Source organism: Miscanthus floridulus, chromosome 15, assembly GCF_019320115.1.
Source record: "Miscanthus floridulus cultivar M001 chromosome 15, ASM1932011v1, whole genome shotgun sequence".
Taxonomy (NCBI): Eukaryota; Viridiplantae; Streptophyta; class Magnoliopsida; order Poales; family Poaceae; genus Miscanthus; species Miscanthus floridulus.
Genome location: NC_089594.1, coordinates 23,066,508 through 23,129,309, shown reverse-complemented (window position 1 = coordinate 23,129,309; position 62,802 = coordinate 23,066,508). Strand labels below are relative to the sequence as shown.

General features: G+C 45.5%; 2 protein-coding genes, 1 non-coding gene and 1 pseudogene across 3 annotated transcripts; all 4 read right to left on the bottom strand.

Annotated features, from left to right (window-relative positions):
• Positions 1-38,341: 38,341 nt before the first annotated feature.
• Positions 38,342-39,603, bottom strand: LOC136506563 (transcription factor HY5-like). The gene is made up of 4 exons (XM_066501476.1): positions 39,283-39,603; positions 39,075-39,152; positions 38,804-38,869; positions 38,342-38,692 (listed from the first exon to the last, which is right to left on the bottom strand). Exons 1-4 carry the CDS (start codon positions 39,601-39,603, stop codon positions 38,597-38,599), a joined length of 561 nt encoding a protein of 186 aa, XP_066357573.1. The 3' UTR covers positions 38,342-38,596.
• A 7,333-nt stretch (positions 39,604-46,936) lies between these two features.
• Positions 46,937-47,805, bottom strand: LOC136509361 (protein S40-7-like). Its single transcript, XM_066504180.1, has one exon. The coding sequence runs from the start codon at positions 47,661-47,663 to the stop codon at positions 47,160-47,162; it is 504 nt and encodes a 167-aa protein (XP_066360277.1). The 5' UTR covers positions 47,664-47,805; the 3' UTR covers positions 46,937-47,159.
• A 2,514-nt stretch (positions 47,806-50,319) lies between these two features.
• TRNAE-UUC (transfer RNA glutamic acid (anticodon UUC)) lies at positions 50,320-50,393 on the bottom strand. The gene has a single exon. It is a non-coding gene; the product is annotated as a tRNA-Glu (tRNA).
• Positions 50,394-51,148: 755 nt separating this feature from the next.
• LOC136509059 (ribonuclease H2 subunit A-like) lies at positions 51,149-54,683 on the bottom strand (annotated as a pseudogene).
• Between the last annotated feature and the right edge of the window lie 8,119 nt (positions 54,684-62,802).

Sequence of the window (62,802 nt, the reverse complement as noted above, 5' to 3'; positions counted from 1 at the left end):
CTCATCGCAGCTACTGCTAAGAAAGTAGTCGAGCTCTTTGAAGACATCGTACACAGATTCGGTCTCCCCAACAGCATTATCACCGACCTCGGGACAACTTTTACTGGCCATCATTTTTGGGACTTCTACGAAGATCGGTGCATCTCTGTTAAATACATTTCCATTGCTCATCCTAGAGCTAACGGCCAGGTCGAGCGGGCTAATGGTATGATCCTCGACGCCCTCAAAAAAAAGGCTCTATTAAAGAGAAGAAAAGCATCTGGGCAGATGGCTCAAAGAGCTACCAGCTGTGGTCTAGGGACTGCGCACTCAAGCTAGTCGCAGTACCGGCGTATCTCCATATTTTATGGTCTACGGCTCAAAGGCCATACTCCCAGTGGATATTGCATTCCAAGCACCTAGAGTAGAAAATTATGATGAAGAGCAAGCCGCGGCTGTTTAGACAGAAGACATTGATCGGGCTGAGGAAGAGCGTCTGATTACTTGCATTCGCACAGCCAAGTACCTCGAAGGTCTATGGAGGTATTACAACCGTAACGTCAAAGGTCGTTCGTTCGCGATCGGTGACCTCATCTTATGTCGGAAATAAAAAACTGAAGGGCTTCACAAGCTGTCTTCACCCTGGGAGGGCCCTTACGTCGTCAAAGGTGTTACTCGGCCAGGGTCTTATCGCTTATGTGACTTAGATGGTTTCGATGTTCCCAACTCCTGGCACATAGAGCACCTTATACGTTTCTACCCCTGAAATAACACAGATATGTATTCTTTACTTTCATATTAGTAAAGTTCTGGTCTCCATAATTTTCCTCCATTTTTTCATCCATTATAAGTTTCACTTACCGCTATCGGGCTATACGCCACTTCATGGCGATCTCCAATACGTTCGCCAAGCACGCCCAATTTGCCAAACACGTTAGCTCCAAATCGCCGAACACGATCTCTCCAATTCGCCGAACATGTTAGCTCCAAATCGCCGAACACGATCTCTCCAATTCGCTGAACACATTAGCTCCAAATCGCCGAACACGATCTCTCCAATTCGCCGAACACGTTGGCTCCAAATCGTCGAACACGATTTTTCCAAAAAACGCCCACTATGTTTTCTCCGGATCACATAGGTCTTCCTACTAAAAACGACGATGATTTTGCGCTCCAAATTACGTAACATAGCTCGATGATCGTCGAGCAACACACATTTTTCTTTCTGTTTTCTATGGAGAAGACCCAGTCTCCGATTACATCCTACACGTGCTTAGGGGCTCCGCGCTCTGCGTTACGGATGGTCGGTTGTAGTTCCTTGGTCATGCATGTTCATCCTACACATGTCAAGGTCTCTACGCTCGACGTTATGGACTATGGGTTAGTCAAGGCCTAGATTTCAGGCATGAACTAACTGCTCGGACGCCACTTTAGCTATTTTTCTCGCCAAGTTACGCAAGTTGGCTGCTGGGCAGCATGTTTTTTCACTGATAACTATGGAGGACACCAAGGCTCTAACATCCCATCAAACGTGCTATGAGCTCCATGCTCTACGTATTGGGTGGTAGGCTACGGTCTTATGATAACGCTTGTTTGTCCAACATACGCATGGGCTCCGCGTTACGCGTTACGGATTGTGGCCTAGCTAAGGAATCAAGTTTAGTGAAAACTAACTGATCAAACACCGCTTATATTATGCATACCTGCATCGGGTTGTTAATACAACGATTCTTCATCGCCAGATAAATCAAGTGTTACAGACGATAATATCCGGGCAGTTTGTTAAGCTTCGCCAACAGTTTCTGTTTTGCCAAATAGGTCTATATCGCCAACAAGCATCTTTGCTACATCCTCAACATCATCCTCCCGTTGCTGGGTTTGCGCATCGCTCAGCCCATCGGCGAACCCACCACTTATCGACTGGATGTCGACAGACGGATAATGGGACCGAACCACTGCAAGGGCATGAGTAGCGGCGGTCAAAACGGCGTCATGGTTAAAGTTTTTGAAGTTCTCCCATGCTGCCTTGCATCTCTGAATGATGGTCTTTGGCCCTTGCTGCCTGCTGTTAGGATGGGGCGCCGGTTCAACGTCGACGCAGTCGAGTATTGGTTTTATTGCGGCGGTTATAGTGTTGAAGTTGTCTTTCTGGACTTTGGCTTCCTACACCAGCACATCGAACTGTGCCTTGGTTTTATGGCAATAATCTACAAGAATTACAATGGTTCGTTATGCGAGAAAAGTATTACGATGTTACTTCCGATCAGGGGGTACCTACCTTTCAGTTCTTCGGCCAGTTTATCTGCTCGCTCTGACTCTTTCGCTTTCTCTTGTTGGATTTGCTCAATGGTCTGGCGAAGCTGGTTGAGTTCTGCATCTTGAACTGCAAGCACAACAGTTAAAAAAATAAAAGAAAAATGGATGGACAACTGCTGCAAAGTACATTATGTTAAAAAGAATACTGGATTTCAGCCTGGATACATCCTCGAACTGCTGGCACTTCTGGTCGAGCTGCTCAGTTTTACTTTTGAGTTCTCCGTTTTTCTTGCTCAACTGCTCGGACATATTTTTTAGCTCCTCGAATACAATCGCCAGTTGCTCGGATGTCTTCTTCAGCTGTTCGGATGCAGCCGTTAGTCGCTCGGATAGAACCCCCTTCTGATGTTCAAGGTCCCACGAGTTCGACTCCGCAAGGTCCTGCTTGCGCTGGGCCCTCTGAATACTCTTCTCCGAAAGACTTAACGCTTCCCGGAGTATTTTATTTTCCTCGGCGAGGGGCTCCATCCTCTTCATTAGTTGGTGCCGTTGATCGGCTGTTCGAGCTATCCCCTACGGATTAACAAGACAAAAGATAAACCTTGATCTCCAACAACATATATCAGTGTTCCAGGTGCGGTACTCACCTCGATTTGAGACATAACTCTAGCAACGGCGGATTTCAACCTCTTTATTTCCCTGGTGGTGTTTTCTTCCTCAACAACTACAACCTCTTCCCTGTGTTTTCGGAGAATCCAGACGGACTGGGGTTTAGGTGCGGCACGCTCAATCTCCACAACCTCGACCTCCTCCGCCGTCGCTTGAGGCACCACTGGGGGGCTCTGTGGTCGGACAGCTGCTCTAACCACTCCTGGCATCCCTGCAGGTGACGACGTTTGCTCCTCGGCCGTTGATGGAGTTGCATCCTTAGCCTCCGGCGCATCAACAACAGCTGCAATTCCATTTCCAAAGTATTGACTTTTTTAGTCATAGCCTCGGTTGCGGTTGCTGACGCGCCTGTCATGTGCACCAATGATTCACCATCGTCAGGAATGCTGGCAGCAGTGGCTGGCCCATCCTCTGTTCGTCGAGCACTCGGGGACTCCCGGACGGGAGCAGTTGTCATTTTTTTTCTTCTGAGGTCATGGGCCTCGGCGTTGCTCTGCGTAATGTCGGCTTGTTAGTAACCAAGAGAAATCAAGGAACAATATTATTACTCCAAGGCAAATATACTTACGGTTTGGTCTTTCGATTGATTTTCTTGAATCGGCGATGCCTGCCTGATCCCCTAGGCACGGCTGCTTGTTCTGCTTGATGGGAGGACTCCTGCGCCTCTGCAGCGGGCTGCTGCTCTTCTCGGTGCCCGGGGGCCCCCTTCTGTGCGTTGTTCTGCGGTTATCCCCTCTTGTTGCTCGGGGACTTCGGTAGTTTGCATCACCGGGACTTCCGTCGTTGACCGAACATAACTTTCCCTTGCTTGCTGCTTGGGAGCTTTAGCATCCGTCGATGCCTCCTTCGTGCTCGGCGGAAGCGCTGACTGGTCCTCATCATCGTCCGACCACTCTAGCACAGCAGTTCTTCGTGGTCAAACTGTTCGGTCTTCACCAAGAGAGATGCCGCCTAGTTTGTGTGCATGAGAGCTTGCGGTTTTTCTCCTTTTTTGGATCGGCTCGTCTACTGCCGGTCTTTTCCTACGAATCTTCTCCGATACTGGGGATGGACTATCCAATGAGGAGCTTGGCTCCTCCTCTTTAGGCTGTAGCGGCCGCTGAATGTCTACTCCTTTCGACCAATCAGCTCTCGGCACGTTTGAAAAGTATATTGCCCTATCCTATGAATGGATCTTTTCATAAGTAAGTCAGTCCTATGCTCGGCAATTAATGCTTGATCGACACAAAGTGAAAGGGTTACCTGAGGAGGTGGATTGGTGTAGTTGAAAGCCTTCGTTCCTTTTGGCCAGCTGAATGAGACATTGGAAGTAAATAGATCCATGACACGGTCTATTACTTCTTTCTTCATCAGACGGTCCGTGTTTTCCTAGGTACCGTCGTTATCACCTTTATAGTCGAACGCCGGGTGGGCCCTCTCTTTGCAGGGTTGGACGCGCCACACTATGAAGCTAGCTGCAACTAGTTCACCCCTAAGCTCCACGCCCTTAATCAAGTCCTGAAGTTCCATTACTTGCTCCATGTCAGTGTTGTTGGGTCTCTCCGACCAATTACTATGGTTAACCGGGATGTGATGGATGTCACATCGAATCATTGGGTGACTTTGTTTGATATAGAACCATCTAGCATTCCAACCTTTTTAGGGAGGTATTTAGCGGTACGTTGATGTATTTGCTGGCCATCCCATCCCTGAGCTGCAGGTACACACCGCTGACCACCTTGGAACCGCTGCCCCCTTTCTTCTTCAGATAGAACAGGTGCCTGAAGAGGTTGAAGTGCGGAAGAACACCGAGAAATGCCTCGTAGAAATGGATAAAGATCGACACGTGTAGTATGGTGTTGGGGTGCAGATTACAGAGGCTAATCGCCCAAAACTCCATAAGATCCCCCAGAAAAGGGTGGACAGGAAACCCTAATCCTCACCAAAAATAACCTTCAAATACTACAGCCTTATTAGTATGAGGTGTTGGGAAGGGCTCACCAATAGCCGGCCACCATCCGGCAGTGAGGTGGTCTGGAAGCACGCCCGCCGTCACCATCCTATTCAGATCCGCCACCCCTGTCTTCGATGGCACCCACTCCTCGTCGCGGCTAGCTCTGGTGGCCGCATTCCTTGGCTTTGCGGCTCCCTTTTTCGGTGCCATTTCCCTAGGTCGGTCCTAGATTGGAGGCGAGTGCTCACGTTGGTATGGAATGTGGAGCGCAGGGGTTGTGAAGGAAGGAAGCAGGGCAGATTGATGGAGGTAGGAGGCGATGTATGTGATGGCATGGTTATAAAACACTTTCCCCAGCTGTCCTTGCATCTAAGGGTTTTTGGGAAACCGTTCCCGTGATCAGCGCTACTTCGACTTCTCCAACATGCTTTAATGGGCCACAACTTGGGCTATCACGTAGCATTAGCCCACGTCGCTCATTTATCGCCGCCAAATATTCACCGATTTCTCCACAATTTAATGAGGCTCAGTAACCGATACTGCATAGCCACTACTCCGACTTTTTCTCCATGGTTTGATTTCTCTGATATCTTCGCCCGAAACACGGGGACTGGCTACTTGCTCGGACGGTTTACTATTTTTTGAGCCTGGCACCATGTGACTACGTCACCTACTATCAGGCTCGGGGACTAAGTGGGCACACTTCACCTTGCGGTGAATGTGTTCGTTTTCCTTCCCGAGGCTACGCTCAGGGACTGACTACTTGCTCGGATGGTATACTATTTTCTGAGCCTGGCACCACATGACTATGTCACCTACTGTCAGGCTCAGGGACTAAGTGGGCACACTTCACCTTGCGGTGAATGTGTTCGTTTTCCATCCCGAGGCTACGCTCGGGGACTGGCTACTTGCTCGGACGGTTTACTATTTTCTAAGCCTGGCACCACGTGACTATGTCACCTACTATCAGGCTCAGGGACTAAGTGGGCACACTTCACCTTGCGATGAATGTGTTTGTTTCTTCTGAAAGACTCTGAGCCTCTAAAAGATAAAACAAGGTATCTTTACCCTCGTGGTCGGACTCTAAGTGGGCACACTTCATTTTACTGTGCAGGAATTTTCAATTTTGGACTTGAGCTCCTTACACCCTTATGTCAAGCCGTGCTCAGAACATAACTACTCGGTGGTGTTGCACGCTGCTCGGTAGCTGCTCACAACTGCTCGGTGATTCATTATGGTGGTTGGACCATGATCTGGATGGCTCGGTTTTGGTTTGCACATGCTCGGAAAAGCTCAAGACGGCAGGCCACATGGGCTACACCTGCAGGGGTGGCCCAGCCCACAAGAAGGAGTCTTGCGGGGTACAATTCTACTCGACGACCCCCGCAAGGCACAGGGAGGATATCCTGAAGATGTTACGAGATCTGTTAGGATACGTACGATCCCATGTTTCTTGTAATCTGTTATTACTTTCCGGTTATCTCTCAGATCTAACCGACTTGTAACCTTACCACCTGAACTATATAAGGCAGGCAGGGACCCCCTACGAAATCATGGCAAATCATATGATAGCCAATATAAACCAACAGACCACAGGAGTAAGGTATTACATCATATTGACGGCCTGAACCTGTATAACTCGTGTGTCTCTGTTGCCTTCTTGTTCTTGATTACATGCTCCTCTGCCGATCAATCTACCATCGTGGGATACCCCTCGGTGGACTGCTAATGATATTCTGTCAATAGGTCTAGACTTTTCCATCCTTATGTGGGCATCTGTTACTATCCGTGACCTTTCATGGTTCACCATGCGGTGAGGGGGTCTTCGAGCTGCTATGTTCTCCCTAGGCCTATAAGTACTGGTCCCCTCAATGTTTGAATCATACATTGTTGCGTCTACAAATCGTCTCCCACCTTCCTACTAAGAGAAAGGAAATGGGAGAGAAAAGCTCAGGGGGATCACGTGGCTCCCATTGGGTGTTCCTTTTGGGGTCTCCTACAGTGGCCGGAGCAGGCATCGCCCTTCCAACAACTGGTGCTAGAAGCGATTTTACGAGCAGGGAAGGACTAGGGCGATGCTCAGGCTAACCATAGGGTCTTGTGATTCGAGCGCTTACCCAAAACCGTAGGTCTCAGGTTGCCAGAGCATGAGCACCAAGGATAATTTCTAGTTTCTCCCCGTACTTGTAGATGGCTTTGGAAAGCCGCCTTAAGTTCAGGGGAGGCGTTGTCGTCACATGGTGTCCCCTTCGTGCTTTTCAAAGCATGATGGTGGTGGCCTAAGGGCTTGTTCCTGCCCCATTCTTTCTTCCCTGCACGCCCTTGCCTATAAGCCTAGGTGCTATGGGGAGGCAATTTCTCACCTCTTTTCCTCCCGTACTTGTAGCAGGTGCCTCCGGGGCCCCGACAATGCTGCCCTTGCAATGGTGTCGTGGTTCCATGCGTCTCAAGCGGCTCGATCGCTCTTGTACTGCCTAGAGTTGGGTGAAAAGAATGACCCTTTCTATACATTCCCTTTGCGCTCGTGGTGAGCCCCTGGGTCATGAGATTAGGGTCGCAGTTTTTGGTTTGATGCGAGAAAGCATTTTCTCAACCTCTTCCTTCGTGGTCGCGAGGTTGTTTTGCAAACGTCCATTTGGCTCGTAGGTCTTGGACCTCTGGGTTTTTTTCCGTGTGACCGAGCTGTGATCACACTTTGGGCCACACATCGCTTCTCGAGGAAGACCATATCATGCTTCCCTGGCCATCTGCTTTGTCGTCCTCTCCTAGAAGGGTCGTAGAAACTTGGCGGTTTATGAGTCTCTAGAGCTAGCCTTAGGTCTGAGACCTGGGACATAGGGAGGAGTCACCTAGGATTTGTCCCTAGCTCTTTTAGGGGTCGCGGGGACCCGTCTCCATCTTTCCCTAGCGTCCTTGTTGACCTCGAGGGGTCACGATGCATTGTTACAGGCGAGTTTGGTTTCGCCCCATGTGGGGATAAGCATGTCCACTGTAACCACGTGGTCGGAGCGATGTGCCTCATTGGGGTATATGGGTAATTCAAGTGGGACCCGATATCCTCCCCAATCGACGTGGAGTTTGGCTATGCCTCACATGAGACGTCCCATAAATCATCGACCGTTAATCCCATTTGTCCCCAACTGCCTCCGCAGCGGCCAGAGGGCAAGATGCCTTCCCCTAGAGGGGGTCAACCTAGGAGACTTCTAAGCGAACATCTCAAATATAGGGAGAGATGGTCATGTGGCTTTGCATCACTAATTAGAGCCACGAGGGCCCATCTCCTCCCTGCCCCTATCCCTTTTGTGGCCTCAAGCCCTTCTAAGGGCTAGCCCAAGAGAAGGTTTCCAAAGCACGACGCGGGGTCATGGATGCGGAGGGTCACTCAACGTGTGAACCTAGGGGGTTGTCGACGTCCCCTAGCCATGTTGTGTCTTGGTGGTGCCCTCTTGTAAATGGTTGTGCACCATAAAACATGGGCACATGAATTGAAAGATAATGAAAGATACAAGGCTTACTTGGGATATGCTACTGTGTTGGCGTCCACTGCTCGGCCTTTCATCTGATCACCTCCCCTGCACTGTGAGAAAGAGATTAATAAATGCGATCGGACTTGCGAGTACTCCATGAACCTATGGTGGCTATAAAGCTACCGGGCGGTACAACTGGTGAGGTGTTCATCTTAGGTCACCTGCCCTATTGCTCGCTCATCTTCCCTTCGCATGTCCATAATTCTAGCCTCTAGGGTTGTCAGTATGGGTCATGGTAAGCGCTCTTGGAAGGAGTTGTCAGAGGGCGGCAGGCTACCTCCACGTCTTTGAGTCTTTCTGCAAGAGCAGGGGTGAGTTCAAGGTCGATGTTTAGAGGTCAAGATTTTACTAGGGCTAATCGTGTCGCTTCTAGGGCTACATTCCCCATCACGTTGAGAGGGGCCACCGGTGCTACTTACAGTGCGACCCCATCGGAGGTGGGGTCAAACTCGCCATCCTTGTTGTCGTCGTCTTCTTTGTTCCATCAATGTGAGTTCTGTGAGGTCCACCATGCGGCGGAGGAGGCCCACGAGCGCTACCTCGACTCTGCCCGTGAGGTCAACTGGTTGGAGGGCTGCCTTGGTGCCATTGACGTAGCTCTCAAGGCCTCAGAGAGGGAGGCTACTGCCGCATAGGCAGTGGCCACCAATGCCAAGGCTTGGATTATGGGTGTGTGTAGCTCTTCTGCCTCATGGTTTCTTGCTGGCTTCTTGCGGTTGTTGGCCCTCTTATTGTTTTGTTGCCAGTGCTAGAGGAGCAGCTGGCGGCTTCCCGCCACGAGGCGAGGGAGGCCCATCTTTGGGAGGCTCTTCTTATGGAGGATCATGAGCGTGTGGTGGTAGCAGGAATCCAACAGGGGGCCAGTGTTGCCCTTGCCTCCATGTAGCTGTGGACTAGGGTGAATCTTCATTGAGGGCTCCCTAGGTTCCCAGAGCACGCCTAGCAGGAGGAGCGGACGACACAGTTCAATGACTTCACCGCTGCTGCGGACGCCGTTGTTGCCGCTGTGGATGTGGAGGAGATCCTCCCTGATGATGGATGATAGCCCTAGGGTGTGCCCGGGGTTCTTGAAGAATTCTTTATTAAAGACATTTCTTCTAGCTTGTGTCTCATGGATTCGATTCTTCTATATGTTGTCGACTAGCCATGACTGTTGTTGGTCTGGTCACTCAAACGTTGTGGCCGCGTAGCCTTGCCCAGGGGTCGACCCATGGGCTCCTGCCCAGTGCGACCTTGTTTCTATGATCCGAGTGTCTATAGGTTAGACTTGACATCGTCGCATCTTGCTTCATCCCTCTTGAAGTTGCATAGACATCTTCTCCTTCTTGCTTTCGTGTGGGTATATTTTTGGGCTCTATGTTGTTGGTTCTTGCGAGTCGCTCTGCCCGATTAGGCTCATCATTGAGCCATTGGCGGGCTGTGGTGGTTCACGTTCATACGTCGCGGTGCTCATCCGCCGCAACCGAGGGAGGCGGCGTACCTACTGTTCCCCACTAGGCCTTCCCCTAGAGGGGTGGTTGTCACGGACCCAGGAAAGGTGGTCTTGCTATGTCATTTAGGCGCACGCTAAAAGCTCTAGTTTGGTTTTGGTGAATTGATGAAACCCTAAGTGCTAACCTAGTTTATCAAGTGATCATGAGATAGGTAGCACATTCCAAGTGGTGAAGCAAATGAAGATCATGACATGATAATGATGATTCCATGGTGATGATCAAGTGCTTAAACATGAAAAGAAGAAAGAAAAAAACAAAAGGCTCAAGGCAAAGGTATAAGTTATAGGAGCCATTTTGTTTCGGTGATCAAGACACTTAGCGAGTGTGATCACATTTAGGATTGATAGTCGTACTATTAAGAGGGGTGAAACTTGTATTGAAATGCGGTTATCAAAGTGCCACTAGATGCTCTAACTCATCGCATATGCATTTAGGATCTAGTGGAGTGCTAACACCCTTGAAAACATTTGTGAAAATATGCTAACACACATGCACAAGGCGATACACTTGGTGGTTGGCACATTTGAGCAAGGGTTAGGAACTTCACCGGTGGAGTGTCAGTGCGGATAGTCTGATGGTGCCACTGGCGCTCTATACAAAAAAGACAGAGGTCACTGTAAGTGACTGGACATTGGTCTCAGTTGGACCGGCGAGTCCGGTCAGTGGAAGCGTGAAGACGCTGGTGTCAGTATTCGACCGGACGCTGGGTCACTTAGTGACCGGACACTAATAGGGTGTGTCAGATCCTGCTAACATGGCAGCGCATAGAGGAGACATTGAGTGACTAGACACTGGGTGAGTTCGGTCATGCATGACCGGACTCATTCGATCATGATTTTTCACTTCTGGATGCTTACTGGAAACAACCAAACGCTGAGGTCCTATGTCCGATCACTTCGAAGCAGCACGTCCGGTCATAACTTAAACATACTGATGACCATTGAGATCGGGCGATCAGCGTTTGAAGCAGGGGACACGTGGCACACATCATGCGACCAGACGCTGAGGTCCATCGTCCGATCGATCTGACCTATGCGTCCGATCATCCCATTTTTTAGTGGAGGAGCCAACGGCTCTATTTCGTGGGGGCTTCTATTTAAGCCCCATGGCTGACTCAAGCTCACTCACTTGGCCATTTGCATTTGACATAGCAACCTTGTGAGCTTAGCCAAAGCCCTCCCACTCATCTCCATCATTGATTCATCATCTTTGTGAGATTGGGAGAGAATCCAAGTGCATTGCTTGAGTGATTGCATCTAGAGGCACTTGGTATTCGTGTTTCGTTATGGGATTCACTTGTTACTCTTGGTGGTTGCTGCCACCTAGATGGCTTAGAGCAGCAAGGATCATTGAGCGGAGGTTGGTGATTGTCTCTGGCTCCGATCATGGTGATTGTGAGGGGTCTTGTGCCTTCCCCGGTGGAGCACCGAAAGGTAACTCTAATGGATTGCTCATGTCATTGAGTTACCTCACTTGTAGATAGGTTCTTGCAGTGTCCAATTGTGTGGACGAGGTTCGTGCAACACCTCTTAGCTACCGAACCACCAAGTGTTGGTCGACACAACAGGGATTAGCGTGTCAGCAAGCACGTGAACCTCGAGAGAAAAAATGGTTGTCTCTTGCCCTTTGGTATTCTCCCAGTGATTGATTTAGTGTTCATCTTGTGATTGGTTCACTCCTCTACATGACGGTATAATCACCCTACTCACTCATTTATATTCTTGCAAACTAGTTGTAGCAAGCTCTTTAGTGTAACTAGAATTGAGAGCTTACTTCATCTAGTGGAGCTCTTTAGTGTAGCAAGTGTGAGAGCTCTTAGTGAGTAGTGAAATAGCAAATTGTGTGTTTAGTGATCATGGCAACTAGAATTGTTGGATAGGTGGCTTGCAACCCTTGTAGTGCTAGAGCAAGTTTACATTTCGCTATTTGTTATACTAATCAAATTGCTCTAGTTGATTTGTAGATTTTTAAATAGGCTATTCACCCCCCCTCTAGCCATATTAGGACCTTTCAAGTGGTATTGGAGCCATGGTCACTGTTTGATTAAAGACTTAACAACATCGGTGTCAAATTATGGCTCAAGTTATGTTCAACCATGTGGGTGGGGGGCAAACCACCGTTCTTTGATGGCACATGCTATGATTATTGGAAGAGAAAGATGAGGATGTATCTGGGTTCAATCAATGATCAAGTATAGGAGGTGACCGAGAATGACAATGCTATCATTGATCCCGACAATCCCACCAACCAAGATAAGACCAACAAGCAATGCAATATAATGGCTCTCAACACCATATACAATGCCATTGATTCCAAGGTGTTTGAGCAAATCAAGGATTGTAAAAGAGCTAATGAGGTGTGGAGGAGATTAGAGGAAACATATGAGGGCACACCGGTGGTGAAGAGTGCCAAGTTGTACATCCTCAAGGATAAGTTGACAAGCTTCAAGATGAAGGATGATGAGAGCATTCTAGAGATGTTCCATCGGTTGCAAGTAATTGTCAATGACTTAAAGGCTTTGGAAGAGAAGATCAAGGATGATGATGTCTCTCATCAGTTCTTAATGTGCCTACCTCTAAGATTTGAGATATTGAGATTGCTTATCATAAGAGGAGGATTGAATGAGATTACTCCTAACCAAGTACTAGGTGATGTCATGACACAAGAGACATATCATGTCGAAAGGGAGGGGGATGATAAGGATGACAAGAAGGAAGAAGAAGACAAGAAGAAGAAGAGTATAGTATTCAAGGCTAGCTCATCATCATCCAAGAACAAGGGAAAGTCCAAGAAAGAATCAAGTGATGATGATCATCTTAGTGATATTGATGATGAAGCTATGACCCTTTTTGTACGCAAGATGGGAAAATTCATGAAGAAGAAGGGCTATGGTGCAAGAAAGAGAAGAGATCACACCAAAAACAAAGAATATGTGAGAAGATGCTACAATTGCAAGAGCCCCAATCATATTGTAGCGAATTGTCCCTACAATAGTGACAATGATGAGGATGAAAAGAAGAAGCACAAGAAGGACAAGAAAGAAAAGAAGGAGAAGAAGGAGAAGAGAATGACCTTCCAAAAGAAGAAGAAAGGTGGAGGTTATGTGGTCATATGGGATAGTGATGGCTCTTTAGATAGTGATAGCTCTAGTGATGATGACAAGAAATCTATCAAGAAAGCACTAGCAAGCATCGCCATCAACAACAAGCCCTCCATCTTCGACACTCCATCGACATGCGTCATGGCAAAGCCTACCAAGGTAAAATATGATGTGAGTGATGATGATGAATGTGAAAGTGATGCTTGTAGGAGTGATGATGATGATGATGAGGAGGAGGAGGAGGAGGAGTATACCAAGGAGGAGCTCTTGGACATATATGAGCAAGTGCACACTTGCGTTGAGATGAAGAGAAAGGAGTGCAAAGAATTACGCAAGAAAGTCAAATTTCTTGAGCAATCCTTTGATGAGATCAATGCCACTCATGAGAGGCTAATGGAAGCTCATAAGAAGCTTGGCAAAGCTCACTCTAAGCTTGAAAAAGCTCACTCCTCTCTCATTGAGCAAGTCAAGAAGGAGCAAGTGATTATGTCTTGTGATGTGGGACTGACATGTGATATTATTGATGAATCTTTTTATAAGCCCATTGTAGTTGCTCCCACTAACACTTCTTGTAGCACTACTACTTCTACTTCATCTTTGAGTGATGGTCTCACTTGTGATGCCTCACTAATGGTGGAAAATAAGACCCTCAAGGAGGTAAATGAGCTCACTCGTGCCTTAGGCAATGCCTATGGTGGAGATGCCTGCTTGCTAAAGTGCTTGGGTAGCCAAAGATTTTCTCTCAACAAAGAAGGATTAGGCTATACCTCCAAGAAAGGCAAGGCAGCCTTTGTCACTCCTAAAGTTAGCTTTGTGAAGGGCAATGGTCGATTTTGCAATAGATGCAAGCAAGTTAGGCATGTAGAGTAATATTGCGAGATTAACAAGAACAAGCTACTTAATGTATCCTCAATTAAATTTGATTCTTGTTATATGCTTGTTAAGGGTGGCAATGGTGTGAAGGCTAAGTTCATTAGTACACCAATTGTGGGCCCAAAGAAGAAGACCATTTGGGTACCAAAGACCTTAGTAACTAACCTTCAAGGACCCAAGCAAGTTTGGGTACCTAAAAGAAATTGATCTTCTTTTGTAGGTCAATTATAAAGCCAGAGGAAGGCATTGGGTGCTTGATAGTGGGTGCACACAACACATGACCGGTGATTCAAGAATGTTCAATTCAATCAATGAAAACAAGAGCAATGGGATTGATAGTATCACATTTGGTGACAATGGCAAAGACAAGGTCAAAGGTCTTGGTAAGATTGCAATATCCAACGACCTGAGCATTTCCAATGTGCTACTTATAGAGAGCTTGAACTTTAATCTATTATTGATAGCTCAATTGTGTGATCTTGGTTTCAACTACATATTTGGTGTGGATGATGTAGAGATTATAAGTGTAGATGGCTCTAACTTGATATTCAAAGGATTTAGATATGAGAATCTTTACTTAGTTGATTTCAATGCTAGAGAAGCTCAATTGTCAATATGTTTGATCACTAAGTCTAGAATAGGTTGGTTATGGTATAGAAGGCTTGGTCATGTTGGAATGAAACAATTGAACAAGTTGATCAAGCATGACTTAGTTAGAGGCTTGAAAGATGTCACATTTGAAAAGGATAAGCTATGTAGTGCATGTTAAGCCAGAAAGCAAGTTGGTAACACACATCCTAAGAAGAGCATGATGAGCACATCTAAGGCATTTGAGTTGATGCACATGGACTTGTTTGGACCAACCACATATACTAGCATTGGTGGAAACAAATATGGATTTATGATTGTAGATGATTTCACTAGATACACGTGGGTGTTCTTTCTTGTTGACAAGAGTAATGTGTTTGCAACATTCAAATCATTTGTCAAGGGCATTCGCAATGAGTTTGAAACAACTATCAAGAAAGTTAGAAGTGATAATGGTAGTGAATTCAATAACACTAGAATTGATGAGTTGTGTGATGAATTTAGAATTAGACATCAATTCTCGGCCAAGTACACTCCACAATCAAATGGCCTAGTTGAAAGAAAGAATAGAACTTTGATTGATATGGCAAGATCAATGTTGAGTGAGTACAATATAAGTCATTCATTTTGGGCCGAAGCAATCAACACGGCTTGCTATTATAGCAACCGACTCTATTGTCACCCCATGATGGAGAAGACACCTTATGAGCTATTGAATGGAAGAAAGCCCAGTATAGCATACTTTTGGGTTTTTGGTTGTAAATGCTACATATTGAAGAAAGGCACTAGATTGAGCAAGTTTGAAAAGAAATATGATAAAGGCTTCTTGCTTGGTTACTCCACTACTAGCAAGGCATATAGAGTTTGGAATTTGGCTAGTGGTACTCTTGAGGAGGTTCATGATGTGGAATTTGATGAAACAAATGGTTCTCAAGAGGAAGATGAGAATCTAGATAATGTAAGAGGCACTCAATTGGTCAATGCAATGAAGAACATAGACATTGGTGATATATGGCCTAGAGAGGTGATTGATGTTAAAGATGACAAGAATCAAGTGCTCTCTAACACAAATATGCAAGCTAGTGGTTCTCATGATCAAGTTTAAGCAAGTACTAGTCATGACAAAGTACAAGATCAACAATAAGTAGCTAGTTCATCATCTCAACCAAGTGATCAATCAAATGCAAGCAATCAAGCACAAGTGCTTCAACCAACCAATGTTGCAAGAGATCATCCATTGGACACTATCATTGGTGATATTTCAAGAGGTGTGAAAACTAGATCAAGATTGGCTTCATTTTATGAGCATTTCTCATTTGTGTCATCCATTGAACCTAAGAAGATAGATGAAGCTTTGAAGGATGTTGATTGGGTGAATGCTATGCATGAAGAGCTAAACAACTTCACAAAAAACCAAGTATGGGAGTTAGTTGAGAGACCTAAAGATCATAATATGATTGGAACCAAGTGGGTCTTTTGGAATAAGCAAGATCAAGATAGGATAGTAATAAGGAACAAAGCAAGATTAGTGGCCCAAGGTTACACTCAAGTTGATGGTCTTGACTTTGGAGAAACATATGCCCCAGTTGCAAGATTGGAAGCAATTAGGATCTTATTAGCTTATGCTTGTGCCCACAACATCAAGTTGTATCAAATGGATGTAAAGAGTGCATTTCTCAATGAGTACATCAATAAGCTTGTGTATGTTGAGCAACCTCCCGGTTTTGAAGATGAAAAGAAACCCAACCATGTTTACAAGTTGAGAAAGGCTTTGTATGGATTAAAACAAGCACCTAGAGCATGGTATGAGAGATTGAGGGATTTCCTACTCTCTAAGGGATTCAAAATAGGAAAGGTTGACACCACTCTCTTCACCAAGAAGCTTGGAAATGACTTATTTGTAATGCAAATCTATGTTGATGATATCATATTTGGGTCAACAAATCAAGATTTTTGTAAAGAGTTTGGCAAGATGATGGCAAATGAATTTGAGATGTCCATGATTGGAGAGCTTAGTTACTTCCTTGGTCTTCAAATCAAGCAAATGAAGAATGGCACATTTGTGAGTCAAGGCAAGTATATCAAGGACATGATCAAAAAGTTTGGAATAGATGATGCTAAAGCTATTAGTACACCAATGGGAATGAGTGGAAGCTTGGATAGTGATGCTAGTGGCAACATGGTGGATCAAAAGATGTATCGGTCTATGATTGGAAGCCTACTCTATGTGACCGCATCAAGGCAAGATGTGATGTTTAGTGTATGTATGTGTGCTAGATTTCAAGCCTCACCAAGAGAAAGTCATTTGAAGGCAACAAAGAAAATATTAAGGTACTTGGAGCATACACAAAATGTTGGATTGTGGTATGCCAAAGGAGCAAGATTTGAGTTGATTGGATATTTGGACTCTGATTATGCAGGATGCAAAGTTGAGAGAAAGAGCACATTAGGCACATGTCAACTATTGGAAAGATCACTTGTGTCTTGGTCATCAAAGAAGCAAAATAGTGTAGCACTTTTAACCACCGAAGTAGAGTACATTTCGGCCGGTAGCTATTGTTCTCAATTACTTTGGATGAAGGCTACTTTGAGTGATTTTGGAATCAAATTCAAGCAAGTGCCATTGCTATGTGACAATGAAAGTGTCGTAAAGCTCACCAACAACCCAGTTCAACATTCAAGAACAAAGCATATTGATGTCCGCCATCATTTCATAAGAGATCATCAACAAAAAGGGGATATTTGCATTGAGAGTGTGGGCACTGAAGATCAACTTGCCGATATCTTCACCAAGCCACTTGATGAGAAGAGGTTTTGCAAGCTAAGAAACGAATTGAACATACTTGACTTCTCCAATATGTGTTGATGCACCCCCCATTATATGGCATGCCTCTCCTTCGAGCAAAGCAAGGTAAAGTTGATTGACATGTCATCCATCCATTGCTAAGGACTTGTTTAGTGCATCTACTCATTCCTATCATGTCCTAGGCTCATTCATGAAAATCAAATGAATTTGATGCTTGTATGGTACCACTATTGCTTGTATGTTTAAAATGATCTAGTGGTAGCATATGACATACTTGTGGCTTGTAAACCTAGTGTTTGATCTAGAAAATAAGCTATAAGTGTTTAACTCAACATGGTACAAGATAACCCTTATTTAGAGGTGTGAAGAAGCTTGTCCTTGGATCAAACCGAGTTAAATATCTTTTGCAAGTAATCTAGATTGAACCAAATTAGGAAAATGATCCTCATTTCACATGGTTTCACCCCAACCTATCTATAATTTGAGCTCACCTTTTGTGCTAATTGTTGACAAAGGGGGAGAGAAATTCACAAAGATAGTAAGATAGGAGGAGCAAACAAATGAAAACGAATGAAATGACATTGTAAGGGGATCAATAAAAAATGCACACAAGTAGGGGGAGCAAGTTCATAAACTTGTATGTTGTATTTGAATGTGCATTTCATATATTTGCTTGCATGGCACAAGTTTTAAATTTCAATATCCATGCTTGTGTGGTGTATGCTAGTTATATGCTTGAATGGTAAAATGAAAAACTAGCATGCATAGGCTAAAGTAACTAGACTTATGTTCATTGTATGGAAACTAGACCCTTGCTTGTAATATTGATCTCATGGGGTATTCTAGTTTTTATGTATGTCTAGTTACTAATGATGCTAAGGATGGTATATTGGTGCACTTTGATTGGTATCATGCTTCAAAGGTCCATCTCTTATACCTTAGCATCATTTGGTAGACATTGTCTCCTATATTTCCTATCTAAGCATATGTGCAAGCTACCATCCAAACTCTTAGCACATATGTAGGGGGAGCAATTGTTACCATTGGGGGTTCATGAAACTTGTCCATATCCTTTTACACATGGTAAATATGCTTCAACAAGCAACATGGATTCAATTGAATTTCAATTCATATCTTTGTGAAAGGGTTGTCATCAATTACTAAAAAGATCCAATGTCTGATCGATCTGAGACCTGGGACACAGGGAGGAGTCAGCTAGGATTTGTCCCTGACTCTTTTAGGGGTCGTGGGGACCTATCACCATCTTTCCCTGACATCCTTGTCGACCTCGAGGGGTCGTGATGCATTGTTACAAACGAGTTTGGTTTCACCCCACGCAGGGATAAGCATGTCCACCGTAACCACGCGGTCAGAGTGGTGCGCCTCGTTGGGGTATATGGGTATTTCAAGTGGGACCCAATATCCTCCCTAATCGATGTGGAGTTTGGCTATGCCTCACATGAGATGTCCCATAAATCATCGGTCGTCAATCCCGTTTGTCCCCAACTGCCTCCGTAGTGGCCAGAGGGCAAGATGCCTCCCCTAGAGGGGGTCAATCCTTGAGACTTTGAAGTGGACAGCTCGAACACAGAGAGAGATGGTCATGTGGCTCTGCACCACCGATTAGAGCCATGGGGGCCCATCTCCTCCCTGCCCTATCCCTTTTGTGGCCTCGAGCCCTTCTAAGGGCCAGCCCAAGAGAAGGTTTCCAAAGCACGATGTGGGGTCATGGATGCGGAGGGTCACTCGACATGTGAACCTAGGGGGTTATTAACCTCTCCTGGCCACATTGTGTCTTGGTGGTGCCCTCTTGTAAATGGTTGTGCGCCATAAAACATGGGCGCATGAATTGAAAGATAATGAAAGATACAAGGCTTACTCAGGATATTCTACCGTGTTGGCGTCCACTGCTTGGCCTTTCATCTGACCGCCTCCCCTACACTGTGAGAAAGCGGTTAATAAATGCGATCGGACTCGCGAGTACTCCATGAACCTATGGTGGCTATAAAGCTGTCGGGCGGTATGACTAGTGAGGTGTTCATCTTGGGTCACCTTCCCTATTGCTCGCTCATCTTCCCTTTGCATGTCCATAATTCTGGCCTCTAGGGTCATCAGTATGGGTCACGGTAAGTGCTCTTGGAAGGAGTTGTTAGAGGGTGGTAGGCTACCTCCACGTCTTTGAGTCTTTCTACAAGAGCAGGGGTGAGTTTGAGGTCGATGTTTAGAGGTCAGGATTTTACCGAGGCTAATCATGTCGCTTCTAGGGCCGTATTCCCCGCTGCGTTGAGAGGGGCCGCCAGTGCTGCTTATGGTGCGACCCCATCAGAGGTGGGGTAGAACTCACCATCCTTGTCATCATTGTCTTCTTTGTTCCATCAACGTGAGTTCCGTGAAGTCCACCATACGACGAAGGATACCCACGAGCGCTACCTCTACTCTGCCCATGAGGTCAACTGGTTGGAGGGCTACCTTGGTGCCATTGAGGTAGCTCTCGAGGCCTCAGAGAGGGAGGCTACTGCCGCATAGGTAGTGGCCACTGACACCAAGGCTCGGATTATGGGTGAGTGTAGCTCTTCTGCCTTGTGGTTTCTTGCTGGCTTCTTGCGGTTGTTGGCCATGAGGCGAGGGATGCCTATCTCCGGGAGGCTCTTCTTATGGAGGATAATGAGCGCACAGTGGTAGCAGGAATCCAGCAGGGTCCGGTGTTGCCCTTGCCGCCATGTAGCTACGAACTAGGGTGAATCTTCACTGGGGGACACCTAGGTTCCTGGAGCACTCTCGGTAAGAGGAGCGGATGACGCAGTTCAATGACTTTGCCGCTGCTATGGACACCGTTGTCGCCGCCGTGGATGTGGAGGAGATCCTCCCCAATGATGGATGATAGCCCTAGGGTGTGCCCGGGGTTCTTGAAGAATTCTTTGTTAAAGACAATTGTCGGTCTGGTCGCTCAAACGTTGCGGCCACGTAGCCTAGCCTAGGGGTTGACCCAAGGGTTCCTAACCGGTGCGACCCCATTTCTACGATCCGAGTGTCTATAGGTTAGACTTGACATCATCGCATCTTGCTTTGTCCCTCTTGAAGTTGCGTAGACATCTTCTCATTCTTGCTTTCATGTGGGTATATTTTGGGGCTCTATGTTGTTGGTTCTTGCGAGTCGCTCCGCCCGATTAGGCTCATCGTTGAGCCATTGGCAGACTATGGTGGTTCACGTTCGTACGCTGCGGCGCTCGTCCACCACAACCGAGGGAGGCGGCATACCTACTATTCCCCACTGGGCCTTCCCCCAGAGGGGTGGTTGTCGCGGACCCAGGAAAGGTGGTCTTGCTATGTCATTTAGGCGCACGCTGAAAGCTCTAGTTTGGTTTTGGTGAATTGATGAAACCCTAAGTGCTAACCTAGTTTATCAAGTGATCATGAGATAGGTAGCACATTCTAAGTGGTGAAGCAAATGAAGATCATGACATGATGATGGTGATTCCATGGTGATGATCAAGTGCTTGGACTTGAAAAGAAGAAAGAGAAAAACAAAAGGCTCAAGGCAAAGCTATAAGTTGTAGGAGCCATTTTGTTTTGGTGATCAAGACACTTAGCGAGTGTGGTCACATTTAGGATCGATAGCCATACTATTAAGAGGGGTGAAACTCATATCAAAATGCAGTTCTCAAAGTGCCACTAGATGCACTAACTCATTGCATATGCATTTAGGATCTAGTGGAGTGCTAACACCCTTGAAAACATTTTGTGAAAATATGCTAACACACATACACAAGGTGATACACTTGGTGGTTGGCACAATTGAGCAAAGGTTAGGAACTTCACCGGTGGAGTGTTAGTGCGGACAGTCCGATGGTGCCACCGGCGCTCTATACAGAAAAGACGGAGGTCACTGTAAGCACTGTTCGTCTAAACGGTCATTTAGCCCATTTACACACCGTGTAAACCCTACACAGTGGTGCGCCATTTCTGTTTAATCACCTGTTTACTCCGTTTAATTGGCCGTTTAGCCTATTTAATGGGACATTTTGCCCGAATAATGGCTAAACGGTAGGTGATTGACTGTTTACCGTTTAGCATTTAGGAAAACATTGACTATAAGTGACCGGATGCTGGTCTCGGTTGGACCAGCGTGTCTAGTCAGTGGAAGCATGAAGATGTTGGCGTCGGTGTTTGACCAGATGTTGGGTCACTTACTGACCGGACACTAACGGGGTGCGCCCGGTCTTGCTAACATGGCAGTGCACAGAGGAGACATCGAGTGACCGAACACTGGGTGAGTCTGGTCGTGCATGACCGGACGCGTCCGGTCGTGATTTTTCACTTCTGGATGATTACTGGAATGACCGGACGCTGAGGTCCTACGTCCAATCACTTCAAAGCAGCGCGTTCGGTCATAACTTAAACATACTGATGACTATTGAGATCGGGCAATCAGCGTTTGAGGCAGGGGACATGTGGCACACATCGCGCGATCGGACGCTGAGGTCCAGCATCTGGTTGATCTAACCTACGCGTCTGGTCATCCCATTTTTCAGTGGACTGAGGAGCCAACGACTCTATTTCATGGGGGCTTCTATTTAAGCCCCATGGCCAGCTCAAGCTCACTCACTTGGCCATTTGCATTTGACATAGCAACCTTGTGAGCTTAGCCAAAGCCCTCCCACTCATCTCCATCATCGATTCATCATCTTTGTGAGATTGGGAGAGAATCCAAGTGCATTGCTTAAGTGATTGCATCTAGAGGCACTTGGTATTCATGTTTCGCTGCGAGATTCACTTGTTGCTCTTGGTGGTTGCCGCCACCTAGATGGCTTAGAGCAGCGAGGATTGTTGAGCGGAGGTTGGTGATTGTCTCCGGCTTCGATCGTGGTGATTGTGAGGGGTCTTGTACCTTTCCCGGCAGAGCGCCAAAAGGTAACTCTAGTGGATTACTTGTGTCATTGAGTTACCTCACTTGTGGGTAGGTTCTTGTGGTGTCCAATTATGTGGATGAGGTTCGTGCAACACCTCTTAGCCACCGAACCACCAAGTGTTGGTCGACACAACGGGGACTAGCGTGCCGACAAGCACGTGAACCTCAGGAGAAAAATTGGTTGTCTCTTGCCCTTTAGTATTCTCCCAGTGATTGATTTAGTATTTATCTTGTGATTGGTTCACTCCTCTACACGACGGTATAATCACCCTACTCACTCATTTATATTCTTGCAAACTAGTTGTAGCAAGCTCTTTAGTGTAACTAGAATTGAGAGCTTGCTTTGTAGTTTAAGTTCATCTAGTGGAGCTCTTTAGTGTAGCAAGTGTGAGAGCTCTTAGTGAGTAGTGAAATAGCAAATTGTGTGTTTAGTGATCATAGCAACTAGAATTGTTGGATAGGTGGCTTACAACCCTTGTAGTGCTAGAGCAAGTTTGCATTACGCTATTTGTTATACTAATCAAATTGCTCTAGTTGATTTATAGATTTTTAAATAGACTATTCACCCCCCTCTAGCCATATTAGGACCTTTCACGCGCTGAGGTGCCGGCGCTCCTGAGCGATTCACGCGGGTTGTGTTTCCTAGAGCTTTAAGGAGTTCCTGGTGGTTACGTTCGCCTGGGTGGTATTTGAGCTCTTTGCGCACAGTGCGCGATCGGTGTATTCGCTTGTCATGTTGTTGTTCTTTCGCTCGCTTTCCTTTCAAGGTGGAACGTGCTTCTCCCCCCGTGGTCCTGTGCTTGTGGGCGTGTTTTTCATCCTGGGGGCTAGCCCATGGGGCTAAAAACATGCACGGTCCATTGAAATGGCAGAGTGGTAGGGGTGATAGCAGATCCGGCATGATGCGAGAAGGAAACAAGGGGTCGACATTAGTTCTCTTTCTGTTCGCTCCTCTGGATCTAAACAAACGGGTTTCCCTTTTCCTCTTAGGCTCGCGCGCAGGTGTCTGGCCTCGCCTAGGAGCTGGTCCGTTGGTGTAACACCCTTGGTGTTACACCATAAATCATTTACTAAAACATGTTATGAGCATCATGTTTATGTGTTAATGCAAGTGATAAAGTATGTAGATCAATTTTTGTAACTCGAAATGATCAACTAAAATGCGGAGCGAAAGTTGATTCGATAGTCATGTTATATCATTTAGGGTTTAAAACCAATTTTTATTAAGCAAAAATGCTATAGAACATGTATGTGATACTTAAATAAAGTTTGAAGTACAAACTTTATAGATGACAATGAAATACTTGCAGATAAAAAATGATATTACTAGCTAATATTTCCACTAGCTTAGAAATCACAAATGGAAAACAAATTCAGCTAAAAACTTAGAAATTTTCAAGTCTGCCAACAGTTAGACACTGCTATGTTTGGCAATTTATTATGGGAGATTGGGTTAAGGTGTGGTGTAGTGTTATAGCTTGAGTTAGTAGTCTCATATACCATCTTGAGCATGGTGAAGCTGGTTTGGCTCCTAGAGCAACCATCTGGTCATGTTGAAGGCTTTAAAATTCGTGTGTGTCATGGTTTTGGGCTGGTTGGCCGTGTGGTCATGATCACCGTGCTCGGGCACTCAGCATCGTTGCATTGGTTGCGCATGTGTGTGCGCGCGCTGCTACGTGCGGTCGACCGTGGCTGCCTCTGCCCTAGTCAGGTCTCGCCTATCGATGGCCCCACCGCTACTGCTGCCAACTTCCCCACACGCGCCATGATGGAGATGCTGCCGGTGCCATCAACACACATCACGATGCTGCCGCTACCGATGCCACTACAATGCTATGCTGCTGTCGCTTGCCTTGTCCTAGTTCGCACATGGGCTGTCCCTGCGCTGACGTCTCACCTTAATGGCGCTACGGCTGTGCCCCCACCTGCCCCCATGCGCACACGTGGTTTGGCCGCAGTGTCGTGTAGCAGGTGCACAGACGCCACCCTAAGTCTAGTCAGCCACATCCTGCCAAGGCGTGGACGAGCTGAACCCATTGTCGCGCTCGTCTCTCTCTCTCTCCCTCTGCTTTCCACCACCGTCAGGTCGCGTCATGGTGAAGCTAGAGAACGAGCATATCTCATCAATTCCTCATGCTCGCGTCTCCACCTTCAAGCCCCCTCTCTAGCTGACCCACCCCTCCTTGACTCGCGTCACGTCAAGCTCCAATTTTGGAGCTTTGCTCGCCGCCGTGCCGTTAAGGACTGTTGTCACCAGCGTCATGGCCAGTCTCCACCACTTCATCCCACACCAATTCCTCTACACCACTAGCTAGCCTTGCCCCCCCCTTCATCGTGGCATACTAGTCATAGCTCTAGTGCCTTTGTGGTCCACCATTCACTTCACAGCACGCACGTGGCTAGCCTCGCTCAGGTCGTCTTTGGGCGAGCCAGCTTCTTGGTAAGATCACTGGTGAGTGGTTGTTGCTCACTCGCTACCCCTACCACCTTGTTGCTGCTGCGGTTCACCTAAACACCGTCGACATTGCCGTAGGATGCCCACCGTTGTGGGGAGGTCCCTCTACGATGTCCCGACTCATGCAACCGCCGCCCATCGTCTCGCGTCGAACCCTAGGTGAGCGTTGGGCTCGTAGATAGGTCAGCGGGGGTCTTGTGTGGCCGGCGTAAGCGCCAGTGCCACCGCTTGCCGTGCCAGAGCATGCGGGGATGGCCGAGGACCTTGTCGTTGTAAAGAGAAGAAATATCTGAGGGTTCCATTGCAAAGTCGCTGTTTATAGAAATAGTAATGTAGACTGCGGGTTGTTTTGCTCATAGTCTAGGGGCATTTTTGCAAGAGTGCTGCCGCGCGGGGGCTTCCTCACCGTGGGCCGCCTCCACGCATGGGCCTCGCCTCGCCTATGGGCTGTCGTGCGCTCACGCGCGCGCATTTACGCCACGTGGGCCGCGTTTGTCCGAATTGAGTTTATCTTTTTCGTGGAGAATAGAAATAGCTTTTCATTTTAATTCTGATCTAAACTTTGGTAAATCATATAAAATCATATAGGTATCCAAAAATTGTGAAACTAATTTTGTCAGTTCCTAAAATTGTGCTTGATCTGTTAGTGTATTTAGTTCATATATATACTTGTTGATACTAGGAGCTATTAAATCATTTGAGAGTGCTTAATATTATTAGGTTAAATATTGTAGGAATTTTTGTGGCAAAATGGTGATAGCTTTAGCTTTGAAAATTTTACAGTAGCTTCATGGTATTATTATGTGCTCACTGTAATTTTTGTAACTTTAGAATAGACTTAAATAATGGTAGTTAAATGCTCTTTGTTTTAAATATACAATAAGTCATTAGTAGAAATAGAGATATATCCTTCGTTTGTAAAGCTAGGTGTTTGTTAGTTGAATTCAACATTTTATATTGAAACTACATGCATAGATATACCTACCTAGGAGTCCTACTAGCATAGGTCGAGTAGCTGCTATGCTTAGGCTATCGATAGCGTGAGTAACCTACCGTTACTCATAATAGATGATTATTATTATCACTCTCATGATAAAATGGTGAAAAGAAATGGAGACCGAACAGGGATATGGTACAGGTATTGGTAGGTGTAAGACATTGTGTTCCACGGCCAATGGGGCATAGCTTGGTTACATTGTTTTCCTTGTCTGTGTCGGTTAAGGACCGGCCATTGCATTGGATTCTAGTCAGGTCATAGACTTATTATCAAGAGCACATACTTGTTTATGGGAGCAGGAAAGGCTCGTTGCTCTCTTATCATGGGTTCCATCTCTTTTTGGACCGACTGATTGGAGGTGGTGATGGTGGAGGTCTAAGCACCACACTGAGTTCGGGACTCGGGAGTGGGGGCTTGGAGTCCAAGTTTGGATGGGGACCTAGACCCCTTGATAGGAGAGTGGTGGGTTGGTTCTACTTGTGCCTAGGGTACAAGCAGGGCATGTGTTTTGAGGTACCTAGCTTGGCTATATTGATTCATGAATCACCGTGTAATACACTATGACTTGTCTATGATCTAGCACCATTGTAAGAACTGGAAGATGAAAGATGGTGAAATGGATCTAATTGCTCAACTCTTGCTTGAAAGTAGAACAGGTGCTTACATAGAATGGTTAGCAAATGAACTAATCATGACTGCTAATAAAATACGTACATAAGGATTCAACTACTAGTATTGCTTTTCACAAAAAAAGGAAACCCAGCAAACCATAAAGCCTATCATATCCTTTGGAGTCGGGAAATTATTCCCACTAGTCAGGTAAGACTTGCGAGTATATTGTGTACTTAGGGTTTATTTACCCCTCTTGTAGGTGCATCTTGAGGAGTAGTTATTGTGTGGAGGATTCTTCTAGTGGGCACAGACGGATCCTTGTATCTTATCGTTAGATGTTTATTTTAATTCCATTGTTTAAATTTTGTACTCTGAACTTGGTATTGTAATAATGTATTTCTGAGAACTCTTGTTGTATGAAATGGACTAAGTATTGTAAACTCATTCTCATTATTGGATCCTAGAGGAAAAGCATGGATGGTTCGAGTTCTCCCTTGGGGTGTGCTCGACGGAATCGTCCGGTGCAGCTTGCTTTCGGGGTGCTTAGTGTCTGGTGGAAGACGAGCACCTCCGAAGGTGTGTTATTTCAGATGGTTCTGCCATAGGTGGTACCAGAGCCAATAATGACTTATGAGTTTAAAAACTCTTTTCAAAACCTAAAATTTGACCAACAAAAGCTTTGCAAAAAGTAGGATGCGATAATATTATGTAAATAAGTATAAGCCCTAACAATATGGTCTATCTAGGATAGCGGCACTAGTTTTATCTAATCAAGTTTCTATAGGTACACTAACTTACGCTGTGTAAGAATCGTTTAGCAAGAGGAAAGTGAGTGTTGATGTGCCATTTTTTTGCGAATGCCGCTATATTCTGGCTTGAGTGAACGGGTAGGTCGATGCATGCATCATGAAAAGAGAATCTTGCTTAAACTAAATCCCCCCACACATATAATTTTGGTTAGTGAATTATTCTAATAACTAAAAAGAATTCTTTGTCAAAAAGCCTTATCATTTCTCTAATCTCTTATTCCTGATCTGGAGGTGTTGTCCCTAATGGTGGGTTCCTATCTGTTTATAGATGAACCTGAGATCTGGTTGTGGGAGCACCAGTACTGGGATGGGCCATGGTCTTAGTGAAGACCAGGGCAAAAACAGTCGCGGTGAGGATAATGGCCACAACAATGGGGACAGCCACGAGGCCCCACTTCTGGCTCCTCCTCCTCCGCCACCACCACCTCCAATGACCCATACGGAGATTATGGTGGAAATGCTAGCTGCTCTGCGTGAGTCAGCCCGTGCCTTCGAGATGCTAGCCCAGGTGATTAGTGGCTTCGTCTATGGGGGCCACGAAGGCAATGGCGGGAACATGGGTGGTGCCCGTGGTCCCGAGGGGCTCTGTTCTTACTAGGATTTCTTGAAGACGCACCCACCCACATTCATGTCGACTGCTGAGCCTCTGGATGTAGAGCATTGGCTTCGTATTCTGGAGCAGAAGTTTCAGCTGCTCACTATGACTGAAGAGAAGAAGGTGTGCTTCGTTGCACAACAACTATTAGATTTTGCTAGTGCATGGTAGGACACGTTCAATGCCATGCAGCCGGTTGACCGCCGTGTGACTTAGCAGGAGTTTACCGCTACTTTTAGAGAGTACTACATTCCTACTAGTGTGCTGAATAGGAAGTTGATGGAGTTTGTGGACCTAAAGCAAGGAAGCCTGTTTGTGATGGATTATGTGAACAAGTTCAACCATCTGTCATAGTATGCTAGGATCCATGTCGATACTGATGAGAAGAAGGGGGACCATTTCTATCGTGGCCTCTCTTGCAGTTTGTAGAAGGAGCTATACATAGGGAACTATTAGACTTTTGGTGCTATGATGAATGCTGATATTTCCATGGAAGGACTTTAGCGTGACTCTTAGGCTGAGTGGAAGCACAAGCGGGTGATCTCTGGATCTTCTAGTCACCCCTAGGCTCAGAAGGTGCAGGTTGTTAGGCAGATGTCCTATCCCTCTCTGGGTGGATAGTCATTCTGTTAGCCTCAGCAACCTACCAGGCACCTCCCACCTAGTATCGTGCACCTACTCAGCAAGTGCAACAATAGCCTTAGGGACAGCAAGTTCCACCTAGTTAGGGGTAGGGGAACAAGATGGGTGCTTGTTTCAAGTGTGGCAAGGAGGGCCACTATGCTCGGGAGTGTCCACAGAACTAGCCTGCGCAGTCTTCCTAGCCTTCAGCCAACTCCCGTCTGGTCAAGAGGACAATTATCAAGAAGAAGGTACCCGTAAGCCGCTCTGGACAAGTCAACTTCACTGAGGCCGAGGAGATCTTGCAAAGTGAACCTGTGATGGCTGGTATGTTTACCATTGATTCCCACCCGTCATATGTGTTGTTTGATTATGGTGCATCACATTCATTCATGAGCATGGGGTTTGCATAGAGGCATAATATATCTCTTATGGCTATTCATAATTCATATAGAATTAGTACCCTAGGTGCATAGTTGTGTGTTAATACTCGGATGGACATAGTCAGATTAGTGCTAGCCACTCACACTTACCTCCTCTAGTTCATGGTGCTACCTAGGCAAGGCATAGATGTAATTTTGGGCATGAACTGGTTGCGAGTTTATGGGGTAGTCTTGGACCTTAAGCAGAGAGTTGTTGAATTATGGCTTCCTTCTTCCAAGGATAGGATGTCTCTTCTTATGCCCTCAGATCCAGCCTTTCCAGTTATTGCTCATGTTGATGCTTCTCCTGATCTTGCCTCTATTCCTATGGTCTATGAGTTCCCTGATGTCTTTCCTGAATATCTACCTAGGTTACTACCGGATAGAGATGTGGAGTTTTCCATTGAGTTAGAACCTAGCACTACTCCTATTTTATGGCGTTCCTACCGCATGGCTCCTAAAGAACTAGCAGAAATGAAGAAGCAGTTCGAGGAATTATTAGAGAAGGGCTTTATCCGTCCTAGTTCTTCACCATGGGGTTGTCTAGCTATTTTTGTGAAGAAGAAGGACGGTACTCTATGGATGTGTGTGAATTACTGCCCTCTCAATGTGGTGACCATTAAGAACAAGTATCCTTTACCTCATATTGGTACTTTGTTCAATCAGTTGGCTGGTGCAAAAGTGTTTTCAAAGATTGATCTTCGTTCTGGGTATCATCAAATTAAGATCCGGCCACAAGATATATCAAAGACAACTTTCTCTACTAGGTATGGATTGTATGAATACCTAGTCATGTCTTTTGGTCTCACCAATGCTCTTGCATTTTTCATGTATCTCAAGAATTCAGTCTTCATGCCAGAGTTGGATAAGTTTGTAGTGGTGTTCATTGATGATATTTTGATATACTCTAAAAACAATGAAGAGCATGCACAGCATCTTTGGATAGTACTGACTCGATTAAGGGAACACAAGTTGTATGACAAATTCAATAAGTGTGAGTTTTTATTGGATTGAGTGCAGTTTTTGGGACATGTTCTGACACCTAGAGGTATCTCTGTAGATCCAATTAAGGTGTAAGATGTGTTAATTTGGAAGTCTCCGAAGTCAGTGCATCAGATCCGTCAGTTCCTTAGTCTTGTTGGTTATTATCAGCGCTTCATTCCTGACTTCTCCAAAATAGCCCAACTAATGACCAAGTTGCTCTAGAAAGATATCAAGTTTGCATGAAGTCCAGCTTGTGAAGAAGCTTTCCAAGCCCTGAAGGAATTTCTTACCTCTACTCCAGTTCTTGCCCAACCAGATATTGATAGGCCATTTGATGTGTATTGTGATGCCTCAAGGACTGTATTAAGATGTGTGCTTATGCAGGATGGGCGTGTGATAGCTTATGCTTCACGCCAGCTGAAAAAGCACGAGGTGAATTATCTCACCCATGATTTAGAGCTGGCTGCTGTGGTGCATGCTCTAAAATTTTAGAGGCATTATTTGTTGGGAAATAAAGTGCATATTTATACGGATCACAAGAGCCTCAAATATATTTTCACTCAGTCCGAGCTAAACATGAGGCAACGGAGATGGTTGGAGCTAATCAATGATTATAATTTGGAGGTTCATTACCATCTTGGAAAAGCTAATGTGGTAGCTGATGCTTTGAGCCAAAAGTCGTATCAAGTTGAAAAAGCACCTTTGTCTCTCAACCATGCTGAGGTGCTAGCCCATATTGCTCTAGTCTTGGGTTTACTTGAGCAAATTATCATAGAGCAAAGGCAAGATGTTTCGAAAATCCCGCATATCAAGGAGTTAATTGCCGAAGGGCGTGGTCCACAATTTAGTATTGTTGATCAAGGTGTAGTGAGGTTCAAGAATAGATTGGTTGTTCCATCAAGTGATGAGCTTAAAAGAAAGATTTTGGATGAAGCTCATCATTCTAAGTTGTCCATCCATCCAGGAAGTAACAAGATGTACCATGATTTGAGCCACTTGTATTGGTGGTCAAATATGAAGTAGGATATCACCAAGTACATCACAGAATGCGACACTTGTGGAAGAGTTAAGGTAGACTATATGCGTACATCAGGATTTTTGCAGCCCTTATCTATCCCTATTTGGAAATGGAAGGATATTTCCATGAACTTTGTTGTGGGTTTGCCCCGCACAGCAAAGGGGTATGACTCTATTTGGGTCATTGTGGATCGCCTTACTAAGTCCACTCATTTTCTCCTGGTAGATACTAGATATTCAGCCAAGAAGTATGCCAAGTTGTATTTTGACCAGATTGTGATCCTGCATGGAGTTTCTCTTACTATCGTCTCTGATAGAGGGTCAGTCTTTATCTCTCATTTTTGGGAGCAACTCCAGGAATGTCTTGGTACTAGTCTCCTCAGAAGTTCAGCTTATCATCCACAAACTGATGGCCAAACAGAAAAGGTAAACCAGGTATTTGAGGATATGTTGAGAGCTTGTGCCATTTCTTTTCCTGAAAAGTGGGACGAATGTTTGACTCTAGCTGAGTTTTCTTATAACAATAGCTATCAAGAAAGCATTCATATGGCACCTTTTGAGGCCCTGTATGGCAAGAAATGTAGAGCACCTCTTAACTGGGTTGAGGTGGGTGATCATGGATATTTTGGGCCTAATTTTATCAAAGAAGCTCGAGAGCAAGTCAGTATTATTCAAAGCCATTTGAAGGCAGCTCAAAGTCGTCAGAAAACTTATGTGGACAAGCAAAGAAGGCCCTTGCAATTTGAAGTTGGTGATCATGTGTATCTCAAAGTGTCACCCATGAGAGGGGTGCATCAATTTGGTGTCTGTGGGAAGCTAGCCCCTCGCTATGTTGGACCTTAGAAGATTTTGGCCCGGTGTGGTTCTGCTGCCTACCGTATCCAGCTCCTAGATATTTTGTCAGCAGTGCATAATATCTTCCATGTTTTCCAGTTAAAGAAATGTTTGTGGGTCCCCGATGAAGCGATGGAAATTAAAGGACTTCCTCTCTAGCCTGACTTGTCTTATATTGAGCATCATGTTAAAATCTAAGATGAAAAAGAAAGAGTGACTAGAAACAATGTGGTGAAGTTTTATAAAGTTCAGTGGTAAAATCACTCGGAGGACGAATCAACATGGGAGCAAGAAAGCTATATCTTTAAGCATTATCCCCACCTTCTTTCTAGTTCATCGAGATAATTGTTTAAATTAGAAATTATTTCTTATCTCTTTTCCCACACTAGGCACATGAAATCTTAGGACGAGATTTTGTTTAAGGGTGGTAGATTTATAACACCCTCGGTGTTACACCATAAATCATTTACTAAAACATGTCATGAGCATGTTTATGTGTTAATGCAAGTGATAAAGTGTGTAGATCAATTTCTGTAACTCGAAACAATCAACTAAAATGCGGAGCGAAAGTTGATTCGATAGTCATGTTATATCACTTAGGGTTTAAAAGCAATTTTTATTAAGCAAAAATGCTATAGAACATGTGTGTGATACTTAAATAAAGTTTAAAGTACAAACTTTGTAGATGACAATGAAATACTTGTGGACAAAAAATGATATTACTAGCTAATATTTCCACAAGCTTAGAAATCACAAATGGAAAACAAATTCAGCTCAAAAACTTAGAAATTTTCAAGTCTGCCAACAGTTAGACACTGCTATGTTTGGCAATTTATTGTGAGAGATTGGGTTAAGGAGTGATGTAGTGTTATAGCTCGAGTTAGTAGTCTCATATGCCATCTTGAGCATGGTGAAGCTGGTTTGGCTCCTGGAGCAACCGTCTGGTCGTGTTGAAGGCTTTAAAATTCATGTGTGTCATGGTTTCGCGTTGGTTGGCCACATGGCCACGATCACAGCGCTCGAGCGCTCGATGTCGCCGTGTTGGTTGCACGTGTGCATGCGCGTGCTGCGGTGCCCAGCCGGCCATGGCCGTCTCTGGCCTAGTCAGGTCTCGGCTACCGCTGGCCCCACCGCGTGGAGCCACCGCTGCTGGTGCTGACTGCAATGCACGTGCCACGATGGAGCTGCTGTCGATGCCATCAACTTGTGTCATGATGTTGCCGCTGCCGACGCCACTACAACACTATGTTGCTACCACTTCCCTTGTCCTAGTTCGCACATGGGCTGCCACGCGACGTCGTCTCGCCTTAATGGCGCTGTGGCCATGCTTGCTGTGCCCCCACCTGCCCCCACGCACGCACGTAGTTTGGCCGCAGTGTCATGTAGTAGGTGCGCAGACGCCGCCCTAAGTCCGGTTAGCCATGTCCCGCCAAGGTGTGGACGAGTCGAACCCACTGCGCTCCTGTCTCTCTCTCTCTCCCTCTGCTTTCTGCCACTATCAGGTCACGTCACGGTGAAGCCAGAGAGCAAGCACCTCTCATCAAATCTTCATGCTCATGTCTCCGCCTTCATGCCCCCTCTCCAGCCGACCCTACCCCACCTTGACTCACGTCACGCCAAGTTCCAATTTTGGAGCTTTGCCCACAACCGTGCTGTTAAGGCCCGTCGTCGCCCGCGTCGTGGCCAGTCTCCACCACTTCATCCCGTGCCAATTCCTCTGCACCACTAGCTTGCCTTGGCCCCTTCTTCATCGTGCGCACACTAGTTGTAGCTCTAGTGCTGCCTCCTCGCCACTGACGCGACTGTGCCTTTGTGGTCCACCTTCACTTCACAGCACGCACATGGCTAGCCTCGCTCGAGTCAACTTTGGCTGAGCTGGCTTCTCGGTAAGGTCACTGGTCAGTGGTCGTTGCTCACTCGCTACCCCTACCGCCTTGTTGCTGCTACAGCTCACTTGAACACCATCGCCATTGCCGCAGGGTGCCCGCCATTGTGGAGAGGTCCCTCTACGGCATCCTGGCTCGTGCAACCACCGCCCATCATCTTGCGTTGAACCCTAGGTGAGCGACGGCCTCATAGATAGGTCAGTAGGGGTCCCATGTGGCTAGCATAAGCGCTAGTGCCATCGCTCGCCGCATTAGAGGGCGTGCAGGGATGGCCGAGGACCTTGCTGTTGTAAAGAGGAGAAATATCTGAGGGTTCCATTGCAAAGTCGATGTCTATAGAAATAGTAACGTGGACTGCAGGTTGTTTTGCTCATAGTCCAGGGGCATTTTTACAAGAGTGTCGGCACGTGGGGGCTTCCTCGCCGTGAGCCACCTCCGCGCGTGGGCCTCATCTCACCTGTGGTGGGCCGCGTTGGGCCAAATTGAGTTTATCTTTTTCGTGGAGAATAGAAATAGCTTTTCATTTTAATTCTGAGTTGAACTTTGGTAAATCATATAAAATCATGTAGGTATCCAAAAATTATGAAACCAATTTGGTTAGTTCCTAAAATTATGCTCTATTTGTTAGTGTATTTAGTTCATATATACTTGTTGATACCAGGAGCTATTAAATTATTTGAGAGTGCTTAATATTATTAGGTTAAATATTATAGGAATTTTTGTGGCAAAATGGTAATAGCTTTAGGTTTGAAAATTTTATAGTAGCTTCATGGTATTATTATGTGCTCACAGTAATTTTTGTAGCTCTAGAATAGACTTAACATATGGGTAGTTAAATGCTCTTTGTTTCAAATATACATTAAATCATTAGTAGAAATAGAGATATATCCTTCATTTGTAAAGCTAGGTGTTTGTTAGTTGAACCCAACACTTTGCTTGATGAAGATGATAGTAAGCTTTGTATCTTAGTCATTAGAGCTAGTTTAGTAGTTTACCATGTGTATTCTTATTTTAAGAGTTGTTTTGTTGCCGAAATGCGAAGTGTTGTATCATCATCGCATGCATGTAGAGAACGAGTTGGCGGAGATCATGACCATCGAATATCACAAGTTTGAGGAGGTGATCGAGGAGTATGAGGAGGAGATCCTCGTGCAGGAGGAGGTCCTAGAGCCGCCACTAACTAACTGAGCTGACACCCCGCCTGCCCAAGGTAAGCCCCAATACATAACCCTTATTTTGAATGATTATTGGATATATATATATATATATGATGTGCATTTACGTTATAGGATTTATATTTAAACTACATGCATAGATATACCTACCTAGGAGTCCTACTAGCATAGGTTGAGTAGCTGCTATGCTGCGTGAGTAACCTACCGTTACTCACAATAGGTGATTATTATTATCACTCTCAAGATAAAATGGTGAAAGGAAATGGAGACCGGGCAGGGATATGGTATGGGTATTGGTGGGTATAAGAGGTTATGTCCCGCAGCCAACGGGGCATAGCTTGGTTACACTATTTTCCCTGTCCATGTCGGTTAAGGATCGACCATTGCATTGGATTCTAGTCAGGTCATAGACTTATTAACCTGAGCACATACTTGTTTATGGGAGCAGGGAAGGCTCATTGCTATCTTATCGTGGGTTCTAGCTCTTTCTGGACCGACTAATTGGAAGCGGGAATGGTGAAGGTCTAAGCACCACACTGAGTCCAGGACTCAGGAGTGGGGGCTTCGAGTCCAAGTTTGGACGAGGACCTAGACCCCCTGATAGGAGAGTGGTTGGTTGGTCCTACTTGTGACTGGGGTATAAGCGGGGCGTGTGTTTCGGAGTACCCAGCTAGGCTACATTGATTCGCGAATCACCGTGTAATATTATACGACTTGTGTACGATCTAGCACCGTAGTAAGAACTAGAAGATGAAAGATGGTGAAATTGATCTGATTGCTCAACTCTTGCTTGAAAGTAGAATAGGTGCTTACATAGAATGGTTAGCAAATGAACTAATCATGACTGCTAATAAAACACCTACATAAGAATTCAACTACTAGTATTGCTTTTCGCAAAAAAAGAAAACCAGCAAACCATAAAGCGTATCATATCCTTTGGAGTCAGAAAATTATTTCCACTAGTCTAGTAAGTCTTGCGAGTACATTGTGTACTTAGGGTTTATTTACCCCTATTGTAGGTGCAGCTTGAAGAGTGGCTGTTGTGTGGAGAATTCTTCTAGTGGGCACAGACGGATCCTTGTATCTTATCGTTAGATGTTTATTTTAATTCCGCTATTTAAATTGCGCACTCTGAACTTGGTATTGTAATAATGTATTTCTGAGAACTCTTATTGTATGAAATGAACTAAGTATTGTAAACTCATTCTCATTATTAGATCCTAGAGGAAAAACGTGGATGGTTCGAGTTCTCCCTTGGGGTGTGCTCGACAGAATCATTCGGTGTAGCTTGCTTTCGGGGTGGTGTCTGGTGGAAGACGAGCGCCTCCGAAAGTGTGTTATTTCGAGCAGTTCTGCCATAGTTGGTAGGCTAGGGCAGCCTAATCGTGAGGTCAAGACGTGGGTTCCTTTTTATTTACTTTAGTTTCTAAACGAATTCAAATAAAAAATTTGAACTAAAAAATTTTAGATCTCTTTGAGTAATACAACTTTGGTTAGGTCATTTATCCATCCAAGATCATTTGAAAAATTCAAGAAAAATATGAATTTCAAAATCATTAGTCTTAAAATAAAATTTAGTCTGTATATGATTTTAAAAGAAAAGATTGCCAACTATAAAGTTTCATATATCTTCGAGTACTATAACTTTTGTTTAAGTCATTTCTCCGATACTTAAAAAAAATTCAAAAACAATTAATTTAAAAATCTAAATCGTTAAACAGAATTTCTAAATACTAAATGATTTTAAATGAAAAGGTAGTAAACTACAAAGTTGCGGATCCCTTCTGGTACTACCACTTTGGTTTAGATCTTTTCTCCATTTGAGGTTATTTGGAATACTCAAAAAATTGAACTTCAAATCTAAAAACTTTAAACAGATTTTTTGTGCACCAAATGAATTCAAATGGTAAAGTTTTTAACTACGAAGTTTTATATCTCATGGAATACTATAACTCTACTATGAAGTTTTTCTCCATCTGACTTAATTTTTTTAAAAAAATTATTAATTTTACTATATTCCACTTATTTTTGGAGATGACTATAATTTCAACCGTTTCTAGAGTCTTCATTTCTAAAGGTGGATGGCAAACCGCATTGCCTCTAAAAATAGTATTTTTTTTAGCTAAACCGCTTTTAGAAATCAATTTGTAAAGGTGGATCGACTCATAAACCATTTTTATAGCCCCATTTTGATTGAACAGTCTCTACGAAAAATACTTCGTTGCTAAAAAAATCATCTCTAGTACACAATCTGTTGCACGTGAGAAGCTAAGCGATGAGCAAAATTTTCTGCCTATGCTTGCGATAGACATCCGCCGCCCAATATTCCACCGCAGGCATCTTCTCAAAAGGATCATGTCTGCGGTCGGCCAATCAATGCTTGAAGTTTTGAGTCTTGACAAGCGAAGGACCAAAGTTATGGATTGCAGCCCATGTGGTGTGAGAGGACCAAAGGGGTAACGGGCCACATGCAATTTTTTTTAGCTTTCTTTAAAATCAATATAATCTTATTTATTATAATCTCTTAAATTATTTAAGAAGATTTAACCTTTTAAGAAAAAAACAAGTTTAACCAGAGCACTCTGCTTAGACCAGATTCAATGAGGGGTTTTATGTCCCAGTTTCCAAGACGCCATAGGTAAAAAAAAAAAAAAACAGTGTAAATAAACCATAATTAAAACTCATTTCATCTCATTAAACTTATCATCTATTTCATGACATGTCAACCAGTTTAATACCATGAAACTCTCGTAAAACTCTTGTTGAGACCGACCTTAAAACAAACCACCAAACCAATTGAGCCTTTTTGTCCAGCCCGCAGAGATGTGGCTTCTTGTGATAATAGCGGTCAACCAATCATACCCATAACCTATAATATATAGTTACTTCCGGTCCCAAAAAAAAAATGCACTTCACGTTCTTTAAGAAGTAAAAAAAAATCAAATTTGACTAAAGCCCTATTTAAATTAACTGAAATAAGTTGCTAGTTGGTAAAAATACCTCTAGTTGATCTGAATACAACTTATAGTCTAATTTAAGCTATTTAACGACCTAGCTTATAAAAAGTTGTTAGCTAGGTCCCTCTAGCTATGACACCTTATAAAAAATTTAGTTGATCTAAGAGGGATCTGGTTTAATAAAATCTAGATTTATATAAAAAATATCAACATTTATATCTGTGTGCTATAAAAAGTATTTATTCTATAATTAATCTACTAATACTTATTAGTATCATATAAATATTGTTTTTAAATAAGCTTAGTCGAACTTAAAATTGGTTGCAAGCTATGGCTAATCTACTAATACTTATTTAGTGTCATAAACACTATTTTTAAATAGACTTAATCAAACTTGAAATTGTTTAATTTGAAATTGGCTACAAGCTAAAAAGGTTAATCTACTAATACTTATTTAGTTCCATAAATATTATTTTTTGAAAAACTCAATCAAATTGGTTACTTCTAAAGAGTGAGCTGTGCATTCAAGAGCAAGGAACTGAGCCACTGAGGAAATACGTCTTTGCCAATGGCCACACAACACAAACGCTTGCGTTGCGATACAGGTCGTCATTGCCACTTTAGGGCTTATTTAGATGCACATATATTTAAATCAGTCCATATATATGGGAGTAAATTGAGGTGGAGCTTAATTTAGTTTCCATCCTGCACATATATTTAAATCAATCCATATATATTGGAGTAAATTGAGGTGGAACTTAAAGTTTCCACCCAGTCCACCCCAAACACATCTACGGAGTACATTCAAACAACCTTAACTGCGTAAAAAAAGGCAGTGCTCACAATGGACAAACAGCCATGGTCATCCATACAGATGTCAGAGCAAGGCACAGCCGAAACAGTTCCCAACTAGGCTAGGTGTACGATGCTAGTACGACCCAGTGAAGGGCGGTCATGTGGCTAGCTTGCAAGTGAACAACTGGAGAGTGGAAGTGCTTTTTCTTTTGGAACATGCTAGGCCCCTGTTTGTTTGGCCTAACAACGACACTATATTAAGCCGTGGGAGCGTTTACAATGAGGAGATCTGTCCATTCTATGCTTAGAATAGCGAAAGCGAGAGGTGGTGTGCCTGCGCTTTCAGATGCTCGTTCGTCTCTTTCAGTGAAAGATACTCCTCCATCACCACGTCCTTCTCCTGCATATATTTTATAAACACAGAATTTTATACGTACGCCCATACCATACCAATCCGTTGGTACACGAAAGGTACTAGACGTACACACAGATATGATACAGCAAGGCTCACCTTTTTCATGGTCTCGTTCTGTGACGACAAGTCTGCAACTTTCCTTGCCAGTTCATCTCGAATCGCCTAGAAACAAATAGCAAAGCAGGAAGCTTGAATTTCAGCAAGGGATCGGAGTAGCTTTATTGTTCTTGCATACACATTAGTGCGTGAGAAAAATCGTCCAGATCGTGTACGTAGCAGCTAGACTGAATTGTGAACTCTGCAGAAGCTAGCTAGCACAGCACTGGATCATGCATGCATGGAGCGTGGAGATGGATATGGACATCACCTGACGGCGGAGGATGGTCTGCCGCGCCGACTCCCGGTTGGCGAGCACACGCCGCAGCCGCTTCTCCTCCTTCTCCGCCTGAAATTGGAATCAATTGTTGCACCCAGATGATCGACGACCCATCAGACAGACGGCCGGGCACATACAATCGCACAACTAAAACTAACGGCTAGGAGGACTAGTCGCCGGGCGCCGACTAGCTAGTTACCTCGGTGAGCATGTGCCGTGGCCTGGGCCCGTGATGAGCAGCACCGGGCGCGGCGGAGGGCGCCGGCGGGCGGCCGGCGCTGGAGCTGCTGGAGCAGGACGGCGATTGCTGGACCCCGACCCTGCCGAGCTGGAGGCTCAGCCTCGTGCTCGCCATCTCCTCGTCGTCGGTCATCTCCTCGGCCGTGTGCAGCCGCGCCCGCGCCTGCACGACGCTACTGCCTGCAGCCATGTCAGCGAGCGCCAGGGCCGCGCCGAGCTCGACGTCGGGCGTGATGCCCCGCCGGCATTGCCGCTGCCCGTCGCCGCCGCCGTCGGACATGGGATCCTACTAGCATCAGAAGAAGGGCACGGTCGGTGGGTGTGATGGTGCCAGTCGTGTACGGCGGCGGGAGGGGTCGCGGTCGCGGTCGCGGTCGCGCTCATCAGATATATACGAGTACTCCTACTCCTCCCTCCGGGGCGCGCGGCGTCTGGCTGGCCCGTGCCGCGCCGCCACGTCGCGGGCGCCACAGGACGTGGCCGGGGCGGGTACGCGTGGACGGAGAGGATCAGAGGACACGTGGGGTGCCTAGCTCTGCCTCCTCGTGCGCGTATGCAGGGAGCAGGGCTGCAGGCGCAGGCGGTCCACCACCGAGACCCAGAAGGATGAGGAGGGCATGGGATCGCGGTGGTGGGCGCCCACATGTCAGCGGCCCGAAGAGCTGCCTCGTGTGGACCGGATGGCCCAGGGTGGCCTTCTGGGCCTGGAAAGCTAACCCAAGTGGCTCCCGAATCTGCGTGCGTAGTTACGGCCTAGTCCGACTGCGTTGGCTGATAGCGTTACTAAGTGACACGTCCGTCCCTTGCCGCCGTTGTGCCCGCGCAGTCGGCCGTTCGGCGAGAGGATAAGCCTAGCGAGGGACACAGAGGTTCCTTTCCATCCTTTTTGTGATAATGCTCAGTGTCCGTCCGTCCGGAACCACCCCCTCCCCCTGCTTAAAAAAAAAAAATCAAATTTTCCCACTTTACGCTCGTCTTTCCATTCCGCCCTCGTCCATCTTGCAGTCGTCCGCCTGCCCCGCTCCGCCGCGTCGCCATTCCCATCCCCTACAGCGCCTCCATCTCGCACCGTCGCCGGCTGGGCCTAGGCCAGGCACAAGCGTATAGCTGGCCGCTGTCAAGCCGCGTCACCATTCTCGGTCGCCGGATGGCCACCGGCCGTTCCCCCGCTTTGCGCTGCATCGTACGGAAGAAAGGTGAATATGTATGTTGCAAGCCTTATGTTTCAAGTGTTTCAGATATTTCATAGCTTTTTTTTGCAAATGTTTCATATGGATGTTGCAAAAAGTAGATTAGGATGTTGCAATGGTTGTACACGTACGTTACAAGCTTATGTTCCCAATGTTTCATCTGTTTTTCCAGACGTATGTTGCAAGTGTGTTTATCTGAATATTGCATATGTTTCACATGTATGTTGCAAGTGTGTTATCTGGATATTGCGTATGTTTTACAATGGATTTTTATGTGTTTTTGGGTGTTTTGCAAGTATTTCAGACGCATGTTTCAAATGTTTCATCTGTCTCGAGACGTATGTTGCCAGTGTTGCATTTGGATGTTTTAAAGTAGATCAGGTGTTGTACATGTTGCAATGGCGTCGGTAGCTGGTGGACAGCGACCTACCGCAAGCCTTCGGCTCCTACCTCACGCGACGCGCATCGCCCTCTCCTCTCCTCTCCTCTCCCTCCCCTTCCTTCCTTTCCCTCCAGCTCGCCTCGACGTTGGCGTTGGAGCAGGGGTCGTTGAGGGTGCTACGTTCGAGCGCAGGCGCTGCGTGGGATGTGATGCGGGGCACGGGGAGTGTGGGATGCGATGCGGGCACAGGCGCGGGAGCAGAGTCAGGGCGAGTCCTACGGCTGTACATCCGGACGCTAGCCCTTCCATGCCTCGAGCTCTCAAGACTCACCTCCTCTTTCAGTTACTAGTATTTAAATACCCATGTTTATGTTTTTTTGTTTGGCAAAATTTTGCCAAACTCCGATTTTGCAATTTTACGCTTTTATTATTGGTTGTTACAAATTTTTAGAGCTTCCACCACACATGTTTGGTTGTGCAATCAGTTAAGGCCAGTTTCAGTGGTAGTTTTATTTTCATTTAATAGCTGTCACACAAACACTTTTGATGATGTGACAATACTTTTAGAAAGGAGAGAAGAAAATGAGTTTCATGAATGAAACTCTCTTGACACAATTACCAACTCTCTATTTGTCATAATATTAAATGTCTATAAAACCTTAGAATGGAACTTTTCGTTAAGGGTGGGTACTTTATCCATGTTTCATTCCATTCTATAATCTTTATGTATGGTAATATTGAAAACAATGTCATCAAACTTTCCACAGAGACTGGCCTTGCATATCTTGTGTTACGAGTGTTCTAGGTGTATTTAAAAACAGAGACAAATATATATTTTTGTAGGCCCATCAAATATCACGGTTCGAAGGCCGCAAGGATAAGAAGATCTGCAATGGCTAGCTCCTCGTCACCGTAGCGTGAGGTTGGTCGCGCGGGGCAGCGGAATGACTTTATAAGTTGGGTTGTTTTTTACTAACTTTAGCCACCAAAGTTAGTTAAGTGGTAACAAAGCATGGCTACCAACTACCGTTGCAAATTGGCATACAACTAAATAGAGATTAACTAAAATTGGTCAAATAAAAGTACCAAATTTCAGACTGGCTACCTCGAACACATTTTGACGTAAAGTAAATATAGGCGCTAAAATTTGGATTTCTAAAACGTAGCTAGGGATGCAAGTTTTTCTCTCTGGGTGATTGGGCACCCGTTTTTCAAAAAAAAAAAAAAGATTGGGCACCCAAAGCTTCTCCAATTGAATTCATATAAATTGCAAACCAAGAACGGGATAGAAATGAAATACTCTTCCCATCCTAAAATGAAAGTCGTTCTAGATTTGGCCTAAGTCAGATTATCTAATTCGATCAAATTTATATAAAATTGGTGCCCATATTTATGAAGTAAGTACCAATAGATTTATTAGGAAAAAAATATTTTTCTCACTATGCCTACCATCTTACCTTAGTTACGTATTGAGGGGTTGTTGGGTTAGAGGCCTGCCAAGCAGCTCGCTAGCTCCCAGCCCAAACAGCAATCTCAAGTTCTCAACCTAGGCCTTCAAAATTGGATGTCTGGGCCAGGAGTAAGCGTGATACCTAGAGATGAAAAGGCAACATCAAATTAATGGTTGCCCATGGCTACTAAAATCTTGGAAGATAAACTGTAACTTACATCCAATACGAAAGTCTCCACAGAACGAGATGTCATAGGAAAATAATCAAAACTCTGAGAAAAGGCCACTCCTTGTAGTGTGATGATAAAAAACCTGAGGTACATAAATTTGCTACATGCCATCGGACATCGGTGACCATCTACATAAGGGACTCAGATTAATTGTGTTTCAAGTTCTTCTGAGATATCATTTACAAATTTGAGAGCATACCTCACTGCTTGAATGTACACCAACAGCTTCAAGATCTTTGCATGATGGATGCAAGTTCAGCGTGACTGTAGCAAACAGGGCTACAACACTCAATGTAAGGGGGGCCTTCTTCACTTTCAATGCTTCCCCATTTGAGAGTTGTACGTGCTGGCTACTTCCAAAGTGAAAACTGGATAGATTTTGACCTCTGCTCTTTATTACTTACAGCTTATTGCAAATGAACAACGATAAGTAGGTTACCTAAGAGCATTTCTAGGCTACTAAACAGACTACATATCCTATATTTGAATAGTGGAGATAAAAAAAATATATACTCCTGCAGGCCATCTAAATTTATTGGGCAATGAATTTCTCCTCGCACTACCTACGTCTGTTCCACCAACAAATCTGCCACCCTGTTTTCCTCCCACCCGCCTCTCTCCCCCTCCCCTTCGTCGAGCGCTGTCTTTCCGGCGGCGTCGCCCCGAGCAGGAGCCTCGCCGGCCCCTTCCGCCGCAGCCGTCGTGGTCCACGAGTCCGGCGAGGCCGGATCCGGTCGCCACCGTCTCTCTCCGGCGCGGCCTTGCACCGGCGCTGCGGCCTGGTCCGGAGCGGCGGCCCCTGCCTCCGGTGTTGCTACCCTGCCCCCGGCGCGCGGCCCCCTGCCTCCGGCACGCGGCCTGGTCCCGGCGCGGCGGCTGCTGCCTCCGGCTCGCGGCCTAGTCCCGGCGCGGTGGCCCCTGCCTCCAGCGCTGCGGCCCTGCTCCCGGCGCGCGGCCTGCCCGGCGCTCAGCCTCCTCCCAGACGCGCGGTGTGCTCCAGCGAGAAGAACATCGGAGATGACACGTGGGACCTACGTGTCATTCTGTACCAGGATTAGATTGGGTAGCCTGATTTAGGTTGTACCGCCGGAGTTGGAAGGAAAATATGGGAAAATGGGTGGCTACCCAAATACAGAAATAGGTCGTATGTTTTAGATAGCACTACCGAAGATACTCTTAAGGCCAGATATCTTCAAACAAGCTATCTCACAGCAATAACTGCGCTAGGATTCCAAAGCTAAGGAATTGGAAAGAAGGCATATGAGCACATCTCCTTTAATCAAGACCAACTATGAGATAACCAAGGAACCAAGGCCAACTATGAGATAACCAAGGAAGTCTGCAATTCTGCACTTCCATGCGATAAAATTGAGCATGGGAATTTGTACTTCCCAGTGATTTAGCCGGAGTAAGTGTGAGTTCTTCAATCTGCGGTGGTACCTCGCATTTTGATTTGGAGCATTCAAAAGTTCAAGTGTCTTCAAGTTACTGCCCAAGTTTGAGTGGTTCCCTTTGGAATGCAGACACTCTTTTATTTTCTACTCTTTTCTGTAAAAAATAAACTGATTTTGTAAGGTTTCCATATGATTTCGTTGAAATTCCTCCGTTCTAAAAGAGCCCTAAACCTAAATTGGAAAAAGGATGTGCTCAATAACACATCGTCTTCTTTGAACTAACGTATGCAGTATACTGTGCGTTCCCATGCTCTCCTGCAAACATTACGACCAACGAGTACGAGCATTACAAGCTTCTCATCCAACCAAATCCGTCCCTTGAAAGTTTGATATCTACAAACTGTGCATGAGTTTGCAAGGAAGTCACATGATATGTAAAAATGAACAATATCTTCCTACTATAGGAAATATTCCTGCAGCAACACAAGATGGCAGGACGTTTCTAACACCTCAGCAGAGGACCACAATCAAGTCTATAGCATGATAGCAACAACTCCGGCAAACAGAAAGATTCCATGACAGGCACACAAATCACAGATCTCACATGAAAGTCTGGGCCAACAAAGAGTGCAGCATTAAGGAATTCCCAGGTGGGCCTCCATTCTTCGCTTCCAAAAGCATTCATTCCGAAATTGATACGAGTGTACAACAAAAGTTCAGTAAATGGAGCTTCACTACAAATACAAAATACATGGGAAAAAAACTTGAAAGCTGAGCAGTTGTGTGCACAACATGAGCCATACACGGCTCAGAATTGCAAGTTTGCAACCACCAAGGTACGGGCGTGTATGGTCATGAAGCAGCATATCTCATGCAGATATTCCCACACATGAAGATGAGATCGTCACATATTGAAACAAAGAAAAAACAACTCTGAAATACACTAGGAAGTTGGAGATCTATGAGATTGCATGAGCAAACCATTTCATTGGGGCCTGGGCCATGGTCCCCCCAAAGTTCCATCACTATACAACATACAGAGCCTTTTAAATTCTGATGATAACAGGATGAAAGCATCCAAGGCTATTATTCTGTACCAAAGAGATGAGCTGGACCAATTCAAATAAAAACTATGAGCTGGACACCCCATATGCTCATCAAATAATTTGAGGTCGTCGTCCCAGTACAGAATGGAAGATACATTGCATATTCAGAACAGTTGGGTTCATAATGTAAAGCCAATAGGGCAAATAAATTGATAAGCATAGTTGCATGACGGGCTTGAATAAAGGGAGATTAACAGTGGACCAAATCTTGCAAAGGTATTATGAATGTTTAAGCATAAAGGCAGTGCCACTTTCAGGTCGGCGTCAATTCCATGAACCACCAAAGCATGAGCTTAACATTGCAGTAAAATAATGCATCTAAATGGTGAGTCGCTTTCTGCAATACTGTTCTCGTGATCATGATATCCGAGAACTGAAATGCCCAGTCAAGTATATTCATAAAAGAACATGCAATTGAACCCACTCCAGATAGATTATATATTTGGCAATGCACCCATGAAGGCAGCAAGTGCAAAAAAGCCTGACAACCAAGTATAGATGTTGATTTTAATCTTCAATACTGTTGTTGATTGTATATGCTTATTTCTGTATTCACTAAAGATGGCCATTTTATTTCACTGAATTTCAATAGCATGACTTTGTCATTGTGCTGGAATAGTCTTCTGCTACAGCATGACTTTGTCATTGTGTTGGAATAATTGTCTGCTACAGTGTTGCCCAATAACATAAGATATTATTCAGGAGCCTCAGCACAAGTGAGTCATGCAACACTCAATAATTTGTTGGTGGCAACATGTCATTTTCAGAAATCTAACAAACTCTATTGTACTCACTAGTAAGAATTCTTAAGTCTTAACACAAGCAACTTTTTGTTAATGTACTATCATCATTAAGTGGCATATAAGGTTTTGAAATGTACCAAGCAAACAACTTTATCACACAGGACACAACAGCAAATGCATGTTAGCTGTATCTTGATTGAGATAATCCAAGGACTTTGCACACTTTGAATCTCTGAACAATCCATCACTGCGTTTAAATTATGGGACCATTTCATAAGTAGCACCACAGTTGCTGAGTTGCACAATGGTGGTCCTTGTACCTGAATAAAGGCATTATAGGGCAATGGATGCTGGGGATAAAATGAGGGTATGAACCCTTCTCAATCAACAAACGTTCTTTCACTATCAACTTAATCTTTTTGACCTTGCACCAACTATTGCTGAGGACTACCAATTATTCTTATTCTATGAAATTTTAAGATAAGGATTTTTCTAAAAGAGCTAAATATATCTCCATCAATTCATCACATTTCACCTTGAAGTTATTTATCTATAACCTATATATGAACACTTGACCAATGCTTAACAAATGAAGTCTAAAACAAAGCTAGCAGCCAAATTCACATTCATTTTCAGCTTTTAGTGTGACTACGTTCAACATGAATAAAACTGAATGGAACTAGCTGACATACCACTTAGCACCGCATGGCCAATTTTGATATGCTCTAAAACAGGGGAAGGAAAAAGTTTGCACCTCAAGGTACAAATTACCATTATTCAGCTGAATTTTCAACATCAAAAGCTAGGAATGGAAACAGGTTATAGAAACAGACCTACTTTAATTACAAGGTTATTATCAGAATAAGGGAACTAAACAAAATCCCGTATTGATTAACGAAGCAAATAATGGTGTCCTTCCAAATTCAACAATTTCAGATATTAATGGTCAGTTAAGAAATACAGATATTAAGCTACTAGCGTTTTTGGCATCCATTCAGACATAATTTGCAAGTAACAAGACACGACGAGCATAGAACTGGGCAACATTTATGAGAAACCGCCTCTCTTAGCCCATGTAATCATTAATTTCTTGTAACACACAGCATACGGATTGGAACAAATATAAGGGCCAAAATTTTCATATATATGTGATGGATCAACACGGTAATCATGTCCTCGTTCGTTCACCTCAACTCACCTCATGTTTTCCAACCCCTCTCTCGTCAGGGGAAGGAAGGAAACAAAGTAGCCGGACCACAAACACATCGGGAAACAAAATCGCGAAGGAAAAAAAATGGGCAAAACTTTATCACGAAAGCGACGTGACGACTCGCCTCCGCCTCAGTCGAGGAAGCCAGTGCGGCGAAGGACGGCGTTGCGGACGCGGCGGAGGTCGCGGCCCTTGAGCGTCCTCCCGGCGCCCTCCAGCACCGAGCTGTGCGCGGCCGCGCGGCGCGCGACGATCTCGTGCGGGGGCACCACGGCCTCCCCGGAGTCCTCCGCGCTGCCGCCGGCGTGGGCCCACCTCCCCCTCCGCGCGGGCTCCGACGGTATCCGCACCGGTGCCGACCTCGCCATCGCGGCCGCCGCCGCGGCGGTCTCCGGGACGGGGCGCGCGGCGGATCGGGCGGGGCCCCCGACCCCGACCCCGCCCCCGCCACCGGCCACGGCGCGCTTCTTCTTCTTGCCCTCGTCCTCCGGCAGCGCGGCGAGGAGTCCGAGCCCTACCGCGGACGGGATGGCCGGCCAGAGCACGTCGAGCTCGAGGAGGTCGCCGTCGGCGCCCGTCGCGGTGTGGGTCGGGACCGGGAGGGGTGGGCGGGACGACAGCAGGAGGCGGTCCATCGCGTCTGCTTCTGCTCCGGGGATCACCAGTGCGGCGGATCTCCGGCGATGCGGCGTCGCTCCGGCATGGGAGGTGGAGGCGGGCTGGGCGTGCGCGAGCGAGGGACACGCAACACCGGCGAGGGGAGGCGGGCGCCGTGGCGGACCGGGTGCTTTGGGCTTATAGGGAGGGCAAGTTGTTTTCCGCTGTTTTGCACCTTGGCCCTTTACCTTCTGCGGAATCAAATTCTCGTACCGCGGCTGCTTCGGCCTTTTTGACCAAAACTGTATTGTGGACTGTGGTGGTGCATGGGCTGAAAACGGTTTGGCCCACAGGGTTGTCGGCAAGAGAGGCCCTACGGGACTGCCCAGTGCCCAGCGAGATTTTAAATCTACGGCTATAACGGTTATACTTGTTTGCGAAAGATTTAGCTAAATTTTTTCATGTATAAGTTAGCCCTTAGTTGTCGCTATAACCCGCTATATCCAGCTATAGCCTGTTTTCGGACATAAAAAGCTAAATGGTTTAGCCGGCTATTTAAAACCTGGGTGCCCAGTCAAACAACGGGTCGAAGGAAAGTAGTAGGAGCCCTAACGAATTCAACGAGTCGAGCGGAGCGAAAACAGGAAGAAATCAGTTTAAATTCATGCAAATTATGATATACTAGCATGCTAGTTTGTTTCATTTATCCTAGGGGTAATCGCGTCGTGATGGGCATCTGCTTCAGCAGCAGACGACGCGCCACGTCGCCGCCGACGCCGTCATGGTCGTCGGACCTCCCACCAGAGCTGGCCGGCGTCGTGCTCCGATGGCTGCCGTCGCACGCCGACCGCGTCCGCTTCGCCGCCGTCTGCCGGCACTGGCGCGTCGCAGCGCAGCAGCAGCGCCCGCTGCTCCCGCCGCCGCTGCCGTGGATCAGCTTCAACGACGACCGCTTCCAGAGCCTCTGCGACGGTGAGCAGCACGCCATCAGGCGGTGGGGCCCCGGCTACGCGCTCCGCTGCTACAGCACCTTCGGCGGGTGGATCCTACTCGAGATGGACGACCCGGCGCGCTCGTGCTTCGTCGTGATGAAGCTGCCGTCCCTGCCGTTCCCGCATGAGGAGGAACGGTGCGACGACCCATACGCCCAGTACAGGAACCGCTCCGCGTTCCGCAAAGTCATCTCGGCGGGGCAGCGGGCTTATTGTCGCCGCGCTGTTTAAGCCCAGCATGCGAGAGAACCCCAAGACTGCAGTTGATCGGCGCGTCGTGGGCGCTGCACACTCGCCGCGACGACAGGTCCGACTGCGGCACCGCGGGAAGCTCGCGTTTGAGCTCGCCACCGACGACGACTACAACGCCGGCGGGAGCAGCAGGCCAAGAATAAAGGTGGCCCGCGAGAGGTGCTTGATCCAGCAGGCGCCGCAGAACGAGGAGCCGCAGCAGTCCCTCGCGGCGGCGGCTCAGGGGAACAGAGGCGCACGACGCGGCGGTACCTCTATAAGCTGCTGATGCTCGTGGCATCGTGCAGGAAGACAATGCCGTCTTCGTGAGACCGGTATGGCCGGTGAACGATGAGCCGGTGATGGCGTTCATCGTGTTCCAGGCGGAGCACTCAACAACGACGACGGCGACACGTGTGCGTGGTCGGAGGTGACGTCGACTGGCGCGTTGGAGGACCAGGCGTTGTTCATGACCCGGAGCTGCTCCGTGGCCCTCCGCGCGTCGGGTTACAGGTACGCCGGCGCGGACGTGTGCGTGGGGGCCGCGTGTTCTACCTGGAGGACGGAGGCTCCGCCGGCAACGTCAGGTACCTGATGTACATGGGGTTTGGGCGGAAGTGGAGTCTTCGCGTCTGCGGCGTGTACGACCTGCGGCTGCGGGACCGGACGACGACGGCCGGCCGGGTCCGGCTCTGGGACGGCGGGCGGAGGTTGTGGGCGGAGGAAAGAGGCGGCGGCGGCGATGGTGAACGGACGGAGTTCGTGCCGTTTGAGGTGGCTGTACTTAGGTCGAGGGCCACGTGGTTCTTGCCGCACGCGTGCATCTAGAAATGCAGTGCGATGGAGGTGGGATCAATCCGTGGAACCTTTTGCATTGGCTAGTTGCTCGATGGTTGGAAAAAAAGGTACGTATCTATCATACTTTGGCCAGAAACTGTTTATTTATATGTGCACACCTCCTAGAATCTCAGGTGACTGAAATCGCCACTCCATAGGTTTTCTTCTCCGGTTTGAGGCCGACTCGATCGGGCTGGTGAGGCAGGCGCAGGTGTGCCTGGCGAGGGGAGACCGTGGCATGCGCAGCCGAATTGTGCGGACAAACTATTTTATATATCTTGGCTATCGGGCTTAAACAGGGGGTCACACGAGGATTCATCACTTAAGTAATTGTATCGTGTTTACTAACTCGCCAATGTGCCAGCGTGGGCAGGGTAAAGGTGAATAGAACACTTAAGTAAATGTATCATGTTCACTACGCCAACGTGGAAAAAAAGGGTAAAGGTGATTGTAAAAAAGAAAGAAATCGTGGAAGGAAGAGGCAACGTGAAGGTGAATGGAAAAAAAAGGATAAAGGTGATTTAAAAAGAAAAGAAATCGTGGAAGGAAGAGAGGGCAACGTGAAGGTGAATGGAAAAAATGGGGTAAAGGTTGAATGGGAAAAAAAAACCGTGGAAGGAAGAGGCAAAAATATTTCCATTGCCGGGATTTGAACCCGGGTCGCCTGGGTGAAAGCCAGGTATCCTAACCGGACTAGACGACAATGGAACTATTGTCTAGTGCGTCCACAAAATTTTATTGAAGTATAGAATATTCTTGGTTAAGGCCAATTCCCCTTTCAGACTTGTCCATTATATAAAGCCATCTCATCCTCGGTTCGTGTCTCGCCGTTTCACTCGTGAAGTCTCCAAGATCTTGTTCAAGTAAAGGAACTAGTCAGATCGCATTGGTAGATCTTGTTCCAAACTTCCAAGTAGTTCCATAGAGATGAAAAAAAAGGGCATACCCTAAAGCCTCTTGATGCCATGTTCTCCAGATCCAATCAGCTCAGTCATCTCGGCACTACAGGCTACACAATGCATAAACACGAACTCGCCGTCTTCCAATGAGGGTCTCCAGGTCTGTATATGTTTAGATCAATAAACGTACAGGTCGCAGCATCGCAGTAATTAGAATCTGGGAGGAAAATTACACAGAATCTTTTGGTAACATTCCTGAGATATGCCAATCGTTATCTGATTTCTGGCATAGGAAAATCTTGGTGTTCTTTCTGCATTTGACTTCCAAAGCAACGTGTGTGCTCATCAGGTGATGATTGCAGCCAGTTAACACCGCAAGGCAAGCCTCTTGATCTGTTTCCTTGCACACAAGACACAGATCACGTGTGCAGGACTCGCCACAGTTTGACCTGAATAAACGCCTGTCAATGTTGCAACAAAACAGCAAAGCAATTTTAGCAAATAAACTTGCAGTAGCATCCAGTAACTGCTGCAGCAAAGGCAGAGGTAGCAATTGGGGGAAAACATCATCTTCCATTCCAATCTCAACAAATAATTTCTACCAGTTTCGAATCAGATATCAAATCCGGCTCCGTAACCATACACTCTAGTTTCTATTACAAATATAGCACTACCAAATTAGCACACGTCACTGGAACTTCCTGACCAACTCAAGTTTGCGAGCCTGGAAGAATTTGCAACGGCCTTTTCCGCTAGATTCGATCTCCTCAGTCTTCCTTTTGAAACCAGTAAACCCTAGGCTCGAAAGCTTGACTTGTCGCTTGGTGCTTCCATTGTCAGTCCCATCTTCATCAACTTCATCAGACTCCCTTCGTATCATTACCATGTGGCAAAAACATAATAGCAATCAGAATCATGTTTTGCAGTTCACAAAACACACTAACGAAATTTGTTCGCAAATGGGCAAAGGTTGAAAATTTGAACACACCAAGTAACCTCAACTGCATCCTTGAAGAAGGGCATACAAGTTTCCCAACTAAAACGAACCAAAGTTGGGAAGCCAAATACTGGATGCTTGTGATCTTCTAACCATTGCTTAGTATCAGGGTCTGCACCATTAATTTGGATGTTCTTTAATGAGACAGTGATATGATTACAGTTTGATAAAATCATTTACAATAAGGAATCAGTTACCTCCTGGATATCCTGATCCAGTTTTCATGTGCAGACTCAGAGCTGTTTCATCAAACACCCAGTTTCGCAAGGCTCTGTCCCTAGTGACCCGCAGTTGCACATCACAACTTTACAACTACGCAAGCCTATAAGAAAGTACCCTACACAAGGAAATTTGATTCGAGAAATTACCTTTGCAACTATACTTGCTCCACTAACAACAGGGTAAAGGCTATCAGCTTTTTTGGCAACCACAAATTTGATTCCTGGAAACTTTTCTGTCAGCTTGATTCTATACTTTTCAGGATCTCCCACTGTATCTATATATACCTTTTCAAGAAGGAATATAATTACTAAAAAATGTGGTGAATAAAATAATCTTATAAGGATAGCCGCACAAGAAATCCTTTTGAATTCAAGAATATATGCTCTTACTTCTGCCAGTAGAACTCCCATGTCAAGCACTTTTCTAACAAGGCTCATGGCAGAGTTATGTGATATTTCATTCAGATTGACTTTTGACCTGAAACAATGGGTTATCAATGAAGATAACAAGGCCAAGTTTGAAGTTCAATAGGTACAAAGGCCAGACATACTTTTTTCACGTTTTAGCAGACAGATCCTTTGGGCATATGACATCCACTTCCCACCCAATAGAGTTATTGACCTTTAAACTTTCAAATAGCTCCTCTCTTTGTTCCTCCTTCAAGGTCTTTGAATCTGTTTCAGAAGACAAGATCAATAGGCTATGCTAATTGTCAATGTGCTACTAGAATCTGTTTCAGAAGACAAGATCAATAGGAAATGCGTATGTTGCGTTGGATTTGCGGTCATACAAGAAGGGATCGAGTTCGGAACGATGATATACGTGATAGATTAGGGGTAGCACCAATTGAAGAAAAGCTTGTCCAACACCGGTTGAGATGGTTTGGACATGTCCAACGAAGACCTCCAGAGGCACCGGTGCGTAGTGGAATCCTAAACCAGAATAGTAACGTGAAGAGAGGCAGAGGAAGACCGAAGTTGACTTGGGTAGAGGCAATAAAAGGAGACTTGAAAGGATGGAATATACCCAAAGATTTAGCCTTAGATAGGAGTGCTTGGAAGACAGCTATTCACGTGCCTGAACCTCGATTGCTTCTGCTGGGTTTCAACTCTAGCCTACCCCAACTTGTTTGGGACTTAAAGGCTTTGTTGTTGTTGTTGTTGTTGTTGTACTCTTGAACTTTTCCGTGGCCCATGGAAAGTAACAGCTTCACCCAACTCTGCAGCTGAAATATCATAAGATAGTAAGCCTAATAACTACCGAAGTACCAAGACAGATTCAAGATTTACCACTCCAAAGGTTGAATTCATGCAAATGTCAGTATGCCACAGATATACAGGAGATGTGTCAATACTCAACTCTAAGATGTCAGAAGCTGACGGTTTTAACAAACTTTGAAAAAGAAGGGTTTAGTAGTTTGCTACAAGATTAATGTACATGGAAGCACCTGCAATTCATGAGTTCATTGAAAGGGACTAGAGAGGAGAATATTTTGCAGACAAGGGAAACAAGAGGAGGATTGCAATTAGCAGCAACTAATATGGTTGCACAAAGCTCCTGCCTTTGGGTCTGCAAAAAAAATTGTGATGTACCAAGAATAGCATGTTCAATGTTCCTACTTCCTACTCATGTGGCTTTCTTTATTAATAAAAGTTCTTCAAGAATGACTTAAATTTGACTATGTTTGCACAAATTTTTTGAATAAGATGAGTGATCAAACATGAGGTCAAAAAAGTCAAACGAATTATAATTTGATACGGAGGGAGTATGATAGCTTCTATCATGCCAAATCATTAATCGACCAAAGTGCTTAACTACTGCCAGCATCCACTTAATGAATGAGGTCGCAAATGAACCAATCAAAGATTATAAAAAAAAGGGGCGTACCCAGTGCAGAGAGCTCCCGCTCTGTGCGGGGTCTGGGGAAGGGTGTCAGTGGCAAGCCTTACCCTCGCCTGTGCAATGCGAGGAGACCGCGACTCGAACCCGGGACCTTCCGGTCACAGGTGGTAAGACTCTACCGCTTGCACCAGGCCCGCCCTTCCCCAATCGAAGATTATGTTATAACTTTGAAGCTACCTGATTTATCTCTCTGATACAGGCTCACAGTCACAGAACCTGAGAATATTGACCTGTGCATCGTGAAATAAAGTAAAACTAAAATTACATATACATTTCTGTATTCTGAGCAGATAAAGAAGATGTGAGTGAAGAAGACCTGCGAATTTGAGACTGGCAAGAGTGTTATTGTAAGAGCGCGCGCAGTACATACATCCATGCACCATAGGACCTGCACGAGCAGTAACAGGAAGTGAGTTTGGGAAAGACTCCATTTCTGCTCAAAACCTGAAAATCAGCGTCCTGCTCATGACAATTTGCTGGGGAATGCGTTGAAACCAACTAGAATTTCAGGCAACATTGCACATTTCCATGAGTGTTCAACCTATTTCACTTTGGCCTACTGAATATTTGTGCAGTAAAACTCAAAAAGATTTGAAGCAACATGCAACATTGCATATCAACCGGTCAGAAGAGTTTACCAAGGACAGGGCCACGGCCAGCCTCATCGATCCCCATGAGGCAGGGCTCCTTGGTAGCCCACTCCGGCACCGGTGCCGCCATTTCCACTGCGTTAGGGCAAAGCAGAGAGAGGGGAAGTAGATTGTAGGTCGCTGCTGCCGGGTTAGGGATGAAGCAGGGAGGAAAGGAAGTAGGAACGCACTCACCTTGCTGCGAACGGGCGGGACGTGAGTGTGGCGGCGGCGGCGCGCGTCGCTGCTGACTCGCCGCTTGGGTGGCGAGAAGGTGTAGCGGGGTTGCGCGCCTGCGGTGCGGGGCTCACCGTCGGGCGTCGGCGGCGTCCTCTCCGGGGCTCGCTCCAAAAAACTTGCAGCGCTTCTGCCTCGGGCCGGGCCAACCAGGCCGGTAAGAACAGGAAGTGTTAGCCCATCAAGGGCCCATGTACCGGTAAGAATGCATCGGTGAATGCCACGGCCCACGGAGAAGAGGAAGGAGATCTGACTTCTAGTCGGTGTCGCCGGAGACAAACGCCGTCGATCGGTGACAACGGCGGCGCGTGACTTGACCAATTAAGTCGCTGTCCAAGCCCGGCCGCGTCGACACCAACGAGAGGTGGGACGCGCACAAGATTCAGACCAACCATGCGCCCCATGCCCCGGACGGCGACGGCAACAACAGCAGTAGTCCCGGCCGCGCGCCGTCGTGCGAGAGGGGGTGGACCAGCAAGAAGAATGCGACGGCGTCGTCCTCGTCGAGCAGCAGCGGAAGTAGCTCGGCGAGCCGGGCGTCGTTGGGCAAGAAGTGGGGCCGCCCTGCTGCCACTGCCAGGTGCCAGCCGTGCATCGTCCGCCGGCGAGCGCTGGGACGCGCACAAGAAGCCATGCCCACTGCAGGTCGGCGGGAGCGACGACGACGACGTCGACGGCCAGAGCAGCAGCACTGGTAGCAACGACATGGAGTTGGAGGACGTGCCGCAGCCGGCATTCTACTCCGGACCAGGCTTCGTCGCGTCGTCGCCGGAGCCGAGCATGCTTCCCATGCCGTCGTCCTTGATGCTACGCGTTGCATAGCTAGCTAGCTGCATGGGACGATCTAGCACTTGGGTTGCCTAGCTAGGGATCATCACTCCTGAGTACGAGAAATTAGCAAAGCGGTATGACGTGAAAATGTGGCTAGTGGTGTTTGTAATGTGCGTTTTTTTCTGTTAAACAACTAGACTCCGAAAGTTCATACTAGTATCGTATAGAATTATAGATGTTAATGTAGTACTTCTTGTACTTGGTTGATCCACAAGGAACTGGTCGTATTTTCATTCAATATGTTGTACCACATCCGTAAAATGATTGATTTCTATGCCACTTACTGTCATTTCTGTCAGTAGTGTTTGTCTGTTTTTGTGTGAAGAGGAAACGGGTGATGGAGACAGCGGTACATCAATCATCAGTCACACTGTTGCCGACTCATCAAATATAAGAGCGTCTCCAAAATCATCTCTAAAATTTACTCTCTAAATCATTATTTAAAGAGTTATTTAAGTACTCTCCAATAATATTTTTTATCTTATACGCACTTTAAGGAGTCATCCTCGCTCTCCATCTTTGGCCAATAAAAAATCTAGAATAGAGAATATCTATATTTAGAGATCCATTTAAAGAGGCTGTTGGAGGGTATTGTTCCACCAAAATCTCTATTACTATACAATAGAAAAAATATAAAAAGTTAGAGTTGCTCTAAGGACCGTATTTGTAAAATGATTAACCATGAGGAGTCCACAGAAACACAGACATGACTCGCACAATATTGTATCATTACTACACGGATGATTTTTGCAATCGCTTTTTTTTTTGAGATAGTTAATCTCTAGAAATGACATGTTAATCTCTAGAAATGACATGTTGCATTGTACGTTATGAAACTTCTCTAGAAATTGACCGCCCTGAAATAGGATGTATTTCTAGGAGTGATTGACTAAGTCAACTGTCAAGCAAATAAATTCATAACCTTTTCAAATTAAGTTGGATCAAAACCAACTTACTCCTCTCCGTCTCAAAGTAAGTGCAAATCTTGTACGTTGATCAATATCAAGTTTAACCAAACATATATGAAAAAATATTAATATTTATAATATGGAATAAGTATTATTAGATTAATCATGCCATGTTTTCATATCAAACCTATTTGGGTGTACAAATGTTCATGCTATTTTCTATAAACCTAATCAAATTTGAATTTAGTTGACTCATCGACATACGGGATATGCACTTATTGTTTGATTGGGTAGTATATCAAAACTGTAGATCTCAGAGAGACCTAAAACTTTGTAGTTCATGAAATTTTTTATTTGATATCATTTAGGGGCCCATATTTACATTTTAAGTTTTTAGATTTTGAAAACAAAAGTTTTATTTTTTTAAACGACCTAGGATAGAGACACCTCCCTATACCAAAGTAGTAATGCTCGACGAGTAAAAAGCTTTGTAGTTAAATTTACTATCGAACCATCTGTCAGCCATGGTGAAGTCACCAAGGCTCACTCTCGAGCTCGACGTGATCAGACCAAGCACCCTAAGAAGATATGGCCCGATCTGATCACGTCGAGCTCGAGAGTGAAGTCACCAAGGCTCACCCTCTAGGACACATCCATCAAGGTACATTAGCGATTTGTGTCTAGGTAAAACTTTATGTCAACCATGACTATCCTACCTTGTTCACAGGATTAATTAGATGTGGTTTCTAGGTTTAGCTTCTTATGTTTTGGCTAGAGTTTACCCCATGATCACGAGCTTAGGGCCCTAGGTTGCAGTAGAGGGCTTGTTGGTGAAACTTTTTCTCCTTCCTCTTCTTCCCTACTAAGCTTGAGGATGAGAGCTCCTCCAATCTCTAACTCTAACAATGGGGAAGGCCTTGGGGCTCCTTGCAGCAACAACATGTGGTCCTTCTCGGCTTATTCCTCCCTCTCCTCCTCCTTCTTACTTGCTCTATCTTGGTTCTTGTGAATAGAGAGGTCGTGTGGTATGAGAGAGAGGGGGGAGAGTGAGGGGTGGTTGTGTTCTGTGTGAGGTAAGTTTGTGTTGACATTGTGGCTTGGTTGGTTTGGGCTGGACAACTTTCTATTTGCATGGACTGAGGTGTCATTATACGTAGAGTTTGTTTCCTATCAAATCATCCAATGGTCATGACTTTGACTGACTGGCTGGCTTTGTTGACTTGCTGACATGGCAAGGCCAAACCATCTTATGCCCATAGCTAGACCATCCAGCACTCCACAAAAGTGTCAAGTTTAGTTGTATTTAACATAGCCTTTTCCAATTAGGATTTTTGACATGCTAATGTGCATGATGATATGCATAAACCAACATAATGAACGATGGATCATTATTACACATCTTCTTACTCATTATCATTTTGTTTGGTTTATATCTCTACTATAATGGACCAGTCAAAATTATACTAGGTCCCCCCATGAAAACATCCCCCGCTGAGAGCCTCCAACCATTGCGCACCAAAAAAAATACACACACGAATTCAGCACCATTAAAATCAAGGGTTAATCAAACACCTTAACCAAATTCAATGGCCACAATTCGATGTGGGATGCCATGCTTCTCACCCCGCATTCTCACCCCCGCACCCTGCTCGCACTTCAACACGGTGTCCGCCGTTCAACGCTCCATCAAAACCAATCATCATCACCGAAACAAAAACCTGGCTGCCATCGCGGAAACCTTCTCCCTCCCTGAGGTCACGCCGCCGCAGCCGTCACCATGACCAGCGATGCCGCCAACTCCGCCGACGCCACGATGCTGCAGCTCTGCCCTATCCGCCTCGGCTACATGACGTGCTCCGCCTCTACCAGCGGCAGCGCCCACCATCCCTTTTCCTGGCTGTGTCGGCCCAACGTTGCGCCACGCCAGCACGGGAGCCTCGCCGTGTGAAAGCTCTAGTTTGGTTTTGGTGAATTGATGAAACCCTAAGTGCTAACCTAGTTTATCAAGTGATCATAAGATAGGTAGCACATTCCAAGTGGTAAAGCAAATGAAGATCATGACATGATGATGGTGATGCCATGGTGATGATCAAGTGCTTGGACTTAAAAAGAAGAAAGAGAAAAACAAAAGGCTCAAGGCTAAGGTATAAATGGTAGGAGCCATTTTGTTTTGGTGATCGAGACACTTAGTGAGTGTGATCACATTTGGCGTGTGATGCCAATTAGCGCGTGAACCTCCAAGTTAGTGAATTGCCACAATGAGAACTAGCTTGCCGGGAAGCAAGTGAATCTTGGTAAAAAAAACATTGTGTTCATCATTTGATTCTGAGATGATTGGTCGTCATTGATGTTCATTCTTGTGATTGATTGATTCACTCCTCGACACGGCGGTATAAACAACTTACTCACTCTCTTTACATTACCACAAACTAGTTGTCAAGCTCTTTAGTGTAGCTAGTTGTGAGAGCTTGTTAGTTTGGTTAGTGTGGCTCTTTAGTTAGCTTTTGAGAGCACACTAACTTAGTGTAGTGCCATAGCCATTGTGTGGTTAGAGACAATAGAAACTAGAATTATGATAGGTGGCTTGCATTTTTGGTAGGCTAGCGCAACACTTGTTTCACCTCATAATTGTGTAACCGGTTTATTAAGTGTTGTTGTAGAAATTTTTAATAGGCTATTTACCTCCCTCTAGCCATTAGGACCTTTCAAGTGGTATCGGAGCCGAGGTCACTATGATTTGAGGCTTAACAACCTTCGGTGTAAAAATGGCTTAAATCAACAACACCAAGAAGCCACCCCAATTTGATGACTCAAACTATCCCTATTGAAAGGCTAAGATGACAACTTATATTAAGTCAATCAATAGGAAGGTTTGGAAGGTGGTGGAGACCAAAATTGAGATTGAGGATGAAGAGGCTCCCACCGCCGCCAAAGAGATGCTACTCCAAAATAATGACATAGCTCTTTGTGCCATCCATGATGCTTTGGATGAGAGAATATTTGAGCAAATCAAGAACATTGAGAGAGCTCATGAGGCATGGAAGAAATTGGAAGAATCATTTGAAGGTACTCAAGCCGTGAAGGGTGCAAAGGCATACATTCTCAAAGAGAAGTTTGCAAGCTTCAAGATGAAGGAGGATGAGAGTGTGCCGGAAATGTTTCATAGGCTTCAAGTGCTTGTTAATGATCTCAAAGCATTTGGAGAAGAGGTGAAGGACAAGGACTTCTCCCATAAATTCTTGAGATGCTTGCCTTCAAGATTTGACACATTGGTTACTATTCTAGTAAGGAGTGGTTTGGACACCATGCAACCAAACCAAGTGTTGGGAGATATAATGACCGATGATACATATAGAGATGACGATGAGAAGGAAGAAAAGAAGGAGAAGAAAGATGAGAAGAAGAAGAGCGTGGCATTCAAGGCCACATCATCCAAGGACAAGGCAAAGCAAGATACATCAAGTGAAGATGATGGCTCATGGGATGATGATCATGATGAGAAGATGGCTCTCTTTGTCAAGAGATTTGACAAGTTCACGATGAAGAAGGGCTATCATGCTAGAAGAAAGAAGTCTTCATCCAAGAACAAAGAAGAGTCAAGAAGATGCTTCAATTGTGGAAGCAAAGATTATCTTCTTGCTCAATGCCCATACAATAGTGACAAAGATGATGACAAGAAGAACAAGAAGAAGGACAAGAAGGAAAAGAAAGAGAAGAAGGACAAGATGACCTTCAATAAGAAGGGTGGTTCATATGTGGTCACTTGGGATAGTGATGCTTCCTCAAGTGATGATGATAATAGTGATGATGACAAGACCACCAAGAAAAAGGCACTTGCAAGCATTGCTATCAATGAGAAGCCTTCTCTCTTCGATACTCTATCATGCTTCATGGCTAAGGCCACTAAGGTACAAATTTATGATGATGGAAGTGATGAAGAACATGAAAATGAAAATGATAGTGATGATGATGAACCTATTAAGGATGAACTATTTGACATGCTAGAAGATGCTAAAGAACACTTTAGCATTAAGAGAAGGTAATGCAAAAGCTTGCGTAAGGAACTAAAAGCCCTTAAGCAAGCCTTTGATGAGCTCAATGCATCTCATGAGAGGCTAGAAGAAGCCCATGAGAAGCTTGGCAAGGCTCGCAAGAAGCTTGAAAAAGCTCATTCCTCTTTGCTTAATGAACAAAATGAAAAGAAGCATGTTGAGACTTGTGATGTAGGCTTAACTTATGATATAATTGATAAATCATTATCTATGCCTATCATTGTTGCTTCCACCAACCCTTCTTGTAGTACTTCTACTTCCACCTCATCAAGTAGTGATGGTTTCACTTGTGAAGCCTCACTAATGGTTGAGAATGAGACCCTTAAGAAGGAGGTCAATACGCTCACTCACACCTTGGCTAAGGCCTATGGTGGTGAGGACCACTTGCTTATGTGCTTGGGTAGTGTTGCAGAACTGCCCGAAATAACACGCTTACGGAGGTGCTCGTTTTCCACCAGACACTAAGCACCCCGAAAGCAAGGTACAACGGGCGGTATCCGTCGGGCACACCCCAAGGGAGAACCCGAAAGATCCACATTTTCCCAAGGATCCAATAACGAGAACGAGTTACAAGACTTGTCCATTTCATACATCAGAGTTTCATAAAATTACATTATTACAATACCAAATGTCAGAGTGCGGAATGATAAATAGCGGAATTTAAAATAAACATTTAGCGATAAGAACGAGGATTCGTCTGAGCCCGCCAGAAGAATCCTCCACACAACGGTACTTCTCAAGCATCACCTGCAACAGGGGTAAATGAACCCTGAGTACACAATGTACTCGCAAGACTTATCCGACTAGTGGGAATAATTTTCCGACTCCAAGGAATATGAGAAGCTTTATGGTTTGCTGGTTTTATTTTAGCAGAAAGCAATACTAAGAGTGAGTCCTTATTTATGTTATTATTATTAGTCGTATTAAGTTATTATCTATCCAGTCTATATAAGCATATGTTCTACTTTCAAGCAAGAGTTGAGTAATCAGTTCCATTTCATCACCTTTCATCTTTTAGTTCTTACTACGGTGCTAGACCAAAAAACAAGTCATACCGGATTGCTCGACGATTCGCGAATCAATGCCCCCAGCTGGGTACCCTGAAAACTCATGCCCCGCTTGTACCCTAGGCACAAGCAGGACTAACCCATCACCCTCCTATCCTGGGTGTCCAGGTCCCCGTCCAAACTTGGACTCCAAGACCCCACTCCTAAGTCTCGAACTTAGTGTGGTGCAAGGAACTCCACCATCCCCGCCTCCAATCAGTCGGTCCAGAAAGAGCTAGATATACAACAAGAGAGCAATGAGTCTTCCCTGCACCCATATTCAAGTATGTGCTCGGGATAATAGATCTGTGACTTGCCTCGAGACTTAGGCAGCGACCGATTCTTAATTGTTACAGATAGGGAAAAGTGTAACCGGACTATGCCCTGTTGGCCGCAAGACACAACCCCTTACACCCACTAATATCCAAACCATATCCCTGCCCTATCCACAACAAGAGAGCAACGAGTCTTCCCTGTGCCCATACCCAAGTATGTGCTCAGGATAATAGATCTATGACTTGCCTCAAGACTTAGACAATGACCGGTCCTTAATTGACACAGATAGGGGAAAAGTGTAACCGGGCTATGCCCTGTTGGCCGCAGGACACAACCCCTTGCACCCACCAATACCCAAACCATATCACTGCCCGGTCACCATTTTCCTTTCCACCATTTTATCATGCGTGATCATATTTATCTCCTATTTACGAGTAACGATAGGTTACTCACGCTACCGATATCCTGAGCATAGCAACTATTCGACCTATACTAGTAGGACTTATGGGTAGATATATTTATGCACATAGTTTCCATAAAATGTTTGTAACTTAAATGCACACCATATATATATTCAGTAATTCATAAAATAGGGGTTATGCACCGAGGCTTGCCTTGGGCAGGCGATGGGTCAGTAAGGTCAGCACCAAATGGCTCTGGGGATCTCTTTTGCACGAGGATCTCCTCCTCATACTCCTCAATGACTTCGTCATACTCCTATTCATAGACGGGCATGAATTCTACCAACTTGTGATCTACATGCATGAAATGATGATGCCATGCTTAGTAACATAGCAACAACAACTCTTAAAATAAAAATACATCTGTTTAACTACTAAGCTAGTGCTATCGACCAAGGTACTAAGTTATCTATTGTTATCAATAACAAGTATGAAGTATGGCATAATTATTATAGCAACTACTGGTATTCTTACTCCTAATGCTAATTTACGCTATATATGATAAAGCAAGGATAATAGCTACTCTATTTACCATCCTACTCTAGGGCTACAAAATTTACAGTAAGTACATAATAATCTAGTGAGCCTACTATAAATTTTCATAGCCATATCTATCACCAATCTACCACAAAAATTCCTACAATTATTAATCCACAT

Excerpts from the sequence above, each read along its gene's own strand:
- LOC136506563 (XM_066501476.1), bottom strand. The coding sequence starts at position 39,603 with ATGTCCGACGGCGGCGGCGACGGGCAGCGGCAATGCCGGCGGGGCATC. Across the intron at positions 39,153-39,282 it reads CACGGCACATGCTCACCGAG|GCGGAGAAGGAGGAGAAGCG; the intron begins GTAACTAGCTAG and ends TTCCAATTTCAG. Across the intron at positions 38,693-38,803 it reads AGAACGAGACCATGAAAAAG|GAGAAGGACGTGGTGATGGA; the intron begins GTGAGCCTTGCT and ends AAATATATGCAG.
- LOC136509361 (XM_066504180.1), bottom strand. The coding sequence starts at position 47,663 with ATGGACCGCCTCCTGCTGTCGTCCCGCCCACCCCTCCCGGTCCCGACC.